Genomic DNA, 72,089 nt, shown 5'->3' on the forward strand with positions numbered 1-72,089 from the left:
AAAAATGCAAGTCGAAAAAATGGTGAAAAGTATAGGATGCGTCGCAAGTTTCTGCGTGGAGCGAAAAAGAGTAAGGGAAGTCAAAATAAAATTAATGAGGGTTTGTCATATGGAGCAGGAAGTTTTTAATGTTTATATCAAATTAGTTTTATCATACTTGTTTTGTAATACTTGCAGTTTATATGAACATAGCATTTAACAGGGGAAAGTAAATTTTTTTTACCATTTTAGCTTTTTATTCATTCGCAAGTAGAAAAGAGTTATTAAATAAGTCTTTTGATAAATAAAGTACATCTATTGTTTGAATATAGTCTACAGTGCAATACTTAATAGATAAAAAGGCTCCAGATAAATATAATTATTATTAACAATAGAGTTAACATAATTTTTTTTTTTTAAACCTTTTTTTCTAAGATTTCCACATTTTCCTAACTTTGCCTGACTGTGGCAAAGATATTTCAAAAACCGTTTGATTAAAACTTATCATATTTTGACAGATTGTTTATTATGTACAAGGTTGTGCAATAAACCTCAAAATTATAAGAATATATGTGTTAAAAATAAAATATAACGATTTTTCGGTCACTATGGGGGATAAAAATATCATTTTTTTTAGTATCCTTCAAACAAATAAAGCACGACCCCAAGGAATAAGTAAGTTGTTAAGTTTTTGAGGTTCATTGCATACCTCTAACATCAAGCTAGTTAAATGCCAAATTTTATTCTATGTGACCTTCTGCATTTTGAAATATTTTTAGAGTATTAAACCAACTTTTTAAATTTTAGGCAGTTTTAATTTTAATTTAAACTTTTAATAGCTTATTTTCAAATTAAAAAGTAAAATTTTCAAATGTAAAAGTATAATTAAGTTGTCATATTTAAATATGGTTAAAATGTGTAGTTACCTAATTAATTAATTCTCTATTTTTCTTAATTTAATGTTTAGTTTCTTTTCAGGTGCATCAAAATTTTTTTTTTTTTTTGCTAGTATCATCATTATGATACTAAATTTGTTTGTTTACTCATTCCGAAAATGTAAAAATCACAATGTTTTAACTAATTCCGGGAAAAACTGCTAATTTTAAAGTGGTGACGCTAAAAAAAATAAACTTGATTTTTCGAAAAATCATGAATAAATGCCCAGAGGTTTTCTTTCTGAATGAGAAATCCCAATAGATATCTTTCAAAATCTTATATCATTGAAAAACATAGAGACATTTAAGATTTATAAACTTAAAATGTTGATTTTAATGGCAAATGCGGATGAATGCAAAAAGAATAATAATTAAAAAAAAAAATCAACATTGCAAATACTACATTATACTACATTATATTAACTCTATTTACCTCTTTATAAGAACTTACTCACCAAAATAAAGAAATATATTTATTTTTCTAAAATTATTTGACAAGTTCAAAATTTTTTCTTTTTTAGGATTTATTAACATATTCAGATTGGAAGTAAACTTTGAAATAACTTTGAATGGTTTTAAACTTTTAACATTTTTTTTTTCTATAAAAAATAGTATGAAATTATTTTACAAATTATAATGATTTTTTTTTAGCTAAAAACGAAAACAAATTATGACTAGGTGAAATTATTTTTAAAATATATGAATATTAAGATATGACTACTAATTATTTAGAAAGTAATGTGTATAAATATATTTTATAAACTATATTATATATGAGCGAATATAAGGGTGTGTGAATATAAGAGTGAATATAAGGGTGTTTGAATATAAGAGTGAATATAAGGGTGTGTGAATATAAGAGTGAATATAAGGGTGAGTGAATATAAGGGTGTTGAATATAGGAGTGAATAGATGTTCCTCTTTAATTTTAGTGTTGTTAAGTATAATATTTGAGAATATTAAAAACACGATAAATATTTTTACTCGAAAATGTAAAAAGAAATATAAACAAAGATTTTTAATGATATTAAAAGTTATTTATAAAAGTTTGCTAATAAATTATAATTTGAGATAGAAAGCTACTTTTAAATTACTTGAAATTTTAAGAAACGGCTGCAAGTTTTAACGCATTGAGGTAGTGCACTGCGCTTTCCAACTTTATTATTTACTAAAACTGATTAAAGTTCTGACAAACGGATTTAATTAATTTACATTGTAAGTTTCAAAGTTATCATTATTCCTAATCTCTGAAAGATAACTATAACAAATATTTATTGTCAGTGGCGTAGAAAGGTCGAAAAAGTTGGGGAAGGGGGACCTAAACGAAAACTAAGGGGGACTAAGGCAGCAAAAATCAAAGTTTGAATGAAAAAAATGGAATTTTTTTAAAAGTAGAAGGGTAGGGGTTATCGTCCTCCCCATTGTCACAACCTCCCTCCCCCTTTTTTTTCTCCCTATGCCAGTATTTATTGTTATTCCTAATCTTTGTAAGATAACATCAACAAATATTTAAATTTATTGTTATATTTTTTAATAGACAAAAAAATATCACCAAATAAAAAAAACGAAAACATCACAATCGCTTCAGAGTTTTGAGTACAAATGTCACCAAATTAAAAAAGAAAAATTATCACTAAATAAAAGTTTAAGTTCTTGTAAAGCATATTATAAAAGAAGTTTAAAATTATTCATAAAGAAAATTTTTTTGTTTTCGTTATTAAGGTGCACCAAGAAGACCTAACGGTCTTATCACAGAGCACCGCTAAGAAGCATTTTACCTGAAAATTCATACCTTCTTCCTTACTTATGCTGCTTATATGGCTAGAGCCAGCGTCGAACCACAATTCTCTTGGTTCTGAGCCCGAACTCTTACTACTGCGCCGCGGTTGCTATAATGTTAACCACGGCTGCTGTATGATGCTAACCTCGCTTAGACCTTGTTTTTCAAAACTTTCTTTAAACTAGATGATATATAGTTAATTTTACAAAAGTTATTATATATCATAAATTTAGAGTTGTTAAATTCCCATATGGATATTGATTTTTTTATCTCCATATATCAGGGGTTCCCAATCTTTTTGTACTTTAAGGCACATTCTAAAATATCGGTAGGGTGATGGCCACCACCTATTTTTAATTAACAAACTCCTTCCATAACTTTTACGTTTACGTTTTGTACATTTTTTTCATAGAAAAATGTACAAAACGTAAACAAAGTAAACAAAAAATACAAATACAAAGAAAACATTTTATAAAAAAAATATAATATCAGTATGTCACTGTGATCTTTGACATTGCATATCATTTGGTCAGTGCCTCGTGATATTTAACTTGATTTTTAGTTTTGAGGACTTTTTTTTGTTTGTTTAGAAAGCAGTCGGTTACTTTTTTAAGGATTCGCCCTCTAAACTCCGCCCCGCCCCCCCCATTTTATTCCTAGAAACGCCTCTGAGTTTGACGATAACCCTGTTAGCAAACAATCATAAAGATGCTCATCGGTGAGTCGAGATCTATATCTTTATTAAGTTCGTGTTTGTAAACAATGATTGGAATAATATCAAAATGATTTTATTTTATATGCCGTTTTTTCAAAAATGAGACTTTTTCTCTATTAATTGTATATCAAAAGTCCTCTGATATTAAGGATTTTAGCAAAATACTATTCTTAAGGTCTAAAATTTTTTTTTTAATGTTATTTTAGGTGCCCCAAGAAGACCTAACGGTCTTGTCACAGAGCACCGCGGAAGTGCATTTAACCAGGTTCACGCCTCCTTCTTTACCGTGACGCGAAAATATGTCTGAGCTCGTTTCGAGCCTCGATCTCCTGCTTCTAAAACAAACGCTCTAACCACTGTGCCACGGCCGTAATTTTCTTACTCTAGTTTTTTTGTCTTTCCTTGAATAAAGTTTGGAATACATATGGATTATTGAATACATATTGGAATACATAATACATTAATAGGAAAGTAAAAGAATTGATAGAGAAGAAAACAATTGGCTCGATATGTGTAAACTGCGAAAATCTCTCTTCAAACTGTTTTTTATGTTATAGCAACAACTACTGTCAGCAAAGAAACCATTTATACAAACTTTAATAAACCTAAAAATGCTAACGTATTTAATAAACTCAAGAAAATTAAAAGCCTAACAAATATAAAAATAGTTCACATTTTAAATTAGTATTTATGAAAAAACTCTGTCTCGTTCGAATAGTGGCAGGTACACACGAATCGTACAACGGGCGCTATGGTGCCCGCGGACACACGGTTAGGAACCTTTGCCATATATCGTATTCTCATGACAATTAAGAAAAATATCTAGGATCAAGCAAAAGCAATACTTCAATAAAAGCAAAAACAGATAAAAATATATCTAATTACAAAATTGAAACAGTTTATGCGGCAAAATAAAAAAAAAGATTTATTATTAAGGCTGCCGACGGGTACCCGCCCGTTGGTTTCTGTCCTAGTAACATTATCACATGACGTTTATTTGATAAGTTATTTAAACTTATCAAACGACGATTATCTGTTATTTGATGAGTTTAAAATTCTTATCAAAGTTCTCATTAAAATTTAAAAAAAAAACAATATGTTTTTAAATAATTTTTTTATAAATATTTTATCATTTAATTCTTTTTTTATGTTTAAAATCATTAATCGTAATATAATAACTTATGAATATTAACTTGGAATGTAAAAGAAGATTTTGAAGATCTTGTTGTTAAAAATTTAAATTGTTACGATTTCTTTACCACCATAAAAGTAGGAGGCCAGTGCTCTCCTGGATCTACCCCCTTCCTCCCCTTCCGAAGTTGTCGGCCCTATTTAGTTGTCTCTCAGTCAAAACTCATTCAAAACCTGGAAAGTATAACTTTTTTGAAGTTCATTCAAAGAAATTTTAATTATATAATTCATTACTGAATGTGCGAATCAAACTGTACTCGAAATAATTCTAATTTCTAAGCAGTTTTGATTTAATAACTGATTGGCTTTCGTTAAATTTAAAAACTCCTTGTTTACTGTTTAAATAAAAAGATAATATCTCCATTAAAGTAAAAATAATTACGTATTATCTGCAAATAGAAATAATTTTAAACTTATGGAAATCATTTATACAAATAAGAAATAAAAATGGATCCAGAATTGATCCTTGGGGGACACCGCGAGTTAGATAATTTGTAAGGCAGTCTAGGGCATAGTCGGATCCAAGATCCGTAACCGAATACCCGAGTACCAGTACCAACTTTTTGAGATCAATTTAGTTCGGATATTTGGTTTCCGGTTTATTTTTACTTAAAATTACTTTTGATAATGTTGATGTTGGATAGCGTTATACTCTACACAGTTTTAAACAGTTTTAAACTGTTGCACTTTGAAGCATTTTATATTTCAAACAATTTAGAAAAACAACTTTAAAATGGCTTTCCAAGAATTAAAAAGCAATGCACCTGTTTGGGAGCATATCTTGAAGTGCAAAGTAAACAAAACTGCTCAATGTAAAACCTGTAACGTCATTGTAACAATCAAATAAGGCTGCACAAATCTCATGCAAAAGCATCTAAAGATAAGCACAAAATAGAACACTTCATGTGAAACCAACTAAATTTTTAGACCAAAACATTTTATCAGGATATTTTATTGAAATTTTATTACGATTTTTTATTCAAATTTTATTACGTTTTGTTAAAGGGGCTGTATGAAAAGATTGCGATGACATATGGCCATCCTCGTCTTCTTTAAACCCCTGTCTGTTTTAACTATATTTCTATTTTATTTTATATTATGAAGTTGTAAAAGTTTTATTTAAAGTTAAAATGGAAAAAACAAAAATGAAAAAACAAAAAAAAGGATAACAGTGAGGATGACAGTGAGGATGACAGTGTAGAACTTAATCAAGGTGAAGAGCTGGGCTACAATGAATTTGAAAATAGTTCAGTAGAGGCTGTTGTTATAAAAGATTATTTTTCAATTTAAAAAAAGTTCGCACAATAATTAAACTGTTTAAAAAATTACCTGTTAAAAATGACGATATAATGCAGAATTATGTAAAATCAGAATTTGGACATGAACTTAAATCTATTTTAGATTGCAAGACACATTATTTGATATGGTTAAACAAGTGTATTAAAATAACTTCTATCCAAGTGCGGTCTCCAATACCCATTCCAGATTACCAGAGCTGCTAATTCCTCAAGATTTAGTGAAGGCTTTAAAGCTTGTAAAATTAGAAGCCGTAGAAAAAAAAGGTTTTTGTTTTGTTTTAAGTCAACTGCTATCACATGAATCAGGCGTTAGTAAAAAATTATATCAAACTTTAAAAACAAGAATTTTAAACATAAAAAATCCTAAATTGATTCAACTTATGGAATATTTAAACAAACCTAGTTTTCTATTATATGGTACTTCAGATGCTATTGGAGTAAAGTCAAAGAAATCAGCAGTTATATTGTTAGCTAAAGACCTTTTACTAAGACTTTTACCTCAAGCAATCAAAGAAGATTGTACAGAAATACTAAGGCTGATCTTGAAATCCAAGTAGAAGAAAATTTTGATATGAAAACACAGCTAGAACAAGAATTAGATAATGAAGTTCTCAGTATAAAATCTCTCAACAAAGATTTTTTTGTCTTTGAGTCAACAAAAAAACGTACTTCTAATTTGGAGACTTTATTTCAGTGTTTAAAAACTATCCAACCAACATCTCTTGAGAGTGAAAGAACTTTTAGTGCATGTGGATTATTTGTAACAAAACTAAGGAGTAGCTTAAATGATAACACTTCTGATACCTTATGCTTTACATTAAACCCTCAAAATTATTGGTGATAATGCATATGTAGATGAAAAATTTTTTATTATGTAATAAAATCAAAAAGTACAAACAATAAAAAAGTAAAAACTTTCTATTGAATTAAAACAAATAAACTTAATATTAGAAAAACGAATTCATCTTGTTTTATTGATGATATATTATTTTAAAAAGTTACAATTTTCCTGATATTTATATTTATATTGAGGAAAATCTGGCATGGAAAAATCATATCAAAAATTTGTTCAATGAAAAAAGTAAATGTAATTTAAATTAACTATAAGTAGCTAGTCTAAATAAATTTTATGGACCGATTTATTCATTGCTATTCACTTTTATTACAGATGGGCTTTTTGATATATGTATATATATATGTATATATATGTATATATATATATATATATATATATATATATATATATATATATATATATATATATATATATATATATATATATATATATTTATATTCATCTGAATCTCAGAAGAGTAGTTTAGTTACAAAACATTTCTTAACTAAAAATACTCAATACAAAAAAATAAAAAGTTTCCTCGTAAAAGTAAAAAAATAAATAGTTTTGCCGTCAAAGTAAATATTGTTTGAAAAAAATTCAACGATAGTCTGTTCTCATACCAAAACAAAAGAAGTTTTGTAGAACCAGTATTTATAACGCGTTGGTTATCAGTTGTAAGTATTATTATTAATGGTTGGTTATCATGTAAGTATTATTATTAATGCGTTGGTTATAAGTTATGTAAGCATGGAAATAATTATAATAAGTTATGTAAGTTATGAATTAATAGTGGAAACGAATCAAATGGCAAAAGAAGAGTTAAAGATCTTACATTTTTTAAAATTTATTTAAATGTAATATTACAATCAGTTCTTTATATGTTACATAATTTAATATAATTTAATTGCGTTATATTATGGAAACCTAACTTTAGCATTAATTTCAATTGAATGCTACTTTTAAGTGAGGATTTGGCTCGGTGCTGGAATTACTTTAACTATTGCAAAGACATTTAATTAATAGGATATTCCTCAAAAAAATAGAAGAAAAAGAGCTTCAACAAAAAACATATTTTTTGTTTTAGTTTTACTTATTAAGCGGAATACATTTTAGTTTTGGGTGGAAAAAAACTTCTTTTTTAGGAAACTTATGGTTTTAAACAGTTTGTAAAAGTTCTAGCTCTTTTGATCTATAATCATGTGCAAATTAACAACGTTTTTTTAATTTTATTTAAAACAACTTAAAGCATACTAAAAAATATTAAAATAGTCAAATACTAAAAAATATTAGCATCAGTAAGAAAAAAAAGGCATCAGTAAATGAAAAACATTAATGCACATGATTTAAATGTTCGATCGGATATGATAATGTCGATTTTAGTATGTCAATTATGTGGCGTTATTATAAATAATACATTGATTTCATTAGGGTTTCTATGATTACATAAAGCACTTTCAAAAAATAGGCAAGGTTTTGTTGCCTAAAGATTATTTAAAATAATGTAAAGAAGACATTAAATTAATTTTTATTTATTTTCTATCAAACATTTTGTTAAACCAAATCTTACATCTTGACATATCCAATCATGCAATTGTATATAAAATGTTTTATCTGACATAATAACAAAAGTTTTCAAAAAAAAAAAAAAAAAAGAAAAAAAACAATATAACCAAATTGGCACATGAATATGTTCGAGCTCTTTTTAGAAGATGTTATAATGTTAGAGACCCTTTTTAGGCCGATAAGCTAAAAATGCAGGAAAAACAATGACTTCATACTTTTGTCTTGCGCAGGAAGTTTGCCTCATGCTACTGCAAATTAAAAGTTTTACATTTGGAGAACTTTATTACAAGAGAGACCATTTTTGGATAAAAATTTAGTTGCAAAACATATGCAGGATGGCCTCATAAAATTTTCATAAGAAGTTCTTTAACATCAGAAAATTGTGAGATTTAAAGTTTATTTATTTAATATAGTCGCTTAATATTCGCTGAGAAATAAGACTTTTCTCGACAAGATTTTCAATAAGAAGCAATTTGTTTTCAGTAAAATTTTGCTTAACAGTAACCTGATCGTAAGATAAAACTTAAACTATTTAAAAACAGACTAAAAAAATTTATAGTTAGGATCTGAACCAATGTGATTCCAAAAAAATGAATCCAATCAATCTTTAGATTCTTCAAATTCTCTTAACAGTTTTATGCTAGTCTTAAAAATATTTGAAAAAAACTTTAAATACTCTTGTCATTGCGGTTTCATAAGTTAATTATTTCAAACCAACAAGGATTTCAAGATTTTTTTTCTAATAAAGGTGTTGACAACTCAGCTGGTCCTAACATAACTTTAGGAGAAAAACGAAAAGTAGTTTCAACAATATTATTTCTCAATAAACTTTTTTCTGTAAAATGTGTACATAAACTAGACAAGAACTGTAAAGCACCTGACTGAAGATTGCGAAAATTTGAGCAGCTGTAGCGCGTTGCTTCAGAACCTAACAATCCGTGGTTCAACGCCACCTCTAGCCAAGTTTTATAACATCGGTAAGGAAGGAGGCTTGAACTTTCTTTCAAATGCTCTTCCACGGTGCTCTGCGATAAGACCGTAAGGACTTCTTGGGGCACCTAAAATAAATAAATTAAAAGAAAAAAAAAAAAGATTATTGCTCAACTTTCATTTTTTTTCCCCCAAAAGCTTTGATATCATGTTTTATTGCAAAACCAAGACCAAAGACTCTAATTAAATCACTTGATTAACTTTATCAATCACATTTGAGCAGCTAATATACAGAGTTAACATTTTCCTTCAAATAAATATTTTTCTTTAAAAAGCTGCTGCATAAATTACGAAGGTCATTGTCTAGTGACTCAATGAAAAACGGCACTATTGGATTGTCAGTTTGAAAAATGATTAAGAAATAATTTAATGATGTTATGATTTTCTCAAAAAATCTAAATTTCAGACTAAAAAAGTAGCAGTTGTTAGACATTGACACTCAGCTCCACGGAAATGAGGCTCATTAAATTTATTTTTATATTAGATATTATTCAAACAAGAAATAATAAATTTGAATGAATTTTTTATATTGTCACTATAAAGATGAAAATAATTTTAAATTGGTTTTACTAGTTTTTTTTTTAAATAAAGCGAGCTGGTCCGATTAAGGAATCAAAATGTTCCGATTTAGGAAACCGGTTGCCTTGATTGGAATAAAATGGTGTCTTGACAAAACAAAGTTTATTTTCAATAACGATGGAATCGATCAAGTCGATTTACGGTTAAAAGTATAGTAGAATTGTCTGTTTATATGAAATAAATCATTAACGTTTTCTTAGTAAAAACCATTTTCAGTTAAAATATATTTATTCCTTCCCAGCGGGCATTTGTTTTTAAATGTATTTTAAACGTCTTCTAAACATTCTTACGAAAAGAACTTTAAAAAACGTTTAAAAGATATTTAGAACGTAACTTTGAAAAACAAATACCCGTAGGGTTAGTTGTTCCAATTTCGGCAACTCCCCCATATCTATTTTACCTAACAAGTGCAGTTTTAAACGCTTTAGGTAACTTCTTATAATAAAAACTTCTTATAATAAAAACTTATAATAAAAATCTTATAATAAAAACCTTTGTACCCAGACAAATACCAGTTAATGACCCCTCAGATCCACATTACCCTAAAATGAATTATGGTGATTCGTTTTTACCAATTTTCATTATGTGTTTTTGTAAATATGTTATGCTTGAAGTAAATTGTAAAAACGCTAGAGAATCTGTAGATTTGTAAAGTATTCATATAACCGATGCTCTATGAAAACCCAAAACTTATTTTTCATTCTGATTAAGAAGATTTTTTAATTATTTTTAATCAGAATGAAAATAAGTTTTTTAATCAAAAGATTAAAAAACATTTTATTAGTTTTAGTTTTAATACTAGAGTTTTAGAGATTTTTTTTTCGTTTGAACTTTTTCAAGCAGAGTTTATATGCGAATAATGCAGTATTAGCATATGCCTAACTAATATTATCCATTAAAACCTAAGACTTTTTGAATTTCTTTCATGTAATTAATATTAACTTATAAAATGATTTGTTTTATAATCAAGATAGTTTAAAAAAATAACTTCTAATTGGAGCAAAGAATGTAGGCATTAGAGCTTGAGACCTAGTAAAATATTAAAATTTTGAGCTATTCAGCGTTTATGTTAGCAAAGTTTTAGTATATTAGCAATCTTTTACCAAAGGACACATTCTTTTAAAACAAAAATTAATTTTTTAAAAATATTAAAGAGCAAAGATCTTTGTTAATAGTTTGCGGAAAAAATAAAACACAATTCACCAACCGATTTTACATATTTTACATTTATAAATGAATAAAAAAAAAGCACAAAAGCCATTCGTATTTAAAAAGTTAATGCTATAAAAGCTGTCTGCATATGATGAAACCTTTACAATGAAACTTTATACAATTATTTTTAAAAAATAAAACAATTTTTTATTCTAGACATTTAAATTCAAGAAACTATATATATATATATATATATATATATATATATATATATATATATATATATATATATATATATATATATATATATATATATATATATATATATATATATATATATATATATATACACACATTTACCAAACATATAATGTATATAAATTAAATAAAATAGTTTATCGACTAACTGGCTCCGGCTTCTTTAACCGTTTGCGCAGTTCTTTCGGAAGTTTCTCATGGCAGCGCAAACACAAAGGTTTCATATCAATTTCTTGAAATTTGCTCCTAATAAAAAACAAAAACTTAATGCAAAAGTTAAGGTTAATGAAGTTTGTTTAATTTTTTTCCATTTTAAAAAGTTGCTTGATTACTGATACGATCAAAAAATTATAAACAAAACACAAATATAAAAAAGCGGACACCAGATTTTTGAATCTAAATTTTTTAAAATCATTAAATTAAAAAAGTTTAAATCTAAAAACTCAGTCAACAAAATCTAAAACTTAGTTTAAAAAATTACTTCAAATTTCGACTTCTGGTTCTCACTTTCTATTTTAGGAAGAATATTACAATTAAACAGACGGTGTTGCAACATTCTCCTTTACGTTCTCCTAATTTTTTCATCAGATTTCATGAGCAAACATGGGTTGATAATTGTTTCACTTCTGAACCATTTTTTTCATAAATGGTATATAGATGACATAATCGCCATCTTTAATTCTTAATATAAAGCACAAGAACTTTTTAATCAGCTTAAAAATTTTAAATTTACGATGAAAAAAGAACAAGAAAACAAGATTGCTTTTTAAGATGTACTTAATAAAATAATTTAATTCCTTTTTGAGATATATTATTTTGATGGTTGCAAAGACTTATATAGGTCTTTTACAACAATTTTTTAAATATTGTTCTTTCTTGTTACAAATTTGGTCTAATACGTTGTTTGACACACAAAATTAACAATACTTGACTGGGATTTGATAAAGAATTTTTTTGTTTTACAAAACAATCAACTTCTACAAAAAATTATTGACTATGAAATTAAATCATATATTAATAAGATAATATATTATCAAATTTTCTAGCTTTGTAAACAACTCAAATATCAGATATTTCCATTATTTAGAATTTACTATAATTATACAATAATGTAAAATCAGAAAATTTTTTCATAAATATTTCCAAGATGTTCTCATAAAATTAATGTTTACTATTAATAAAATGCAAAATAATTTTTGTTTAAAAGATTCACTTTCTAAGATACTTAAATCTCACAAATTAAATCCACAAATTTTCTTGAGCTAGCTGCCAGTTTATATAGGAAAAACCTCTTGAAATTTGACAACTTGAATGAATACCTCATGACTGATGTACAATTCTATGTGTATAAACATTTAAATACATCAATTAATTGCAAAAAACTAATTGTGATTCTTTTGAGGTTTTGGGTACTGCTCAAACCAAACATGAATCAAAAATAAAAGAAGGACTCTACATAAAATTAGAAAATTCCTCACTTGATAAAAAAATTCTCACTATACTATTGACTTATCTATAAAACAGTTTTTTTTTTTAATTTTAGTTATATTGATTGGTTATTTACCAAAATTATTTTTAGAATCATTTTTATATGTTTATTATGTGTATTTTGTTCCGTTAATATTTCTCTGTAAAGTCTTCTATTTATAATATTTATTCCAAAGTTTTAAATGTAAAATTAAATCTAAATTAAAATAAAATGTATTAGGGATATGAACTTTTAAATAATACATTTTCTCTGTAATAAGTCTATGAATTTTTACCAAAAAATAATTAAAAAAAACACCCAGCCTCACAAGATTTTCAAAAAAGGTCACCCCCAAATAAAAAACTATTGTTGTGACTTAATATAATGCAGCAGGCAGTGGAACTTTGTATGTAGTTCTAGATTTGTGTAGATTGACGTAGAACACTCTAGATATGTGTAGAATAATGTAGATAGTTCAAACCATGACTATATATGGGTTTTATGCACTAGTTTTTGTTGTTGTTGTCGAATGACTAATTGATAAGGTTAAGAAATTAATATAGAGAAAAAGATTATCTTTTAATTTAGACAAATTAATTAAGCAGATATTTTTTGGTGATTATAACATACTGTTACTTATGCACCTGCTATACTGAAATATGTAAAAATATATGTATTGCACAATTTACATAAATTACACATAACATTGAAAGCAATTAATGATTATTGAGTACATATTTATTACTTATTATATTTATATATTTATTTACTTTTGATTTTTTATTTTTAGAGCTAATATAAATTTATAGAAAATGTTGCAAAAAAAAGTTTTAGCACTGAACAAGACCATTTGGGCCAAAAATCTGATGAAATTTCAGCAGTTGCATAAAAGAAGGGGCACCGTGCCTTCACAAGTATTTTCACTCAAAGAAAAATGCAGAGCAGCACTTAAAAGGAAAGAAGCTGGGCAATACTAGTTTCTTAGAGCTGAAATTAAAGGAAGAAAGGAAAGAATTGCAAAAATTTCTAAAGAAATTCAAAATTTATGGAATAATAAACTAAATTTTCTTCTAGTCTCCGATCAAGTAACACAAGCAAAACTTACATGTGATTTAAAAACTTATGATGAATGTTTTTAACAAGGAAAATATGACACATTAGACAATCTGTTTGATACCACAAAAGCTAACAAAGTATGGTTGTCAGCTGAAGATAAACAACTCTATTATCTACAAGTAGAAAGTCGAGGAAAACTTGTTTATGCCACCTGTAAAGAAGCAGGCAAGGAAACAATTCATCCTTCCAAGAGAAGACCATCGTCATCAGTATCATACAATATCTTATTTAATGATAAAGAGTCAGATAAGCTTGAAGTTATAGTATCAACTTCTGCTTAACAGTATCAACAAGAAAAGCTGCTAAAGTTTGCAAGCAACTGGCACTCGATGGTATTCAACTGGCACTCGATGTTATTAACATTGCAAAGCCCAGTCTACCCAGAGTTTATAAGTTAGTATTTAAGGAAGCTTCTAAGCTGAAAAAAGAGATGGTGAAAAATTAAATACTGAACAGTATTTGATTTTCCATCATCTCTTTCTTCAACTAGAGATAACACTGGTAAAATGAATGGTGTTGTTGTAAGACTTAATATTAATAATAAGCGGGAGCGATCACTCTTGATTACTGACCACAGAAAGATTTTTTAGACGTTTTGAGAACATTTAAGTTTATGTACATTTCCACGTTTCTCTGCAAAACAATTATGAAGTTAATTCTTTTACATGAATTTAAAAAATTTTTGTTTTATGGACATACATGGAAACATACATAAACTTAAATGTTCTCAACACATCTTGGAGCGGAAGAATAAAGAGAATATTCGCAAACACTAAAAACCCGCCAAATTACGAACAACTAATTCTATTGGTTCAAAAAATACGCTGACTAAGCAAAATAAAGTTCTAGAGTATTCTGTTGAAATGTTTTAAAAATTGTATTATTCAAGATTTGTCAAGTTTTGAGATTTCTAGCATAAATTGTTTTAAGAATATATTATCAAATGACTTATTAATTTAATACTATGGCTCATTCTCGAAGCCACATCTGCAAAACTGTTAATCTTTTAAACCATTATAATGTGTTTACAAAAAATAAGTGTTTTGAATATATTTTTTAAATTGTGAAAGTTTTGAAAGTTTATTATATATTAAAGATTATATTAGTATATTCTTATTTTTTATTTAAAAAGTATGTATTTTTTATGTAAATGTAATTTTGTTGATCTGTTTAATCTTTAAAAGCAATTTTTACAATTTATTTTGTAAACAAAAAGACTTTCAACAATAATTGTGTTCTCAATGAAATTATTAATAATCATCAAAGTTAATAAAACTAATTATAAAATAAGCATACAAGAAGTTTCTGGTTACTAAACACAAACATGCATACAAAGTAACTCGCGGGTGTACAAGCACTGCGCCTGAGGTAACGACAGAACACAAATAAATAAATATATCATTAAAAAAGAAAAGTTTTTATGTTCTTAGATATTGGTTTACTAACCAATATCTAAGAACATACATTTTCGCTTCGGTTGCCATTCTTACAAACTTGTTATACTTAAACTCAAAGTTACTTTTTTCTGTTTTAAATACTAATTAAAATTAAAAAGCCTACTCACTAAACATCATCAGCGGTATTGTTAAGCAGTTCTGCTTCCTCTTCATAAAGTATTTTTAACCTTTTAAGTTGATTTTTATCTAGTTAACTTAATTCCGACAGTAACTCAATGATTTAATTATTTCATCTTACTAAGAAGAATTGTTTCAAATATGTTAAACTTTTCAAATTACGAAAAAAAATAAACTTTTTTATTTATAAATAAATTCAGCTTAAATAAAACTAAAACTAATGTTAGTTTTATTAGAATCTTGTTGGACTTTTTGGGCCAGGGGCTATTTTTATTTTAGAGGCCTTATTTATGTGCCACAGCATTAAAATAACTAAAAAAAAATGTCTTCTTGACTATTTTAGGGCCCTTTATTATTATTTTTAAATTTACCTACCCAAGGCCGAGAAGGCCGCTGCAGATGAGGAGGCTACTCAATTATGGTTATATCCCTCTCTCAACCCTATAATTCCAAAACATGAACCTTAAAGAACAAGGCCGCTGCACAGAGAAACAAGTTAAGGGGTCCGAGGCTATAGCCCCCTTTAACCCCACCCATTTATATAAAAAATGTCGCTTAATTTTATAAAAAAATTATAAAAGAGCAATGTTTCGAAAATATTTGTTCTAAATTTAATTTATTTTGCTTTAAGTTTTTTCACGAAAAAAGTTTTTTTTTTCCTAGTTTTTTTTTTTTTGTAATTGTCTCACATCCAGTTAATCTTTTTTGCACTATTTTTTTGTTTTTTGAAATGCTCTCAAAATGACTAAAAATTACGGCCAATTTTTTGCAACTAAATATTATTTCCGTGGTCAGTAATAGAGAGTGATCCCCCCCCCCCCATTTCCTGACCAAGCCTGATTTGGGGGTAAATTTTTTTCAAAAGATATTGAAATAATTATCTGCTTCTTTGGTTTTGAGTAACTATTCATCAAACTGAGATACAGGAACATAAGGTTGTAAAAAAATTAAATCTTTAATATGTATACATATATATATATATGTATGTATATATATATACATATTTATATATATATATGTATATATATATATATATATATATATATATATATATATATATATATATATATATATATATATATATATATATTATATAAAGCTATTTTACAATAAAAAGATATTGAAATAATTATTTGATTCTGTGGTTTTGAGTAACTGGTCATCACACTGACATACAGGAACACACGTGTGTAATCTCGGGATGCCTTTAATATGTATATATATATATATATATATATATATATATATATATATTAAATAAAGATTTTGTACAATATAAAGATATTGAAATAATTATTTGTTTTTTTGGTGTGTGTGTGTGTGTGTGTGTGTGTGTGTGTGTGTGTGTGTGTGTGTGTGTGTGTGTGTGTATAAATCAATTAAACAAATCTTTATAATAAAATTTGATATTATTTAATCTTAGTCCTGTTTTCTTGAGCTACAAAAATTTAAGCTCAAAAAATTTTTGTAGTCTGTGTAATCTATGAAGAATCCATAAAAATCTTTTAAAATTGCAAAAATAAAATTAAAAAAAAAACCTCAACTTTTCTAGGACGAGCAATTCTGGACAAAAATTATGCTATCCAATTTAAATTTTTTAATGACTATTTTGTTACTTGTTATTTTCGATCCAATGTTTATAAACACATAAAAGATAACTTACTTTAAGGTGAGTTTCATGTTGCAACCATTGCAGGTGAAATGTTGCACACAAAAACATTTATTTAATGCTGTCACAACTAGAAAAGATCATTCTTATACTTCAATAAAATATGAAAGAAAGTTATTACAAATATAAAGTTATGAAATAACAACAAAATGTACTAAAATTGTTTGTTTACTTTATAAAAAAAATTGCATAAAAAACCACCAATCAAGCGTTGATTTTATATTATCATTATATATATTTTTATATTATCATTATATTGTTTTATAATAAAGCACAAATATAAAGTATAAAAGAAAAAATATGAGACTTTCAGGTTTTAGATTTCTTTTAAAAACTAAAACATTTTTTACAAAGTATTTAGTTAAATACTTTATTAGTTGTTCAAACTAAAATAAGAGTTTAAATAATAGCACTGTGGTTTCAATAAAAACACCAGTCGTTGCATAAAGAGTTTAAATAATAGCACTGTGGTTTCAATAAAAACACCAGTCATTGTATAAAGAGTTTAAATAATAGCACTGTGGTTTCAATAAAAACACCAGTCGTTGCATAAAGAGTTTAAATAATAGCACTGTGGTTTCAATAAAAACACCAGTCATTGTATAAAGAGTTTAAATAATAGCACTGTGGTTTCAATAAAAACACCAGTCATTGCATAAAGAGTTTAAATAATAGCACTGTGGTTTCAATAAAAACACCAGTCATTGTAAAGTCATTGTAAAAAATAAACTATTAAACAAGCAACATAAATCTTACCATCTCTTGTAATAGCACGATTGCATATAAAGCAAAGGTCGCCAAACAACTAATAATAATTTATAGAAGAAATCATTATTTTTTTATAAAATATTATATTTATTTATATATAATATTATATTTAAATATAATATTTTATCTAAAATTAACCATCTACCTGATTAAAATGTGTTTCACAATAAGCAAGACCATTTCTCTCATAATGCCGATTACCATAGAATGGCTTTTCACACTTAGCACAACAAAAATGCTGCAGCAAAGGTAAAAAAATATAATTAATTTTTGAACACAAAATAGTTATGAACATGAAAAATAAAAAACATAATACCACCACAGAATCATGTTTCTACACAAAATTTTAAGTTCTGCTTATTAAGTAAAAATCTCAAAACTTTACAGGGTATATAAAAAAAAACTTGCATCGACATGCCACTGCTTGCCAATAGCATTAACAACTCTCTCATCTTCAATTGGTTGGCTAAATTAACAAATAGTTTTTAAGAAATTGAAATCCATAAAAAACATTATAAAACAATTAGGCACAATTTAAATAATTTTATAAGATTACCCACCGACAAGCTCCGCATATTGGTATTCCCATTTTATCATGACATCGAAGACAAAATAATTCATTGTTTCGCTTACGACAAGTTTCATCAAGCTCTTTTCTAAATAAGACAAAATAAGTCATTAATTAAAACAATAGACAATTAATTCATATTGCAAAAAATTAAATATAAAAACAATGTCTTCATACCCGCATTCATAGCAGTTGTAATGCCATGGGTGGACAGGATCTCCCATATAAACAATATGTTTACCTTCTTCAATATATGTGTGACATTTATGACACATAAACCTACCACCTTTTGATTTCTCATTTGCATTACAACGTTTGCAAAGAGCTCTAGATTTAAGATATATAAAACTTTATGTCAATTGAGTGTGTATAGTATTGTATAGAATAAAAAGAAGAATTAAAGTCAATATGTCAATTAAATTTATGTCAATATGTCAATTAAATTTATGTCAATATGTCAAAATTTAAATGACAAAACTTTAATTCTTATTCTGGTTCATGATGGTTCAAGATGGAACTCATGAGTAGTATTCTAATGTATTCTTGTGAATGAGGCACAGATAGAGTGCACGCAAAGCTTCTAACCAAGGTACAAAGTTCAATCCAACTTGCTACTTAGATACTGCCACAGACACCTTTTATTTTAACACTTATAGATTTACAAATTGAGTAAGAACTCAATTTGTATAAGCATTTTTTTAAATCAAACTGAAAATGATTCTAACATTTATGAAATCAATAGTAACACAGCGTATTAATAATCTTATTGATCTTTTTTTTGTTTGTTTGTTCTAAAAGCTTTGATGAGCTTATGAACTGGATGACTTATGACTGTCAATACAGGAGGAGGATGAATTTTGCAATTTAGAAAACAATATTTTATCAATATTAGGAACCAATAAAAAAGGTTTCAGACCAAAAACTACCTTTGGTGAAAAACTAGAAATAATTATGAGAAAAAAAACTAGAAATAGTTTAAAAAATGTTTAAATCGATATTGAACTCATTCTTCACTTTTATAGTAAATTTGTAATGAATGAGATCTACTGTTACTCACAATTAGGGTCAGCATTCAGCAATGTCTACCTAAAAGTGTGTGAGGTTGGCAGTTTTTGCCGACCATTTTTCTGCATTAACCCTCTGCTTGTCATGAAGCTAAATTTATGGTAAATAGATATATTTATTGATGCTTCAACTAACTCATTAGAAACTAAATGTTATGACAAAAGAGGAGAGAAATGTTAACAAAATTTCACCAATTGTAGCATTTTTTTTTCGAAGTCATCCATCATAACACAGAGACCATCTAACAAAATCGATGCTAATTAGCAGAAAACAAAAAAGAAAAATATGAAATATTAGAAAAAAGTCTTAAAAATTCTTAATAATATATGTATACATAAATACATAAATGTAATTACAAATAATTATAGTGTTAGTTATAGATTTTTCGAGAAAAATCTACAACTAACAATTCCTAAAGATTAAAAGACCAAAGCTTTTCTCTTTAAATAATATAAACTTAACATTTATCTTCAATTTAAGGTATATAACCAGGATAGATTTTATTTTGGACACCCTAACCTGCATATCCAATCAAAAATAAAAATACAATATCATCAATCAAAATATAATACTTAAATTTAAAAAGCTTTCTGATACAGTGCAATAAGTTTGATTTATTTTGAAAACATATTTATTTGAAAAATTTAATAATTCAACCTAAATAAACTTTTTTTGAATTTTTAATGTTTTTCAAATTAAATCAAATAGTTTGCATTTTAGTTTTTAAAGAACAAATTCAATTAAAAAAAATTAAATTTGCTTGCGGTATTTAAAAGAAAACAGTTAATTGTAGGTTAACAGTTTAACAGTTGGTTAATTGTAGTGTTTTTTAATTGACCTAAATAACACATCATAAAATGGAGTGTAGATCCAAAAATTAAAACTAAAATAGTCTTATTTACCAACTTTATTTAGTTTTTTCTAAAATTATAAACTAAATGAAATCAAATTACATGCATTTAAAACTAAATGACATTATTTAAAAATGTTTGTTAAAAATTACCTTCCAGCATTTTTAACAAACCCAGCATCTGCTAAAACATCATCACATATCTCACATCGGAAGCAATCAGGATGCCAATTGGAATTTACAGCTTTAATGACCCTTCCAATAATGTACTCCTTACAGCCTCTGCAACAAGGAGCATACAGTTGCTGGAAATCGTATTCACAATATTGACGACCATCAAACTAAAATATTTTTAATTAACTTTTGGTTTAAAAAAACAACTTTGATGTTATATTAAACTTTATAATTATACTTTTTTTTGTTTTTATATTTTGATATTATATTTTAACATTATACTAGCAAGATGCTTTAACATTTTTGTTATACAAAATATCACTATAGTCAAATAGTACTTTATATTTAGTACTACAGTTTTTTTTGTGTGTAAAACCTGCCATTTTAAAATCGCTGTTTCAAAAATGGCAGGGCTCATGACAATAACAACAACAATTTTATTATTTTCACTATGTTAATTATGCTTCTCAAATTACATAAGAAATTTTTTTTTTTAAAAAAAAACTACATTATACTGAGCACTTACTTCATAAAAAACACCATCTTCAAATGGTCGAAAACATTGAGCACACCTATAAACATAAAATCAAAATTTAGAATTCATATTTCTAATAATTACAATATGAAAATATTTATAAGAGATTATTTATAAATATTTAATATTTTATTCATTTGATACCTATAATATACTATTAAAACATTTTGTTTTCATTTTAATTATCTAAAATGTGGTAAATTTAAAGTTAAACTATACTTTATGAAAGAATTTTTTAAAAAGATATGGAACTATTTATCAAGGAATTTTTTTAAAAAAGGAAATTCTTTCAAGCTCACTTGAGTTTAACCAGCATTTCTTGATTTTACTAAAATTCAGAATCTAAATTGATTTTTTGATTGAGGAATTCAAAAACACTACTCTAAAAACTTGATAGTATTAAGAAATGCCTTTTTTATCCAATTTTATTTACAACTATTGACTGGTAAATTATTGATTTTTGGAGCTAAAATAAAGACTGTCACCTAATATCCCTGGGGAAATGTTGATTTTCATGGCTCAAATTAAATGAATCATTTTGCTTTTTGTGTGCTTGTGAATCATGAATCATATTGCTGCTTGTGAATCATGAATCATTTTGCTTTTTGTGATAGTGAAAATATTTTTTAAAGAAAAAGTTTTTTTTTTTTAATTTCTTTAAATTTGCATGAAAGCAAATAATTTCCCACATTTTATATATAAAGTACTTTACACTAAATTACCTATACAGTAAAACAAAACAACACTAAGTTACTAAACTTAATTAATAAATATACTTTATATGCTCAAAGGTATTTATTTGCAAAAGTTAGCCATAGCAGTGTTTCTTTTTATACCTAATATGTTTTTAACGCATAAAAAGCTTTAAAGTAAAATTATTTTAACAAAAAATTTCAAATAGAATATGAACACATAACTATTCTTTTTATATTTTCATTTTATTAATAGCGATATCAAGATAAAACATTTTCTATAAATACACAAAATTTATTTAGGAATTCATTTTAAAAAGAAGTCTATTCGAACAAAAGAATTTTAGTCTTCTATAATTTGAAAGTTTTAATGTGCCCTTTCTATAATAAAAAATTTAATTAAATGGAAACTGCAATGATGCCCGTAATACCTTATGGCTTAGCAGGGGGAGATGGGAAGGGGATCATTCCTAAAAATCAAACATAGATTAAGATACAGTAAAAATATCAGATTTAGAAAATAGTGCAAATGAGGCGGAAAATTTAAAAACATTTTTATTAGTTAAATATTTTTTGTAAAAGGGTCATTATTTATTGTTTCTATAATATAGTCTAAAAAGTAGAAACATTCTATTGCAAACATTAACTCTTTTACTACCAGCCATTTTAACAAAAATCTTTTTTTCGCTGCAACCACACATTTTTTTGAGTAAAATTAGAATAAATTTGGATGGCATAACATTGACAACTAATTAAAACTTGAATAGTAAATCTTTTTAAAAGCATAACAAACTAAATATCAATAGAAAGCTAAACAAATGAACTTTTTAATTAAATAAGTTTTTAACCTGAATCATTGAACAATAAGAAATGCAAAGTGCTTAAAACCATTGTTTTTATAAATAGTAACTAAAACATTTCAACAAACAACAAATCAAAAACAAAATTATTTAATGTATAAATGAATGTTTTTCTTCAAAATACTTTTGTAATTAGTTAGCTACATACTTATTCACTTATTCAAGTCAAATTTTACAGTGTTAATGCTGCTTTATTTAAGAACTAAATTAAAGGGGTTTTTTCATCAAGGATTACTCAAGATTTTTTGACTTTGTCAGTGGCTTGCAGTAGTGAAAGAGTTAAACAAGTGAAATAAAAACTAAATTATAAAAAATAGAAATTTCAGAAATTAATTATTCTGTTCAAAATATTTTTTTTTCAAAAAAAAAAAAGAAAAAAGAAAAAATTAAATTTAAGCATATACTTGGACTTATTAAAATATATTCACTTATGAAAACATAATTCAACTTATTAAATCTGTCAATTTATTTTATTGCAAAACGATTTGATTGAAAAAATTGAATGAATCACATTTAAAATTTTAATAGTATGCTAAATCATTTATTAAAATAAATTAAAACAATGTAGCGAAGTTTTTTTTATATTAATGCAAGCTTTTTATATTGACAAAACTCTCAGTATTGTTTTATAGTTGTTTTGTATAGGTTTTTATATAACAATAAAAAACGCTTTTAAAATAAAATGTGTTTTATGATCAGTTTACCCATTCATACTGGCAATAAAATAAATTTTTTCCTATCCTACTTAAACAGTTAAAACATTTAAACAGTTTTTTATGACCGTTTAAAGTCATTTAAACATTGCAATGTTTACGTATTTACTTTTTCAAGTATCATGCTAAAAAAACCAACTACTAGAAGTAATATTGTAATAGTAATAAATACATTTCTTACACATATTATAATTGCAACTTAAGTTTTCAATTATATCAGTAATTTAAGCTATTTAAAACCCAGCCAAACAAGAATTTTATGAGATTATTTTTAATATGAGAGATATTATGTCATAAAAAAAAAAAAGCAATAACAACAAAATATACAAAAGATACAATTTTGTACTAGCACAACCCCATTACCGCAAAGTGGCAGACAAGGGGGGATATTTCAAATAAAATTTTTTTTTTGGAATTAGATTTTTTTTGCATTAATTTGAGCCCTGATTATTTTAACTTTATTATTAAACTGTATAATATAACTTTATCTTAGATCTACCAAAAAAAGATGAATTCTGCATTATCTTTCTAATATTTAAAATAAGCACTCAAAAACATTTTTTCACAGTTTCAAAAAATTAAACTTTGTAATGAAGGAAATAGAATTTTTCTAAAACAGTTTTTTTTAACTAAAACAAAAAAGAAAATTTCAAAATATTGCAATCCTTTTGGAACACAAGGAAAGTAAAAAAAGTGCTATAAAAGGTAATCTTACATTTATTATAGTTACAGCAGAACTAATGTTTCTGCAGCAAATGTTATAAAAAAGCAGTAGAAACTGATGGAAATTTTAGTTTGCCTGAGGAATAGGAATTAAAAAGTGTAAAAAAAATTAAGTTCGATACCTCTATAGAATCGTTTGGGATTTTACCAGTTAAATTTAAAATTGTTCAATGAAACACAGCAAAATACCAGTTGCAAAATAAAAGTTTGAAATGACTGGCTGCATTTATCCAATGTGGCCAATCATTTCAACCAACCTTAAACAAAAACAAAATTATTAAACTCCTCGTTTGTTAACAAAGCAAAGTCTTGGTTTATTGATCCTAGTAAAATTCAAGTGTAGGGTTTCTCAAACCGGGTCCCGGGGATAAAAGTGGAAGCGGGATTTCCCGAGACACCACTCTTATATCCCAGAACATTGTTTCTTTTTAACTTTACATATGATAACTGTTTGAGCTAATTCGACCAAAAATAAGAAAAATATTATTGCATTTATTTGTGTTTTATGTGTTCATATCTTATATTAAAACCTAGCACAACGAGAAATGTTATTGAAACTATCTTAAACTATCTAATTCAAGGAATGCATTGCAATTTGCAATGCGATGTTTTCTTTTTTCTCATTATCATAAAATATGAGGAAAAAAAAAAGATTTCCTGCGATGAAAACAGTAAGTTGAAATATTTAAGAATTTTTGTATTTAAAAAACTTTTTCGTCATTTAAATGCACATAAAGATTTAGATTTAAATATGAAGCGTCTACATGAAGATACTGGTTCGGAAATTAAAATTGTGCTAAAGAAAATCACATTGTTTGTCAAGCAGCAGACTATCGAGGAAATTGTGTCAAAGCTAGCAACAGTGGATGGCTTTTCAATAAATGCCATAACAAAAAGTGAATTCATTAGAAAATCATTGTCTGAAAAAAGCATGTTATTACCAAATCCATCCCATGTTATGAGCATGATAAAAAAACAATATGATTTAGCAAAACAAATTAAGGTTTTAGAGATAACAAAAGAAATATCTTGTGGGTCGCGATTTTCTTAACTGTTACATGAATACGCCTTTAAAAAATCAACATTATTTAAACGTAAATTTACACTTATTAACAAAGTTTTGGAACCTGGGATTGACTCCGATAGCTGGATCACTTCTAGCAGAAATTGTTGATCTGGTTGAAAATTAACTGTCAGATTTCACTTATCAATTAAAAAGCACATCATAGCTAGTGTCACTGACGGAGCATTCGTAATGAAAAAATTTGGACGGCAAAGTGGTATTGAGTATCAGCTGTGTTATGCCCACGGACTTTATTTGGCAGTATGTAATATTCTTTACAAAAAGTCAGACTCTTCAGCAAAATATATTGAATTTGAATCGCAGTTGCAAGATTCCAATGAAAATTTGAGTGATTACGATTAGTTTGATGATGTACTTGACTGTAATGATAAGTCATATAGCTCAACAGGTGTTACCTTTATTGATGATTTACAAAATAGCGTAAATATAGCCTTAACAATTCAGAAGGTTCGAAAAGTGGTGCTAATTTTCTGCAAATCACCTCCTAAAAATGACGTTTTACAAATCTACATAAAATCTGTTTCATAAAGTACTGAAGCTGATATTAGATGTCAAAACAAGGTGGAATAGTCTTGTTGCAATGCTAGAAAGATTACTTAAACTAAAAACATGCATACTAAAAGCAATGATCGATTTAAAAAAAGTTCTGAATATCTCTGAAGATGAATATGTAATTATGAACGCCATAACAATTTCTTGGCAACCCATAAAAGTTGGAATAGAAAGACTTGGTAGAAGTAATGCTACTCTACTTGACGCAGAAGGTGTAATGATATTCATCTTAGACGATTTGGCGGAGAAAAAAATTTGATAGCTAATAAACTGCTTCAATTTGTGCAGCAGAGAATTGAAGAACGCAGAAATGTCAATTTAATTGGACTACTAAAATTTTTAAACAACCCTATTAGTTAAATTTGGGAATGAAATATATACTCCAAACTACTCTTACCGTCAAACATGCATTAAAAGCAGCAAAAAAAATTTATACCAGGTTATACATAGAGGATGCTAGGACTAGTTCATCAAATAATGAAATAGTTGAAGTGGGTCGTGATAATTAAAGCATGGTTTCTGACCTGTCAATTCCTCAACCTGTTGCTCCAAATTTATTAGGCAAAAATATTTTGACACTTGAACAAAAATTGGATGCGACTATTTGTAATGTCAAACAAGTAGAAAAAGCAGCTCTAGAAGACATTAGCAATTTAAAAAACCTCACAAAAGAAATCAAATTTTTTGAGGCAACTGGAAAGCATAGCGAAAGTTTAAAAAGAATATACTCCACATTAATGACCATCAAGCCGACATCAATTGAATCAGAAAGAGCTTTTTCTGCTGCGGGTCTATTTATGGGAAAAATTTGTTTATGATTAAGTGACAAATTAATACGATTAAGTGAAAAACCAGTTGTTATTATATTAAAAATTATGGCGGGAAACCCAGGGATAAATAAGTTACAAACCAGGAATCCCGGGATGCTAAATTTTCTGGGAAATGAGAAATCCTATTGCGGTGGCGTTATATCCATTCCAATTGACAGAGTAATTCCTGTGATTATTGATATTTTAAACAACGATATTATCAATTTTAAAAAAACAACTCTTAGTGATATACATGAAATGACCGAACTCTGCCTCAACCAATGTTATTTTTTATACAAAAATAAAATAAGATCTATACCAAATTTGGGACCTATAGGACTGTCCTTAGTGGTTGCAGTTGCTGAAGTGTTTTTGCAGCATTTGGAAACTAAAGTTCTTATTATTGCTGAGGTTGGTCATTTTTCGCCAAAGAATTACAGAAGGTATGTAGATGATTGTCATGCAAGATTCAACTCAATACAAAATCACAATAAGTTTCTGGAGTTAGTAAATAAACAAGATCAGCAATAAAATATACTTAAGAAAAAGAAAACAATACAAAAAAACTAAACTTCTTGGATATAACTGTAACCAACACTAATAACTCATACTATGACTTCTGAATCCATTGAAAGTCAGCTATCACTAATATACAAATAAAACACACATCAAACATAAATCCAAAAATAGTTATGGGTGTTTTTAAAGGTTTCGTATCTCGTGCCATTAAAACTTGTTCCACAAAGTATCTTAATGATGAAATACAGTTTTTAGTAAACATGTTTGCAGAAAATGGACACAATAGATTAAAGTTTGAAACAACTGCCAAAACTGTATTCAGAAAACAAACAACCTTTTTAAAATAAATTATAATAAAACAGAAACAAGTAAATATACAGTTAAGCTCCATAGCTCCCAAGAATAGGTCCAAAATTTAGAAAAGAAATTAAACCTTACAAGCCAGAATAATTTTTACTACACCATCTTTGTTAAAAAATATCTTATGTAACAACAAGTCAGAGTTAATTCCCAATAGCAATCCCAGAGTTTACAAACTCACATGCTCTTGTGGCAGTATATACATTGGCAAAACAAAAAAGAAAATTTCATCGAGATACATTGAACATAAAAAAAAAGGTAAATAGGATGCATCTGGGGCAACTAAACGTGGTAGAGAATGTAATGGTATGTTTGATTGGTCACATCCGATAACTCTAGTGATAAAATCAGAGTACGACGAATGTAAAGTTAGAGAATCGCTTGAAATTAACTACACCTCAACATACCAGGAAATAAAACACGCTCCGATACTTCTTAACAGTGACAATGGTGTTAAAATTTCTACAAACAATTGGAGATCTGTTTAAAAAATTTTTTTCTAATTTTTTATTTGCGTTGTTATGTAATCTTTTATGGCTTCTTTTTAATGTCTTCTTTGATGTTTTTATGTAATATTTGTAACAGTTTTTTGTATTATATTTTAAGTCTGATGACAATCTGTGCAAAAACAGGTCGAAATATAACGAAGAAAAAATATGGTTTGTATGCAGCTGTTCTTTTCTGCTATATATATATATATATATATATATATATATATATATATATATATATATATATATATATATATATATATATATATATATATATATATATATATATATATATATATATATTCTCATACAACAAGATATGACATTGAAACATTTAAATATTTTAATTTATGAAATCAAAAAGAAAATTTCTTTAAGTGACTCTTATCACCATAAAGCGCAAATGTAAATACTTCAAGACATGTTAATAATGAGCAAAAGGATTCTATCAATGCTATGAAAAAAAACAACCTATTTCACCAGTATGTATACTTTACTGATGTAAGCTATGTCCTAGTATTCAACCATTAAAAAGTTGTTTAGTGCATGAGTTTATAGATTATGAGCTAGAAGATGTAGTATTCAAGCAATGGCAGAGTACTGAATGTTCTGCTACAATAATTGCCACTAGATAAATTTAACAATTTCTTATGTGACAGCATTGACAACCTTATCACTATTTCATTTATAGCAAAAACACAAATTAGATATTTTAAAAACTTGTATTTCTATTTGATTGATATGTATTTGCAATTCCATAAACTAAATTAACCTGTATTTTTTTACACAGGTTAAATTAGTTAATGAAAAAACAAGAGGTTGGTTTTTTCTTCTTCTGTTTTTAACACTAAAATATATTAAAATCTTGTTTTTAAAAAAATGTGTCTAAAGACTAGTTTCATTCTTCTATTAAGATCATTTTATCAGTCTTATCTTAAAAAATCTTTATATTTTTTCTTAACCTAAAGTACAAATATTTGTATTTGTATTCATATTTTGGAAAATGCGGACTGCATATACTAGTATTTGAATTTGTATTTGCAAATCTAGAATTTATGTATTTGTATTTGATCAAATGTATTTGGTCAGTGTTAACTTTTAACAATAGTAATTTATTTTCAAGAGAAAACAATTTACAAACAAAAATCCTTTTGTTATCTTTCAGAAGATATTGACCATGACACAGGGTTTGTTTAAAAAATTCAAGAAGATATAACAACATATTTTTTTAAGTCTAACCCCCTTAACCTTTACCCCCTTTGGATGCCCGTAATTATGAATGTATCCTAAACTAGTTATTAAATAACACTATATTGAAGTTTAAATTTATTAACTGTTTTAAAAAACATTCTATTTCCTTCATTACAAAATTGAAGTTTTTTAAATTTCTGAAAAGATGTTATTTTTGAGAGCTTACATTGATTAAATATTACTGAGACAATGCAGAAATCAGTTTTTTTAGTTTAAAGTTACTAAAGGGATTTTGAGTGATAGCCTTTATTTTAGTTCTGAAAATCAATAATTTACAAGTCAATAATTTTGAATAAAGTTGGATAAATGAGGTTTTTCTTGAGACTATCAAGTCCATAGAGCAGCATTTTTAAATTCCTTAAGAAAAATCAATTTAGGTTCCAAATTTTAGAAAAATCTTCTGAACCATTTACGAGATATTATTAAATGTCGTTTTTATTTTTTTAATTTTGATTCACAAGACTGCAAGCAATCACTATTAAGTTGGAAATTACAAGAAAAAAAAAATAGAGTTATAGAGCAAGGAAGCGATTGACAGAAGACTTAAAATGTTGAAAGTTATGTTGAGTCAGGAAAACATGAGGATGGGAGAGAGATCCAAAGGGAAAGTGAAATGCAGGGAAAAATACCAGACAAATAAAAGTTTTTAGAGAATGCAGGGAAAGATACAGTAAATGAGACTTTGCTGAATGACAAGTCAAGCGAGAGAGAGCTTTAGGTGATGGAGCTAGAGATAATAGCTCCTTTAAGCATCGACCATGATAGTATTTGTATAAAAGAGAAAGAGATGCAACTTTTTGATGATGGGAAAGAGGCTCAAGCTTAGCAGATAGAGCAGGTCCAAGTACGTTTACAAGTAGTTTTTTGCATAGATCATCCAGGTCATATTTAAATAATCCAGAAAATTGCTTGGATAAAATATCCGGAAAAAATTCGGAATATATTTTTCCTTTTTTTTTTTAATTTTGCTTTTGGCTGAGTTGTTTTAACTTTTTTTTACAAACTTTTCATAATTTTTCTATGATTGATGAGTGAAAAAGTTTAAAAAACAAATTTATTACAAAATATATACTTAAACTTGTATTTATGGAAAATGTTTTAGATATTCGGAAAGACTAAAAGTTTAAAATAATATCCGGAATTCCGGAAATATCCAGAAAAAGATAACCCCTGTTTTTGACTTTGTCTAAAAGAACCAGCCCAAATATGACAACAGTATTCCGTACAAACCATTGTGAGCAGGGCTGTATGAGATTTTAGCTCCGGCTGAAATCCCACCAATTTTAAAAATCCTGCTCCGGCAAAAAAATAGTAAGGCTGGCAAAATTTTAGCCGGATTTCTGAACTTTAGTCAGATATATATTACATCTTTTTTCCCATGTTTACATGTATACTTAATATTTTATTTATACAAATCAATGTTCTTTGTAATTCAATATTCTATGAACTCCATGTTTATAATGGTATCTGTATCTACATTTCTTTACAATTTGATTAGCTATGCCTGATTTCGAACAACTCAATTAAAAATTATAAAGAGAAGACACATGATATTCTGAAGCGAAGACACACGATAGAATCTGAAGTGAAGACACAAATGTGGTTAAATATATATTCAATAAAGTTACAGTGCAGAGAGTATCAATGCAAGATGAAAGTTAATCTGAGCATGCTGAGCTGCGATTGACAAAAATGAAGAAATTCCAACAAAACAAGCCAGGTTGAATAATTCTTCTACATCATCATTACTCTGACAATCTATTGATGAGATTGTTCAGTCTATGTCCCCTGGTGGCACAGCACATGAACAACAATTACAAACAGGCATTAACACTCAGCTAAGCTAGTATCTGGTAGAAATAAATAGACACGCTGATCCACTACTGTGGTGGAGTGATAACATGCAACGATGGGAAGCTGTGGTGACAGTAGCTCACATTTTATTTGCGTGCCCCACTGACAAGTTCACCATCAGACATTTGTTCAGTGTTGCTGGAGAGGTTCTCAATGATCATCAGAGTTTACTCCTGCCACGTAATGCAGCTCGCTTAATATTTCTAAAATACAATTTGAAACTGATCAAAGACATTTTAAAAAAATTATTGAAACTGAAGTTACATTACTTCACTTTCAAATTGAAAGTTTTAATCATTTATCAATTATTTTGTTATGTAATGATGCTATGTGAAATTGCATCCTTCTATTTTAATAACAACAATGGAGTTAAACAGAAAACAGTTATCACTTGGTATAGAGAACACTATCAGTGTCAAGTAGGGATGTACAGGATTTTGGCTCCTGCAATTTTGTTTCAAAACCTGGCTCTGGCCGGATTTGGAAAAATTAAATTTGGTACATCCCTAATTGTGAGCCCTAATCTATTACAGAAGTGGGTAGTAGTAGTAACAGTATCAAAAATAGCCAAACTGACTAATCTTGAAAAGGGACTTTCCAGAATAATATCAAAATAGAGAATAATCTTGAAATAGCTCAAAAGAGAATATCGAAATTGTGAAAAAAGGAATACTATCGAAAATTCAAAAAACGGAATTAAATTGAAGTTGTGAAAAAAGGAATAAAAACAAAAAGGGACTTTCCGGAATAATATTGAAAATGTGAATAATTAAGGAATAGGTTCGAAAATTCCAAAAGCAGAATAAATAGAAGGCCAGTATTTTGCGGTTTTGAATTAAAGTGCAGTAATTATACTGTATAATTGTATAATTTATTCAATATAAACTAAAAGTTCTATTAATAGAACAAAAAATATTGAATGTTGTGTTGTTGGTTATTTATAAAACGATTTAAAACAAGATGTTTTGATTTTATTTACATTTAATGTCAACAAAAAATAAAAAGTTACATAATTTTTAGTCAAAATCAATAAAAACTTACGAACCATAAAAAGTTTAAAGGATAAAGTTATTTGTAAATATGCAAAACTATATGCCAACTAAGTCATCTGTTATATGTGCAAAAAAATTTAAAGAAAAAAAATATTTTAAAACAAGGAGAGCAGGATAAAAGACCCTTTTTAATAAAAGCTTATAAACAATACCCACTCTACCTCCAAATACCATGGGAAAATAACTATTACATGTAGTCATCTGGTCATTCTGTTCCAGAATGTTTAACATTGTAAATACTAAAAAAATATTGAGCACACAATTTTAAATACATTGCTGGTATGGTATGTAGCTAACAAATGTTAAAAATTAATTATCATATTGTATTTTACAAGATGTTATTTAATAAAATTTTCATACCAGAAGTTATTGAGTATTATTATACAAGTTGCTGAGAGCTTAAATGAAAATATTTTACAAGTTGTCTATTATCTTTACATAACATTTTGTAATAGTTATAAAAATGCCCTCCATATTTATGTTGGAACACTTTCCTACTTACTTACAAAATCGTACAGAATCTGTTTGGTTTGGTTTTCGAAGAACTTAAAAAAAAATAAAGAAGAAATTAGAAAATACTGATAGATATGCATTATTTTAGTGTTATACTTCCATGCAATTATTTAAAGCATACATTATATTACCATTAAAAATTATTTGGAAAGATTTTCCATTGCTTTCTTTATTGAAAACACTTTCTGGTAATATTGACACAATAGAGTATGCAAAATTATTACTCAATATTGGCCAAAAATGTTGCAAGATAACTGTTTAATATTTGATGAAATGTATTTACGTAAATAATAAAAACTGCTTCAGTTATAAAAATTGATAGTAATTGATTGAGAAATGAAACCATTGAAACTGTGACTATTTTTTGAACAGTGCTTTTGGTGTGCAAACTTATATATTATATTGATAAGTTCTCTAACAACATTTGAGAATATTGAGTTTCTTAAAAGTTTCTTAAATTTCAAGTTTTAATACGAATTGAATTTCATTGCACATGCAAATTAAACTATTTATTGAGCATGCAAATTAACTGTTCATTTAAACTGCTGTTCTCCATTGTAGATAATGCTAACTTCGTGTAAAATTGATGTAATATTCAGGTGAAAAGTTAGAAAATATTCATCGAACTCTTAAATAAGTTTCTTATTGAAAAGTGACTTAGTATTAAAAGTTTCCTAAAATTTTCTCCTAGTACTAAAACAAAAAAAAAGTGTGATCCGAAAATCACATTTTCGATGTTAATCATTAAAATGAGTTTTCGATCTTATTCCTTTTTTATTGATTTCGATATTGTTCTACATTTGTGAACTTCGATTTAAAAACTTTTATATATTAATCTGAAAATCACATTTTCGATGTTAATCATTAAAATGGGTTTCGGTCAGTTATTTTTTGATATTAATCATTTTTTCGATCAGTTAATTTTTGATACTATTCCACTTTCCCACAGAAGTTACTGGAAATAAAGAAGAGTGATGGCCTTCGAGGATGACTTTAACAAGCGGTTAGAAAGAAACAATTTGATAATCTCAAAAACTTTCTCAGATACACCATATGAAGAAGAAGAAGAGAATGGCCATAAAATTCAAGAGTCAAATTAGAAGAAAAGTTCTTTGCAAATAGTTCAGCCTTATCCTTGGGAGAGATATTAAGTGATATTAAGATCAAATATAAGAGGTATTAAGAGGTATTAAGATCAGTCCCATGAATGAGAGATGAAATGTTAGACCTACCTTTGTTAACGACTGTCTGTTTTTCAAATTGTGTAAATAATTTGACGAACAGACACAATTTTTTTTTGTGGTGGATGATTTCATATGAAATGACCCCATGGTATTTAGGTATACATAACATTTTTGCTTGACTTGTCATTCAGCAAAGTCTCATTCCTTTACTGTATCTGTTCCTACATGCTCTAAAAACTTTTATTTGTCTAATTCATCTAGAAACTTTAAGTTTCATGCCTAAGGGCAATCATCTGCCATAAGTTACAAAATTAAAAATTAAGCATTAATTTTACAATTAGAACTAGAATTACTTTGGTGTGAATTCTAATGACTCCATGGAAACAAAATTTGATGTAAATGATTAAGGATTAATTTTCTATCAAATGAGAAAAAGAGAAATTTGTTTTCGACACTTCCAAATTATTTTTCTTCTTGTACTTAATAAATTTTCTCTTTTTTCATAACAAAATTCTCGTTAAAACAGAGACTGCAAACTTTTGATGCTGGTTTGCATTGTTTAATAATTTTTTATTAAATAAGAGGTAAAAAAATTTTCTCTATTAATTGCCTTACTTTCTTAAACAACTCAGCATCATTCCTCTACCTAATTTTATTAAAAGATTTTGAAATGGTTTGCATGCCATCATTAAATTCCAGAATATAAATAAAAGTTTATTTTGGAGTCAGTGAAACGCTCATTGAACTTCGGTTTAAAAGGTGTTTCAATGACTGACTCCATGATCAATTTACAAACTGTCAAGATCACTTAATAACATTACTAAACATTAAATAAAAACTGAGTGATACTAAGAAACTCATGTTTCTTAGCTCATTTTAAAGAAGAACGGTAAAATTGATCTAAAATTATATTTTACAGCAAAGAATAATTTATTGATCTTCATTTTTTCAATTAAAGATACCTATTTTTAAAAATTATTGTAAGCCAATAATGATACATATTTAAAAAAATTAAATAACTTAATAACTTCTAATAGCAAACAATATTAACGCTCATTTGACGAAACCTCACGCCGTTATATTATAGTCAAAACACTAACGTGGTTTTAACTCACCGAAAATAAATTCTACAGCATTTTTCATAATATATTGTATTAATTTAGCTCGAACTTAATGAAAAATAACCATAACTTCAGTAGTCAAGAAAGTATAAAGATTTAAAAATGTTTGATGTCTTATTTGCACAACTGTATAAACAAACTCACACAAAACAGTTTTCATGATAGAGAGCCCCATTTGAATTTACCATTTTTTCATCATTTTCGAATACTTCATTGCAAACATTACAAACTGATTGCCCTGAAACCAGCGCCATGTTTGACTTAAAACTAAACTTTTCAAAACAAGGAAAATATTTAAACTATTAGACATTAAACTTATCAGACCGAAACATTGCGTTTATTATTTAAGACTGGATCTGAATTAAAGGATCGCCAAGAAAACAGCAAAAAAAAGGCGCGCCACTGGGATGTAGTAATTAATAGATATATATATATATATTTTTTTTTTTATACAACTTTAATATATTTACACATCGTTACGTTACAATTACATAATATAATATAATGCAACGTAAAAAATAAAATTATATATAACATAATATTACCACGTATCATAATAAAAAGTGGTTTAACAAATATAACTAAGTATAACGTAAACTAATAGTGTTTCTTATCATAAAAACATGTTGTTGTAAAGGAAAACTCGTAAAAGTCTGAGAAGACTTATCATCGAGTACCTCTTTAAGTGGTTAAATAAAGTCTCTTTTATATTTATATATAATCAGAAGTGGTTAAACAGTATACAGTCAGTGATACACATAAATATTTTAGTATAAATTTTGTTGCTAAGTTTAATACATGTCAATATAATTGTTGATATTAAGTATGAGGTGTTTTAATTTATTTTTCAAGATGGCAGGATTATTTAATACTTTAGGTTCTATATTTTTTGATATTATTTTGTTATATAGGTACGGACCCCGGTAGGAAATAGAAAACCGTGAGAAACTTGTTTTTCTTTTAGGCAGTATGAAGTTGCCTGTTGCTCTTGTTATATATCTATTAGAGTTAACTTGAAAAAAATTATCTAAAAAATACGATGGGACTAGTCCAAGTTTGTATTTAAGCATGAATAGTACATTTTGGTAGATGTTTATTTGGTAAACATTTAGAGCATTCAAGGTTTTTAATAAGGGTTCAGCATGGGTGAGTTTATCTTTATTATAAACTAATCTTGATGCGTGTTTTTGACTTATATAAATAGTACTCAATTTGGATTTGTGTGTACTTGCCCATGTAACATTAGCGTACGTAAGATAACTTTGGATGTAAGAAAAATAAAGGGATTTAAGATTATGTTGGGACAACATAGGCTTAACTTTGTAGAGTATCCCAATATTTTTTGAAATTTTGGTGTTTATTGTACTTATATGGGCTTTCCAAGATAAATTTTCGTCAATAAGGATCCCAAGAAATTTAGTTGTTTCTGTTTTTTCAATGTTTACCTTATCTATTTTTAGCAAGGAAAGGATAGTTGGTATATTATTTTTTTTTTTTTTGGAATGAAACAGTATGTATTTTGATTTTTCTGTATTTAGTGATAATTTATTTAGTTTCAACCATATATTTAATCTTTTAAGCTCTTTGTTCATACATTCATAAAGATCTTTGATTGAGTTCGAGGAATAAAATAAGTTTGTGTCATCGGCAAACATAATGATATCAAGTTTATCCGAGACATTTGTAAGGTCGTTAATATATAGAAGAAACAGAAGAGGTCCAAGAATGGAACCTTGGGGGACACCGCACTCAACTCTTAGTAGTTTTGAGCGTTTATAATTATCTGAAAAAACACATTGTTGTCTGTTACTTAGATAGTTTTTGAACCAGTCAAGGGTTATGTTTTTTATCCCATAGCTTTCCATTTTTTTAAGTAAGATATCATGATCTACAGTATCAAACGCTTTTGAAAGGTCTATAAAGATGCCTAGAACAAACTGTTTTTTATTAAAATAATCACATATATTGTTAGCTAGATCTAGAATTGCGTGTTCAGTTGAATATTGTTTTTGGAAACCGAATTGCTTTTTATTTAGAATTTTATTTTGGATTAAATATTCATACAATCTGTTATAGATTACTCTTTCGAGAAGCTTAGAAAAGGTAGGGAGTACTGAGATAGGTCTATAATTATTAACTAAGTATGTTTCACCTGTTTTAAATATTGGTACTACTTTAGCTACTTTAAGCTTGTCTGGTACAACTCCTGTTTTAATTGAAGACTTAAAAATTTCAAATATTGGTTCATTTATCGTTGTAAAGACATTTGCCACTACTCTACTACAGATATCATCGATACCTGGAGTTTTATTTAATTTAAAGGAATTTAGAGCAACATTAAGTTCTTGGTAGTTTAGACCTTTGTATTTTATTTCGCTCTGGGTATCACTTAGGTATGATTTGAATGAGATGTTAGGAGACTTAATTTTTGAGGCAAGATTAGGGCCAATGTTAACAAAAAGTTCGTTGATTTTTTCAGCAATCGTATTTTTGTCACTGTACTCTATATTATCTATGATTATTTGAGCAGGTAAACTATTTGATTTTACTTTTTTGTTTCCAATTATTTCTTTTATAGTATTCCATGTTTTTTTAATGTCACCAGTTGCATTTTTTATTTGGTTTGAATAGTAATTTTTCTTCGAGCTTTTTTTTATTTTTTCAAATAGATTTTTGTATTGTTTGTAAGTATTTAAATTTTTTTCATTTCTATTTTTTAAATATTTGATGTAGAGTTTTTGTTTTGTTTTTGAAGATTTTTTTATACCTCTGGTAATCCATGGACATTGTAAGTATTTTATTTTTAATTCTTGTTCTATAATTGGAAAGTCATTATCATAGTGCTTTAAGAATATTTCTATAAATTCATTATAAGCGGAGTTGGTATGCCCAAGGTTACATTCTTGGTAAATCCTATCCCACCTTACTGCCGATAGTGAGTCTTTAAACTGTTGAATAGTTAAATTATTAATTTTTCGTTTATAGACTTTGATTTTAAAGTTATTATTTTTTGTATCTTGAAAAAAGGAAAAGTAAATCGGAAAGTGATCGGATATATCCGTTTTGATTACACCTGCTTTTAATGAAGAATCATATAATGAATTGGTCAATATGTTGTCTATTGCAGTGATTGAATTAAATGTTACCCGGGTTGGTTTGTTTATTATAGGAAAGACGTAGTGTTGAAACATATCGTCAAAAAAAGTTTTGGTAACGGCATCTTCATTGTACTTTAGACAGTTTATATTTAATACAGAATAATATTTTGTGCTCTTTGTTATTTTTAAGAAATATTTGTTTTAGGTGATTTGAAAAGTTTTTTATATCACCTTCAGGTGGTCTGTAACAGGTGGGCACCAGTATATTTTTTGATTTTTTGTTTATTATTTCAATTGTAAAGACCTCACCATCGGCATCAGAAACCGAAAGATCGTCTCTAATTTTAGTAGTCAGATCATTATGAATATATGTTATATTTCCACCTCCTCGATTTTGAGCTTTTCGCTCATAAGATATTAATTTGTAGTTCGGAATTATTAGGTTTGAATTTATTCTGGATGATTCATCAGAACACCAAGTTTCTGTTAAGCAAATCATACTGAACAAATAGTTACATTCTATAAAAAAATGTTTTAGTTTGTCAATATTGTTAATTATACTTCTTATATTTATGTGGTATATGTAGTGTTGGTATATGTAGTCTTATACTTATGTGATATATACATTCTTATGTGGTATATATATTCTTGTGTGGTATATATGTGGTATATATATTCTTATATATGTGGTATATATATCTTATATATGTACCACATCTTATATATCTTATATATATACCACATATATCTTATATATGTGGTATATATATTCATATATATATATATATATATATATATATATATATATATATATATATATATATATATATATATATATATATATATATATATATATATATATATGTGGTATATATGTGGTATATATATTGTTTTGTTGTATATATATATTATGTGGTATATGTATTCTTATATTTATATGGTATATATAGTGTGGTATATGTAGTCTTATATTTATGTGGTATATGTAGTTATGTGGTATGGTATATGTAGATATATCCTTTTAAATTGGCTACACTAGTTTTTTACGTATATACTCAGCAAAGAATTTTGTAGACCTTATAATAATATGTACATACCCAGCAAACTATTTTGTAGACCAGCAAAAAGTTTTAGACCTTTATAAAAGTTTTGGGCGGTTCGTTGGAGTTTATCCTTTTTTTTTTTTTTTTAATTTTATTTAGGTGCTCCAAGAAATCCTTACGGTCTTATTAAAGAACACTGTGAATAAGCATTTAATCGGAAGTTAACGCGATGATTCCAAACCGATGTCGAAAAACTTTCCCAGAGGTGAGGTTTGAACCAAGGATCCTTTGTTTCTGAAGCAGGTGCGCTACCACTGCGCCACGGCTGCTTAAAACGCGCTCATTGGTTACTTAGTGGGCCATTAGTGGCATCTGCTATAAGAAGCAAGCCGATAACCTTTTAACATGCAGATGTAATAATACTAGGAGATTTCAATTTTCTAAACATTAGCTGAAATAGAGGAAACGCTAAGAGTGTAAATAGTAGAGAAAATTCATTCGATCACATATTTATCGATATAATAAACAACGAACAAGAGCGGATCCAGGGTGTAGCAAGTGAAGCAATATCTACAGTCAACTTGGACTTTATTTATTATTATATTATGCACACGTATATAAATATGCATATATATTTTCATGCAAAACAATATAAAAATTTTAGATCAAATTTTGGCGCTGTTGAAGCTTAACTAATTTTACTAAATCGAAAATTAAAATTTTCGCTAAAGAAACTCGAGTTTTTATAGGGTTTTGTCTCTCATGTTCATAAATTTTTGTAAGAATGTCAAGCATTTCGCAGCGTGGCCCCTTAATTTTGACTGGGAGTGAAATAAAATGGCAAAATATGTGTTGCAACTGTATCAAAATCCTGTTTGTCATGTTTTCAAACAACTCTAAACCTGCATTTATTATATTCGTGCATTTATTATATTGAATACCTATTTTGTGTTATCTTTTTATTAACAAGATAAGAATTAAAAGACATCAACCGAGAACCTGTAGCAAGTGTAGCAAAAAACCAAAATTATACTTGGGTGAATTAGTATTACCATATATACGGTTAAAAAACTTTTTTAATGAAAGAAATGGAGCTGTATCAAGCGTTAAAAGCAAACAATCATTCTTTAACAGACTAGATTAAATTATGTAACACCGCCGAATTAAATAATTTCTGCCAGCGAGACTCTGAGGGAATATATATTTTACATTAGTTGTCTAGTGCAGCCGATGATTTTATATATGCTGCAGCAAGTAAAAGTTTGGCAAATATATATATATATATATATATATATATATATATATATATATATATATATATATATATATATATATATTTGTTTGTATGCATGTAAATGCATATAAATTTAATTTTATGTCCAGAACTTCTCAAGATGGCAATTGTTTATTTTCTGCTGTCTCCATTGCTTTAATCGGAAAAAATACACTAGCACCAACTCTTAGGAAACTTTGTGCAATTGAATTATACAAGAACGCAAATTTTTTGGCTTTGCATCCTGTTTTTTGTCTCGGGCATTAAAGTGGTGTTTTTCGATCAGAAAGATCCGCTTTTTTGCTAGGTATCTCCAATGTCGCATATACTGTGTTTGAGGTTAAAAAGTCTATAGTTGATGCTATTTTGGCTGAAGCATTAAATATTTCTCAATCTAGTATTAGGTCATTTTTAGTTTGTGTGATGTCTATCTCAAATATTTTAAAAGTATATTGTTATTTGTATAATATAACATTTAAACTGATTTGAATTTTACTGTTTAATAATATGAATATTATTGTGTATATATTTATTTTCTATTTTAGATTCCTTTAAAAATTTTTTATCCTACTACAGGAGATGCATGTCTAGAATATCTCTTTAGAAGTACATTGTACCCACAGTCTTTTAAGAAATTCGATAAACCCAATCAAATAATTTTCTTGATGCTGTACAATGTTGACACAAAAAAAAAAAGAAATTCCAAGCAACCTTACACATATGGGAAAAATGCATTTTTTCAAACCTAATGTGCCTCTGGTATCTTTTAAAAGCGCTCAGCCAGAATTTCGAAATATTTTAGTTCGTACTCAAACAAGTTTAAATTCTGCAAAAAATATTGCAGTAACGGGAGAAAAACGCACTTCAAATACCCAACTTGTTCAAATACCTCACTGTTCTGCTATTCAAAAAAGTAATTTGACCAAACCCTCATCGTGTATTAAGAATTTTTTTTCTGTGAACACTAAACCATTGTCTGTGTCTGGTTCATCTTTGGATTTAAATAATAAATTAAAAAAAATTGATATCATGTGTAAAAATTCCAAAACTGCATGTAAATTATGAAAAGACAACAACAGAAGATGAATGTAACAAATTTGATGTTGGGTTGTTTGTAGAAAAAGTAGAAAAATTATAAAAGTATAAGAAGTATAGTCTTCTAATATTACGTATGAGTGCCACCTTCTGACTATATATTTCCTAAAACTAATGGTCGTAAATGTAATGTAAATGTTTGGTTCAAAAAAAATTTTATGGTTGTGTTATTCAAAATACTATGATGGGTTGTTCTGTATCTCTTGTGTTCTGTTCAGAAAAGCCTCTTTAACTACTCAACTCTTTTATAAATTTCCATATCGGCTTTGGTCAGTTGGAAATGTAAGAATATTATCACTAACAACACTTCTCCAATGCATTCAAACTAAGTTTCTATCTGATAATATTTCTAGAAATCGACAAGTTTTGTTTTCAATATCACGTGCAATTCTTCTTTGTTGTAGGCAGAATATACCGCTTAGAGGACACAGAGATGACGCCAAACATCTGGTTAAGCAATGTAATAATGCTGGTAATTTCCAATGCTTATTAGATCTGACCATTTTTAAAATGGTCTTAAAAATGCTACTTATTGATCAAAGACAGTGCAGAATGAGTTGATTGATATTTGTGCAGATGTTGCTTGATCGCGATTGACAGATAGAATGAAGAAAGCAAAGTTTTTTTCTATTTTAGCTGATGAAACTTCAGATGTTAGCCAAACAGAATATATGGCTGTAATTGTTCAATATATGTTTGAATGCTGTAAAGTTAAGGAAGATTTTCTAAAAGTTGTTTCTTGTAATACTGGCTTAAGTGGAGTTTTTTTATCAACCAAGATCAAGAAAAGTATACATAAACTTGGTCTGGATATGTCTTATTGTCGTTGGCAAGGTTACGATGGGAATGGTAACATGGCAGGGCGTCTTTGTGGTGTAGTAGCATTAATTTTAAAGATTTTCCTAAAACTCCATACGTCCACTGCTTTTCCCATCAACTTAATATATGTGTTGCTAAAGCATGTGCAATTCCTTCCATTCGAGATATGATGGATCATGTTCGAATTGTCTCTGATTTTTTTAATAATTCTCCAAAAAGGTTAGAAGATCTATCTACAAAAATTAATGAGCTATGTCCGACATCATCTTTTCAAAAAACAATCAATGTTTGTAGAACCAGGTGGTTCTACAAACATTGAAAGAATTGATGGTCTTGAAGCCTTTATTGAATTATATCCAGCTATAGTTGCATCTCTTATTTGTATCAAAGTGACATGGAACTACAAATCCAGAGGTGATGCTTCTACATATGTGGCAATATGTTGTTCTTTTAAGTTTATCATCACCTTAATCATAGTTAGGAAGTTATTAGGCTATACAAAACCACTGATAAAAACTTTGCAAAAAGTTAATAAAGATTTCTCAAAAGCTCGTAAAGATGTGGAAAATTTAAAGAATACTCTTATATCTCTTCAGAGCTCTACTGATATTTCACACACAGAATGGTATAAAGAAGCTGTTAGCATAGCTGCAACTAATAGTACAATGCCATCTAAACCAAGAACATGTGGTCAACAAACACAACGTGATAACCATGAAGTAGATGATATAAGTGAATATTATCGAGTAACTTGTTAAACTCCTTTTCTTGATCACATTCTGATACAACTAGATACTTTATTTTCTTTAGAAAATTTAGTATTGTTAGATATTTTCTCCATTATACCATCAAATTTAATTTCTGACAAGGAGCGGAGGAAAAAAGTTAAAGAATTTCGTATATACCAAAACGATTTACCAGAACCAAGCTATTTTTATGCTGAGTTAGATATGTGGGAAGTTTACTGGAAAAATCACTCTGATAGTTCTCCTAAAATCATTTCAGATTCACTACAAAAATGTGATGACCACACGTTTCCCAATATCTCCACTATACTTCGAATCTTTTGCACATTACCAGTCACAACATGTACATGCAAAAGATCATTATCTGCTCTAAAATAAATTGAAACTTTCTTGCGCAATACTATGGGGGATGGTCGTTTAAATGGTATTGCCATGTTGCACGTTCATCAAGATATTGAAATTGATTTGAATATTGTGGTAGATAAATTTGCGACTGCATTTCCACGAAAAATGGAATTTAAAAATATATTGAACTCTGATGAATAGATACATTTGCTACAAAGTTATACGGAATATATATATATATATATATATATATATATATATATATATATATATATATATATATATATATATATATATATATATATATATATATATATATATATATATATATATATATATATATATATATATATATATATATATATATATATATATATATATATATATATATATATATATATAAAGAGATAGAGAGAATATATGTAAGATATTTTTATTTATTACTAATAAAATATTTACAGGATATTTTTTTGATGCTATCATGAATACTTTTATTATTATTTATTATATTTATGTTATAAGGTTTTGTTAAAAAAGTTATAGGTTATTTTACTTTTTATGAAATTTATTTTTCTTTATATTTAATGAGTTCTATCTTTGCCATTATTTTGTTTTAGTTGCCTACTGTTGAAATATGGTTTCAATTTAGTAAATTTTCATGATTTGAACTTTACTTTATTGATCATTAGCCAACAGTTTAGGATGTTGAATGCAATTAAGGTAATGATAAATTTGTTTACTAGTAACTTTACAAAACAGGTTTTTGCAGTTAAAATAATGCAGTGCGTTTTTTCTACTCGAACGCACCGAACGCCGTTCCTTCACCTTTTAAAAAAAACTTTAAAGTGTTACCTTTGTCGTAATTTTTTGTGATATACTAATGATGATTTTCGACACCTTTTTTTTTAAAAAAAAGCACTGCTATATTGTTTATATCATTACTAATAACAATGACCTTGCAATAAAAGTGTATCAAATCACATACTTTTCATCAGTTCTTCTTTTTTAGAACATCTCTGATGTTTTTTTTTATACTATTAAACTTTGATTACAATGCCCGCTAGATTAATGTTGAAAGCAATCAAAAAAATTTTCCATTGTTTATTATTTTTAATGTAATTATAACTAAGGTTTTTCTGGTGCCTCTGAAACTTTTAAATTTTTAGAAGAAGGGTACCTATGTTGGAGCTTAAAAAGAAAAAAAATAAGGTCCCCTGTCACTGGGGTTATCTGGTTTTACTTTTGCTACAGTCAATATTATTCCTGGATCCGCCCCTGACGAATTCGTATTTCAGCATGTTAACATTCCAACTTTTCAACTGGTAAAAATACAGTTAAAAAACACACTGGACTTTTTTACCATCGAATAGTTTTTACCATCGAAAGTAACAGAATATATAAGCTCCAATCACATAGCGCCCTGGGTTGTACAAACAAGAGAACACTTTGTACCGGACTCAAACTTAAATTTAACGCAAACCAAGCAAGCAGAACACGAAAATATATATTTGACTACAGTGCTGGATTACCCAATAGGCCCGACTAGGTCATGGTCAAGGGGTCCCATATAATTAGGGGTTCCCTAAAATTAAAAAGACCTATTTTTTAGTTTGAATAATATTTTAATATAATATTTTATTGTGAAATAATTAATAGTGCAAATAATGCGAATTAAAAATTTATATTTATTATTTTTCTACTTTAATTATAAAAATACTTAAAATATTTCTGTGCAAGATAATCCTGCAACTAAGCAGCGTATTTTTTAAGTTATTTGCGCTCTCATCTGAAGAGATTTGAAAACTTTAAATGTTTAGGAAAACAAGTTATTTTAATAACTATTTTGAAATTCATTTACTTCGCTGGTATTACTGCTCTTGCTATTATGATTTTTTATTAATTGTTTTTTATTTTATCCTTAGTATTGTTAAAAATTTGTTTTGTATTGTCTATTAATTTTCTTAGTTCAAATTTTTAAACTGCGCGCGAAAATTTGATAGCGGTTGAGAGCTAAAACTTAAATGTAGTTTAAATCATAACAATAATCCATTGCAAGTTCTTTAAAGAAGGTAAATGTTCGTTTCATTTTTCATGTTTACACAAATAAACTTATATAACTGATGATCTTTTGTATCTAATTTTGCTGATTAAGTCGACTTTTATTGGAACATTTACAACTTTTAATTCAATACGAAAATTGACAGTTGTTTATTTTACCTAAGTGGGTCAAACAAAAGAAAATTAGAGGAAGAAAAAAAAATCAATTATGCTGCTGGTTTAGCAAAATTCCGAAATTAACTTCATTTTTCCAAGGGTCTTTTTCTGATGAAATTATAACAAATTAGTTATTACTTATTGTATGTTTCATCAAATTCTAAGCATTTTGAAATGGATATTTATAGCAGTGTTAGTAAATTTGCAGGTTCAATCACAAACAGATAAAATTGATCATTTCGACAGCAGCGATTCTCCTACTCATCAAAGTTAGATCTGGTCCTCTTTCTCGCGGAAATGAATCTACTATTGAGAAGGACAGTCGTTTAACCGATCCTGGAAAGTGGGGCAATTTTAATAAAGATGATGTCAGTTTTTGGATTAACCGTGGTTCACAAGAGTGTCAAAATTATTCTGGATCGTTTGAGTGTTCTCTTAAATTTTACAAATTTGTCTGGAGTATACAGAGGGATGCAAGCGATAATGTCTAAATGCGATAAATGCCCGTAGGGGCTCTTCAGTCAGAACAAATTGATCTCAAAACTTGCTCTTTGCTGTTCTCATCGTTAGAAAGTATTTTAGACAAAATGAGAGACAAAATCAATCTTGCTAGGTATTGATTATGTAAATATTACAAGACGAATTTGCCTAAAATGAAGAACTTCTAAAGAACTTCATGCCCCGTACGTGATATTACCTGCCTACGTAATTTTTGTATCAACGGGTTTATAGTAATTATTGATAGGCTTAAGAGAGAGATTAATGAGCAAAACAAAGTTTACGTAGAGGTTGCGGAGATGTTTCCTTATTTGACTAACTTTAAATGAAAATGACTATCGACAGAAGGTTTCTAATTTGGTTGATTTTTATTTTAACGACTTAAAACATTTTTGAACAGAATTGAGGCAATATCGCAACTACGTCAAATTAAAATTTGCATCAAAAACACAGTTCTCTTATTCTGAATTTTACGAAACTTTGGTTCATGACAACCTTGCATCTGTTTTTCTAAACGTCGAAATTGTTCTTCGCGTTATTTCAACACTTATGATTACAAGTTGTTCTGCGGAGCGCTCGTTTTCAAAAATAAAACCAGTTGAAATGAGCCAAGAAGTACCATGCTTCAGGAGAGATTAGAATGATGAGCTTGATGTATATCGAATCAGGTATTCTTTTTATGATATAATAAACGATTTTATCGATAAAAGATATAGGGAAAAAAAACATTTAAGAGCATATGGTATAACAATTTAAAAAAAAAACACAACAAGTATATAATACTTTTATATTAAAACCTATTATCAAACGTTTTTTCAGATACATTTTTTTCAATAATATTTATATTACAGTATGGTATATAATATCTATGGTCAAATAATTTGAGTAACTTATAAATACCAAAAATTGTTGTTAATGCAAAACACAAACACAAGAAAAATCCATGGTTTAGCGATAACTTTACAATGTACTAGTACGAATGAAAAAAGATTAAATATTCATAAAGCTTGCAACCAAATGGAAAGATGCAGCACCTTGTAAACAAAAGCTGCACTATGGTAGTAACGGGTGGCCCAAGATAAATGACATAGGTAGTATTTTTATTACAACTTTGTTATTTTCAAGGCTAGAAAAGTGAATTTTTTTAAAAAAGATTTATTACTAAACTTTCTACAAAATGACATGATTTATTTAATGTAAATAGTCTCCATTATTTTTTGACATACGATATAAACGACTGGTCCAATTAGTACAACTTTCTAAAGCTACATTTACTCTAATGTTTTTTACAGCTCGTTTAAGTTCTTGAATTAATGTTAATTTTGATTTAATTTTATTCCATTTCATTTGGTGAACGAGTTCATCCCATATTGAGTAATCTAAAGGATTGAGATCAGGGGAATTTGGAGGCCAGTGGTTTTTGTCAATAAAAGCAGGAAAGTTATCATGACACTATTGTTGAGTTAAATGATGGGCATGTAAAGTTGCTCCATCTTGTTGAAATGTCCAATCATCACCAAACATCTCGTTTCCATATTTCAAGGCCACTTGCAACACTTTTTTTTTATATACCAGTCATGATTTACTGTATCTTTGTCCAAAATAACCAGTGGTGTAACACCTTTTGAACAAGTTCCTAACCAAACCATTACCTTTTGAGGGAATTTTTGTTTCTGTTTAATACCACCATCTTTATCAGCTTCATTACGATCAGTGGACCATATGCGATCATTTTGGGCATTGTACATACCAATTAAAACAAAAAAAATTTCATTTGAAAACAGAATTTTCAGTGTTTATTCTTTTCGAAAATGGTTTTTTTATCCAATTTTCAAATTTAATTCTCTTGACTTTTTGACCATTTGTAAGCAGTGGTTCAACTCTGTGTTTTTATGCCTGCAAATTGAGATCCTTTTGAAGTATTCTTTGAACACTAGTTCTGGAGATATTGAGTTCATTAGCTAATTTTTCAGATGAAATCCTCTTTTTACGTTTCAGACGACTTCTGATTTTTTGAATGTTTGCATTTGTTCGAACTGATTTTGGACCACCTGATGGACATTTCAACTCGATAGAGCCTGTCTCTCTTTTCACTTGACACCACCGATTTATTGTACGAAACCCAAAGACACCCTTAATATCAGCAAATATTTTTGATGGACCATCACAATTTTGGTGTTTAGAAAGTACAAGCTTTTGCAAATCTTTAGATTTCATTATCTATAAATAAAATTAAAAACCATAAAACAAAGCCATCAAGACAGATTTATAGAGAATTCAATAATAAATCTTTTTAAAAAAAATTCACTGTTCTAGCTAAAAAAATAACGAAGTTATAAAAATACTACCTATGCCATTTATCTTGGGCCACCCGTTAATAGCAGATAAAGTATAAAATAATTGATTACATAGATATTCTAAATTGTCTTAAAACGCTAAATATAGACAAATCGTGTGGTGCGGACAATTTACATTCTATTTTATTAAAGCAATGTGCAAAATCAGTTGCATTACTAAATACACTTGCTTATGGGGCTGTCCATTAATTACGTCAACAAAATAGGGGGGGAGGGAGGTCTGAATTTTTTTTACAATTGTTGACAAGGGGGAGGAGGAAGGTCAAGATTAGTTGACGTCAGCAATGTTACTTTTTATAATAAACTTAGTTACTTAAAAACTTTGAAAATTAACAGCATTTGCATGTTCCTGTGTTACATAATTACTCAAACTTCAGTGCTTTAATAAAGCTGTTTATATTCTTACATTTTAAAATACGGGTTGTGTTTTAAAAAAGACCCGACAGAGACAGAACTAGATGTTGATGTTTACTCGTAGCGCTATTATTTTTTCAAAGTTGTTGTTGGTTAGTCTGCTGTGCAAACAAAAAAGATTTATGTAAGTACATGGTCTTCATTATATTATTTAAACGTTTATACCAGGGTTCGGCAACCTGCGGCTTGCAAATTTCATGTGGCTCTTTCAATGTTAAAATGCGCCTCTTTAGCTCCATGCACAAATATTAATGTAATATAAAAATAAAGATGTTAGTAGCTCTTTTAAAAATAAAAAACTTTGTAAATTACAACTTTTGGCTCTTCTATCTCAAAAGGTTGCCGACCCCTAGCTTAAAAAATTTGTTATATTAGACTCTATTAGAAATAATTGGCTTTTAATGTGAAATTGGATTAGGTCTAAAGTTAAAGTGATGAGGACATTGAAATGCTGTATTAACTTGAAATATGTTCATAATTTAAACGTGTAAGTGTGTTCATAATTTAAACGTGTAAATGTGTTTATAATTTAAACGTGTAAGTGTGTTCATAATTTAAACGTGTAAATGTGTTTATAATTTAAACGTGTAAGTGTGTTCATAATTTAAACGTGTAAATGTGTTTATAATTTAAACGTGTAAGTGTGTTCATATTTTAAACGTGTAAATGTGTTTATAATTTAAACGTGTAAGTGTGTTCATAATTTAAACGTGTAAGTCCGTTCATAATTTAAACGTGTAAGTTTTTGTAGTTATAAACTGGAAATATGTTCATTAGTTAAAAGTTTAACAACTTTTTTTTCTATACCTTTTACTTTTATTCACTTTTTGTTCATTTGTAATTTAAAATAGTTTTAAATATTGGAATACTGACGTAATTTTATAGGTGGGACTCTGCAAGTTTGACAAGTTGTTGATAAAAGGGGAAGGGGTAGGTAAAAATCGTTAAAAAATTGTAGTAGTTAATGGACAGCCCCTATAAGTTGTCTTACAACACAGGTAACCTTCCTCTACACTGCAGTGTACTGGCGGGCAAATGTGACTCTAATTTTGAAAAAAGAGCGTAAATTAAATGCATTGAACTACATCAGTAGCATGAAAAATATTAGAAGGAGTTATAAAATAAAATGCAAAGATTTTTTAACAACCATAATTTGATCACAAAATGCCAATAAGGTTTTATAAAACAACATATCTTTTAGAGACATTCAATTTTTTCACACACAATTTATCAAAAAACATACCTGTTGATGTTATAATGCTAGATTTTGAGAAAGCATTTGAAACCGTGCCACATAAGCGACTTATAATAAACTGAATACAAATGGAATAAAAAAGAAATTTTTAAACTGGATCAAAGCATTTTTGAATAATCAAATACAAATAGTGGTTTAAGGCAAAGTAGAGTCAACATAGAGAAACGTATTAAGTGAAGTTTCACTGGGGTCCATTCTAGGGCCATTACTTTTTGTAAAGATTAACTAAAAACTATTTCTTATTTAAATATTTCATTCTTTGCATTAGTATGTTAATGTATCCCAGTTAGCACGCATACGTTGGCCAACGTCGGAACGAATCGTTGCAACACGATTTGTAAAAAAATTGGCGATACGATTTGTAAAAAACTTGTGACGAGTATTATTATATGAGAATTCACGCATTAGGACGTTGGAAGATGATCTGCATATATATATATATGTATATATATATATGTATATATATATATATATATATATATATATATATATATATATATATATATATATATGTATATATATATATAAATATAAATATATATATATGTATATGTATATATATATATATATATATATATATATATATATATATATATATATATATATATATATATATATTTATAAATATATATATATATACATATACATGCATATACATATCTATATATATGTATAGATATGGATTAATCTATATGTGTGTGTGTATATATATATATATATATATATATATATATATATATATATATATATATATATATATATATATATATATATATATATATGTATATATACATATATATATATATACATATACATGTATATACCTATCTATATATATGTATATATATGTATGTATAGATATATATATATATATATATCTATATGAGTGTATATATATATATATATATATATATATATATATATATATATATATATATATATATATATATATATATATATATATATATATATATATAATCAAATTAAATATAGTCAAATTAAAGTTAATTCCATTAGCTAAATATAACTACTGCATAAACTAGTATTAGTTATAATAGTCAGATAATGCATTATAAAATATATGTTATTCATATAAATCATTAAATTTATTGATTTATATGACTAACTATTTATTGTAAGATTTTTATCCATATAAGTAATTTTTTTTTTCATGTTTTAACTTATTGACTAATTACATTAATTTCTGTTTTGGTTACTAGTTATATAATAAATACAAATGTATTCCTTTTATATAAGAGTATATTCACATTTTTTTAAATTACAGTATTTATTTATAAATGGTTGTTATTTTTTAGTTAAAAATAAAAATAATATAACTAGAAACAAAAATGTCTGGTGCTGGTAGAAAAGGAGATGCAGTTTGGACATGGTTTAAAGAAATATCTGGAAAGTTTGGGAAAGGGTAATAAAACTAAACGCAAAACCTGCGGTTCATAAATGCAAAGTTTAGTTGCTCGAATGAAAAACCACAAAAGTGCTGGTAAATGTAATTTTCTTAAAGATGTTCAAGATGACGAAAACATTATTATTTGTCAAGAAACCTTAGAAAATATCAACCAGACAACTGAAGAACCACAAACTAGTCAATGTTCAAATAAGAAAACTGTTTCTAATTAATTCACCTCCCCAAGGCCGAGAAGACCATTACAGGCGAGGAGGTTACTTAATTGTGGTTAAAACCCTCTCTTAACTCTATAACTCCGAAACACGAAACTTGACAAACAAGGTGCGGAGAAACAAGTTAAGTGCAGTACTACCAGGGACATAGTCGGGATCGAACTCGGAACCTTTTGCTTATAAAGCGAGCGCTCCACAACGACACCACTACTGCATCTGCTGTAGACAAAACAAGTTTTTTGTGTTAAAATAAAAAGGCAGTGACAAGACCAAGCAGTGGCAAGACAGTGACAATTGGATTTATACCTTATTAAAACCACTAAACCTGAAAAAGAAGCTATTGATGAGCAAATAGCAAGAATGATTTATGCTACTAACTTGTCTTTTAGAATGGTGGACCATGCAGAGTTTATCAAGATGATTCATTTTTACGCCCAGGGTATAACTCTCCTAATAGAACCGATATTGATGGAAAATTACTAGATACTGTTCACAAAAACTCATCTTGAGTTTTTGTGAACAGTAAATCACCCCACTCATCATTACTCATGGTTACAGGCAGATCATGTAGCAAACTTGAACATCTAGTTTAAATAGCTGTTCAGGTTTGCTACATGATCTGCCTGTAACTATGAGTAGTGATGGGTGGAGCAATGTTCATAATGAACCGATAGTTTTAGCAATAGTAACAACAAGAAATTCAGATATCTATCTTGCAGATACAATTGATAACTCCGGCCATTCACATACTTCTGAATATTTGGTTGACGTTGCTGTTAATTCTATTAACAAGTGCGAAAAACAATTTGGTTGTAAAGTTCGCAGTTTAGTAACTGATAACGCAGCAAATGTGTCGAAAATGAGACAACCATTGGAAACTCGAGATACTGTTAATGTTATTACATATGGATGTTCAGCTCATATTCTCAATCTGGTGACCCAAGATTTGACAGTTCCAAACATCAAGGAGCAGATTGTTCAAGTTGTTAAATATTTTAGAAACAATCATTTTGCGGCTGCTACATACAAAGCAAAAGAGGAGCTTCGACTTATAATGCCCCAAGATGTCAGATGGAACACATTGGCTGATTGTCTTGAATCCTATCTAAAAACTGGCCAATTCTGTTAACAATTTGTGAAGAAAACAGAACAATAATTGATAAAAATATTATAAATATTATAAACAACCTTGGTGTAAGGCAAAGTGCAGAAGAACTGTTACAAATGCTTAAACCAATTGCTGTTGCATTAGACCTGATGCAGCAGAACAGTGGTACTATTGGTAACAGTGTAGTGATATGGAAATTTATATCTTCTGTGGGAATTAAGTCCTAAGCTTAGGCAGATGCTAAGAAGAATTTATCCAAAAGAATACAACAGGCAATGACCCCAGCTCATTTCATGTAATATTGTTAATCCTAAATACAGAGGTAAAGAACTAATTGATAAAGAAATAAAGATTGGAATAGACTTTGCAGCTTCAAAGAATCCAGATTTTCTTTCTTTTGTGGGTAATTTCAACCAAAAGTGAAAGAAAAGCACCATTTCAAAAGTTTTTTTGTTTCTTTGTACCAGAAAATGATGATTTGCGGAAAGCACTTATTTTTTGTTTTCATTTGAAGAAAATTGCTGTAGAATCGCATCGAATGCTTGTCGAAGCTTATGGTGGCTCATGATCGAAGCTCATGCTCTATCGGAAGCAACATGCAAAAGATGGTTTCAACGGTTCAGAGATAATGATTTTGATCTACGAAATGAAGAACGTGGAAGGCCACCAAAAAAGTTTGAAGACACAGAATTGCAAGCAATACTGGATGAAGATGACACTATAAGTCAAAAACAAATGGCAGAAATGTTAAATGTTTCACAACCAGCAATTTCTGACCGTTTAAAAGCTATGGGAAAGATTCAAAAGTGCAGGAAATGGGTGCCACATGAATTGAATGAAAGGCAGATGGAAAAGCGAAAAACCACATGTGAAATGTTGCTGTTACGACACGAAAGGAAGTCAGTATTGCATCGAATTGTGACTGGTGATAGAAAATGGATTTATTTTAAGATTCCCAAACGCAATAGATCATGGGTAAATCCAGGAGAAGCATCAACATCGACTGCAAAGCCTGATCGGTTATTAAAAAAGACAATGCTCTGTGTTTGGTGGGACCAGAAGGGAGTAGTGTATCATGAACTCAAATATAACTCTTACTTCCGATCTTTCTTGAAAACCATATATCAAATGCGTTGCAAAATTAGTATCTGCTAAGGTTGCATCTCTTTATCGAGCTTGACACATTCTTACTCTGGATTCTATTCTCTATCTCTATAAATCTCAAGTCCGTCCTTGCATGAAATACTGTAGCCATATCTGGGGTGGATCTTTCAATGATGCTCTTTCTCTTCTAGACAAGATGCAAAAATGCATTGAAAATGTAGTTGGACCTGCTCTTGCAGCCAACCTCCAACCATTATTACATTATCGTAATGTTGCTTCTCTTTCTCTTTTCTACGAATACTATAATGGGCACTGCTCTAAAGAGCTAGCGTCGCTTGTGCCATCTACAAAAATTCATTCTTGTGTTACTCGTCATTCAATTAATTCTCATCCTTTTTTTGTGACTGTTCCTTAGTATGTTCCTAAGTAATAATGTAAAATCTGACTCCAATGTTGTTTAATGTGCATCGAAAAACGAATTTTATATATTGTCTTGTCTGAGTTTTAAATGCCCCTTGTAGTACCGCGCTCAACTTGTTTCTCCGCGCAGCGCCCTTGCTTGCTGAGGTTCGTATTTCAGACTTATAGAGTTGAGAGAGAAGAGAGAACCGTAACCACAAAAGTAGCCTCTTCGACTGTAGTGGCCCCCTCGGCCTTGGGAAGGTGAATAATTTTAAAAAAAAAAAGTTTTTTTTTTTTATACACCTTTGCTTCCAACAAGGCTGCAAGCAGCCACTAATTAAAGTTGGAAGTTACTGGAAAAGAAAAGATGAAGATTGTAGAGCAAGATAACGATTGACGGACAACTTAAAGGATTGCAAATTATATGAAACATGAAAGCAAGATGAAAGAAGCGAATTCCAAAGAGCTGATGTTCGAGGAAAAAAACTAGACGAATAAGCGTTTTTGGAGTATTTAGGAACAGTTACACATAAAGCATGAAATTTAGTTGGATGACGAGTAACACAAGAATCAATTTTAGTAGATGGCACAAGAGACGCTAGCTCTTTAGAGCAGTGCCCGTTTTAATATTTGTAGAAAAGAGAAAGAGAAGCAACATTACGACGATGTGATAATAGTTAGAGGTTGGCTGCAAGAGCAGGTCCTACTATGTTTACAATGCGTTTTTGCACCTTGTCTAAAGATAAAGGGCATCATTAGAAGATCCGCCCCAGATATGGCAACAGTATTCCATACAAGGCCGATTTGAGATTTATAGAGATAGAGAATAGAATCCAAAGTAAGAAAGTGACGAGCTCGATAAAAAGATGCAACCTTAGCAGATGCTTATTTTGCAACTGATTTGATATACGATTTCCAAAAAAAAATCGGAAGTAAGAGTCAATCCCAGAAGATGAAGAGTAGATGACTCATCGAGTACATCACCGTTTATAAATATAGGAAGATCTAACTTATTGCTATATCGATTGACTGAAAAAAGTTTTATCTGTGTTGAAGTTCATCAGACACTGTGATCCCCATGCTGTAGCAAAAGTGAGATCCTTTTCAAGCTCAAATGCTCCCTCCAAGCAATCAGAGAGTTTTGATTTCTTATCACGACAAGATTAAATGGTAGTATCATCAGCAAACAATGCCACCTTAGATGTGAGAATATCTGGAAGATTGTTAATGTAAATTAAAAAGAGTAAAGGGCCAAGGATAGAACTTTGAGGAACCCCTGAAGTTACAGAAAAGAAGAAGAGTGATGACCATCGAGTACAACTTTTATGCTACGATTGGAAAGGAAAGATTCAATTATCTTAAAGATAATGCCAGATACTCCATAAGAAGAAAGCTTATGGAAAAGTCCAGCATGCCAAACTTTATCAAAAGCTTTTGAAATGCCAAGAGCGATGGTCTTAACCTCTCCATCTTTATCTAATGCACGATAAAACCTATCAGTTATTACTGTTAGCAAATCAGCTGTATAACGAGAAGATCGAAATCCATATTGATGGTCAGAAAGTTATTAGATTCAAGATTGGAAATTAAGTGTTTGTTATTTAAAGATTCAAAAACCTTGCTTATGATAGAACGAAGACTAATGGGACGGTAGTTAGACGAATCAGATCGCTCTCCGGAATTTTTGAAGATAAGGATAAGAGATGCCGGTTTCCAGCAGGCTGGAAAACAAGACTCTAATAAGCACTTGTTGAATAGTTTTAAGAGTATAGACGACAGCTCCGGAGAACACTTCTGCAAGACAATAACAGGTATGTTGTCCGGGCCACAAGCTTTAGAAGAGTCTAAGCAGGAAATTACTTTAGATATAGAAGCTGGGGTGGTACGAATGTCAAACAATGGATCAACCTGTTTGTTGGCAATATCAGGTAGAGCGCAACTAGTGAAATCAAGAGATGATATTGATGTAAAGTTTTTAGCAAACAATTCAGCTTTGTCTTTAGGTGAGGTGACAAAGTCTGAACCATACAAGAAAGGTGAAATTAAAGATTTGCCCTTATTATTAAAACTATTAAAGATTCTGCAGAAGTTAAGAGAGCCTAAATTTTGAAATGAGATGCGAGACTTCATGACCTGAGAATAGTGGGCTTTGTCGTTAGACAAAGCCTTTTTACAATGGTTTCTAGCAGTAATAAACAGACGTCTGTTTTCTGGAGAATTGTTTTGCTGATAAATATGGAAGTAACTGTTTCGATGGGCAATAGTAGCAGCACAGTGTGAGGAAAACCATGGAGGAGAGTGAGGCTTGACCTGGAATCGTCGAGAGAGAACAAAAAATTCCATGCCAGCCTGAATCCACGAGGTTATGTAAGAAGCACATTTGTTGACAGAAAGACAAAAGATTTCTACCCAAAAGTCATCACTAAGAAAATCACGGAAAGAATCCCAGTCAGCTTTAAGGTAGTTGTAAGAGGTACGATAATAGGGGGATTCAGGTGATGAGGAAAAATGAGATATTAGTTTTAGAGAAATTAAACTGACCAAGCATGTGACTATTGGAGTCTTTACGAAATAAAGGAAGATAAGCATCAAAATTAAAATCGCAAGAAGAGACAGCTGAACTCAAATTAGTCTCACAAAGAGCAAGTAGGTCTGGTAAACTTTGCAAGAGATAAGACTCAACAGAAGAAAAGTTACTTCGTAGACCACGAATATTAGTGGATGATAAGTTTAGAGAACTTGATGATGATGATGGTTCTTCAATCTAACTTAAAAATGAATAAAGTACCAAAAACTATAAAACACAAAAAGCCATCATAATCACCAAGTTCTCTAAACCTATCATTTACTAATATTCGTGGTCTTCGAAGTAATTTTTCCTCTGTTGAGTCTTATCTCTTGCAAAGTTCACCAGACCTACTTGCTCTTTGTGAGACTAATTTGAGTTTGGCTGCCTCATCTTGTGATCTTAGTGTTGATGGTTATCTTCCTCTAATTCGTAAAGACTCCAATAGTTACATGCTTGGCCTCGGCATTTACATTCGTAATAATTCACCCATTTGTCGTGAAACTAGGTTTGAATCCACAGACTATTCTTTCATGTGCTTTCGTTTAGCACCACTTCACTCTATTGCCTTTCTCTTTGTTCTATATCACTCTCCTTCATCTCAAGACTGCACTCTTTTTGACGTTATTTCTGATCATATTGACCAAGCCCTCTCTCTTTATCCATCAGCTAATATAGTTGTTGTCGGTTACTTTAATGCTCACCACTCTGAATGGCTTGGTTCTAGTGTCATTGACTCTGCAGGCATTAAACTTTTGCGTTTCTCAATCCCTAACTCAAATACTCAACTTTCCAACTCGCTTTCCTAACAACCCGAATCATCTACTTTCTATATTCGACTTATGTCTTGTTTCTGATCCTAGTCAGTGCGCAGTTTCTCCACATTCACCCTTAGGTTCTTCTGATCACAGTTTGATTTCTCTAAAACTTATATCTCATTCTTCTTTATCACCTGAATCCCCCTATTATCGAACCTCTTACAACTACTGTAAAGCTGACTGGGACTCTTTCCGTGATTTTCTTAGTGATGACCCGTGGGTAGAAATCTTTCGTCTTCCTGTCGACAAATGTGCTTCTTATGCAACTTCGTGGATTCAGGCTGGCATGGAATCTTTTATTCCCTCTCGACGATTCTAGGTCAAGCCTTACTCTCCAGCTTCTATATCTAAAGTGATTTCCTGCCTAGACTCTTCTAAAGCTTGTGGCCCGGACAACATACCTGTTATTGTCTTGCAGAAGTGTTCTCCGGAGCTGTCGTCTATACTCTCAAAACTATTCAACAAGTGCTTATTAGAGTCTTGTTTTCCAGCCTGCTGGAAACCGGCATCTCTTATCCTTATCTTCAAAAATTCCGGAGAGCGATCTGATTCGTCTAACTAACGTCCCATTAGTCTTCGTTCTATCATAAGCAAGGTTTTTGAATCTTTAAATAACAAACACTTAATTTCCAATCTTGAATCTAATAACTTTCTGACCATCAATATGGATTTCGATCTTCTCGTTATACAGCTTATTTGCTAATAGTAATAACTGACAGGTTTTATCGTGCATTAGATGAAGGTGGAGAGGTTAAAACCATCGCTCTTGACATTTCAAAAGCTTTTGATAAAGTTTGGCATGCTGGTCTTTTCCATAAGCTTTCTTCTTATGGAGTATCTGGCATTATCTTTAAGATAATTGAATCTTTCCTTTCCAATCGTAGCATAAAAGTTGTACTCGATGGTCATCACTCTTCTTCTTTTCTGTAACTTCAGGGGTTCCTCAAAGTTCTATCCTTGGCCCTTTACTCTTTTTAATTTACATTAACAATCTTCCAGATATTCTCACATCTAAGGTGGCATTGTTTGCTGATGATACTACCATTTATTCTTATAGTCGTGATAAGAAACCAACACCCTCTCATTGCTCGGAGGGGGCATTTGAGCTTAAAAAGGATCTCACTTCTGCTACAGCATGGGACTCAGAGTGGCTGGTGAATTTTAATTCAGATAAAGCTCAATTTTTTTCAGCTAATCTTTATCACAATAATTTAGATCTTCCTATATTTATGAACGGTGATGTACTCGATGTGTCACCTACTCTTCATCTTCTAGGATTAACTCCAATATTTCTTGGAAACCATATATAAAATCAGTTGCAAAATTAGCATCTGCTAAGGTTGCATCTTTTTATCGAGCTTGTCACTTTCTTACTTTGGATTCTATTCTCTATCTCTATAAATCTCAAATCCGGCCTTGTATGGAATACTGTTGCCATACCTGGGGCGGATCTTCTAATGATGCCCTTTCTCTTTTAGACAAGGTGTAAAAACTCATTGTAAACATAGTAGGATTTGCTCTTGCAGCCAACCTTTAACTATTATCACATCGTCGTAATGTTGCTTCTCTTTCTCTTTTCTACAAATATCATAACGGGCACTGCTCTAAAGAGCTAACGTCTCTTGTGCCATCTACTAAAATTCATTCTCGTGTTACTCGTCATTCAATTAAGTCTCATCCTTTTTCTGTGACTGTTCCTAAGTGCTCCAAAAACGCTTATTCGTCTAGTTTTTTTCCTCGAACATCAGTTCTTTGGAATTCACTTCCTTCATATTGCTTTCCTGATTTATATAATTTGCAATCTTTTAAGTCGTCCGTCAATCGTTATCTTGCTCTACAATCTTTTCTTTTCCAGTAACTTCCAACTTTACATAGTGGCTGCTTGCAGCCTTGTTGGAAGCGAAGATGTTTAAAAAAAAAAAAAATATATATATATATATATATATATATATATATATATATATATATATATATATATACATATATATATATATATATATATATATATTAAAATTGTTTTCGGCCATTTTTAAATGCTGTTTTATTTTATTTTAGCGTTATTTTTTACTAGAGAATTTTGTTTATTTATAATCGAAATAAAATTAGTATATAGGCCATAACTCATATATTCCAATATGTACATATATATATATATATATATATATATATATATATATATATATATATATATATATATATATATATATATATATATATATATATATATATATATCAGAAAGACTTTTTTTTAGTTTGATTTCTAGTAGAAATCAGTTATAATATTAGTAGAAAATATTAGTTGAAATTTTCTACTAATATTTGTATAAACTTCTTATAACTTCCTTTAAAAGGAACTTTAATGCAAGTTAATTCTTATGCTTGCAGTGATACTATTATTCAATAATTTTCTGTTTAGATATGATTTAAAAAAAATTGATTTGAAAAAAATGTAGTGATTCTTTGTCTCCATGTTTATGCAGGTAATACATCATTTTGATTTTGTTATTTTTTACATTTATTGTATATAGCATTATGTACATATATTTTACATTTTTTTGTTATTTCTTATAGATGTATATTATATTAAAGTTGCACAAAAGACTTTTACTAATTTTTGTACTATTTTAATTTTATTATATGTATGCATATGTATGTATATATATATATATATATATATATATATATATATTATATATATATATATATATATATATATATATATATATATATATATATATATATATATATATATATATATATATATATATATATATATATATATATATATACATCATATATATACTCAAGATTCGTAAGGAAGCTAAGAAGTCGAATAAAACATTATTTTTGAATATGTGTATAATTTGTAGAAATATTTTAACGTTATTATAATGATTATTACAACAAATTTGCACATTAACGTTGGGCCAACGTTAATATGTTATCTGGGAATATTATCAAAAGCTATCAAAATGAGATCTAACTCACTCGCTGTTAACTCGCTGCTACAGTTTAACTACTATTACTGCTATTACTATTATTACAAAATCACATCTTATCAATTTTACATTCACAAGGTATTGGTGATAAAAATTTTAACTTCTTTTCTCATCAACACAACTATATATTATCAACACAACTATATATACATCAATATAACTATGTATTATCATAACATACCTATATATTATAAACATAACTATATATTATCAACCTTTCAATAAAGTCCCTTTTCGACAAGAAAGGTATATGTGACCCAAATACGGTCATACCCAGCAAACATTGTTTTAGTGGATTTGCAGTGAACCATCATAGGCATTTTTTAGGGGTTCATTGGAGTTTTGCTCATCGGTTTCTTAGTATAACATTAGTGGCAGCCGCTTAAAATGGCAAGCCGATAATTTTCCGACATTTTAATAGTGGCTAGTCATCGACTAGCCGCTTTTGGTGGCTGCCTCTAATGGTTGGCTAAGTAACCGATGAGCAAAACTACAGCGGTCCGCTCAAAATGCCTATATAGGTCTACTGAAAACCCGCTATAGCATGTTTGCTAGGTAGTGTTAGGTATTGTGGTTTATGCACTTCTGGCTAATTAAATGTGCTTGCGTAATAAGTTGTTAGTTTGTCATAATTTATGATAAATATTTGGAAAAGTAGTTACTATAGCAAAACAAAAAAAACAGACTTCTTAGTAAAGATTGCATGCTAAATGAAAGTTGTCAAAAAACAATAATAAATTCAAAACAGTTTTTAAAATTTTTTTTAACTGATTTTTTATATGATTTAATAGATATGACTATTTTAATTTGTTGCGTATTATATTATATAAACTTTGTTGTTTAAACGAAGATCTATTAAATCTTTTATACTATTATATTTTAATCTAAAATAAAGAGACGTGGATCATTAATGAAAAATTTGACGGAATTTATTTAGTATTTGACCAAAGATATTATGTACTTTACTTTAATGTAATTATTAATGAAAAACTTTAACAAAAAATATATGATAAAACGTTTAGTAGAAAGTTATATATATATTTATACATAAACATTTAAATCTTGAGTTAAGTTAGCTATATTTAAAACTATACTGTTTTTTTTCATGGGTTGCATTATCTAATTTATTTAATTTATTGCTTTACATGAACATTTTTTTATTCTAAATTTTATTTAATTTTGTAAGTGTTCCCTTTTACAAAGATAATTTTGAATCTACCAATAAGTCAGACCTTCGACGTTGTAAAAGTTTAGTGTTCAAAGTAAAATACAACGATCAAAGAAATAAAATGCTTTGGAGAAATCAACGTACTGCTCCTTGTACTAATTCACCTTTAACAAATTAAATTTTATTTACAAGTTCAACAATGTTTAGTTACTAAACATTGTAGAATTTGTAATTAAAATACTAAACTTTAGTAGAACATTATTTTCAAAACCTGTAATAATTTTTGAATAAAATTATATTTAATTTCAGGTAGTTAAATTTATTTTTGTAAACTTTAAATAAATATTGAAAATACAGAAAAAAGAGATGTAGGTAGCAGTTTAGGCTGGAATTAAAGAAATCGCAATATTTTTTTTTTAATTGAGTTATAATTACCTGTTTTTAATCTATCAGGAAAAACACTTTTCTCAAAAGAAGATATTATATTTAATTAAAGGCAGGACTGGGTTAAATACTTCTTGGCTTTCCAGGACTTAATATCTTATGGCCTCTGTTGGCCTCTTCGTATTCAAATTTAACAGCGGTTTAAAATTAAAAAAAAAATTTTTAATTGTTGCGCTATGGCTTTCTAATGTACATTCTTTTGTATTTAATAAGCATATATTATTATTAACAACACGCTGCAATTAGTATAGGTTTTAAAACACCTTTCGCCTGCATTTCAAGCTTGCAAATGCAGGTATGATATCTTCTAGGTCGATGGAATCTAATACCCGGTTTTCTATTTGAACAATATAAAGATCTAAAAGACGTTCCTCACCTATTAAATAACTAATGAATAGAAGATTATATGTAACTTTAAAAATTGGAAAATATACGAGTCTACTATTGTTTAAGATTGTTGTTAGACAAAAAATTTTTAATAAAAAGTTATTTATATTATAAGTATTTTTTATGTTGTATATATACCTATAGTTGAGCGATGAACACTTTTGATCCAATATTGAAATGTTGAATGTTCTCCAGAACAATTTGTTGCAGCAGTGGTCAAGAGAGTTTAAAGGGCTGCGTCAATGGTAAAGAACGTTGATTCATGATTCTTGTATCTAACTAGTTTTAAAAGATCCAGAGCTGAAGGTTTTCGTTTGCTGTTTTCAGTATTTATCTCAGTCGGAATAAAAGCTCCAAAATGAAGACATTCGTTCAATAAGTGAGAGTTGAGATCAGTAGGACATTGTTTAACAAGATTTTGTGTACTGCAAGTGATCTCCAAGGTATGAAAATCTTATGGATATTTTGGTTACCAATGCAAGTGATATCCAAGATATTCATGCTGCTCAGATTTACAAGAAAACCAAACAGAGAATTCAATCCAAGTTTTTTTCCTTATATCTAGATCACTCATCAGTTTGTCTCATTAATGTTGGCAATCATTTTAGATCGCCAGAAAACACTGTAGTTTCCACACTGTCAACTTCACCGTAATGGCTCTTGCGTACTCTTAGGCGCCTTTGATCGTAAACATATTCATCCGTGTTGACCAAAGACAAGACCTTTCCTTTTCATATTGCTCGAAATCGGAGAAACTTGTCGGACGTAATGCTCTAGGGAGTTGTACAGCTCTAAAACCATAACTAAATCAAGCTTGACGGTCTGCAGTTTCTTGTTTACTTTGTTAAACCCATCCATGGCTCTGTTCCAAATGATTATAAAAAAAGCTGTGTCCAGTTATCCTATTTTGGTCAAAAGTCCGAAGACTTCTGCACTTGTTTTTGCTTTCTGAGTAGGATCGTCGTTATGATTACTCTTCCTTTTTTGAACTCTAGTCGTATAAAATATGTAAAAGACACTCTAGAAATCTTAACTAAGCATGTAACGGAGATATCCCATAGGTAAGTATGCCTTTTTTTGCTGTAAATCCACTTAGAAAGTTCTTCAAACAAGTCATTACAGTTGGTGTAGCTAGCAAAATACAAATATATATATATATACATCATATATATACTCAAAATTCGTAAGGAAGCTAAGAAGTCGAATAAGACATTATTTTTGAATATGTGTATAATTTGTAGAAATATTTTAACGTTATTATAATGATTATTACAACAAATTTGCACATTAACGTTGGGCCAACGTCAATATGTTATCTGGGAATATTATCAAAAGCTATCAAAACGAGATCTAACTCACTCGCTGTTAACTCGCTGCTACAGTTTTACTACTATTACTGCTATTACTATTATTACAAAATCACATCTTATCAATTTTACATTCACAAGGTATTGGTGATAAAAATTTTAACTTCTTTTCTCGTCAACACAACTATATATTATCAACACAACTATATATACATCAATATAACTATGTATTATCATAACATACCTATACATTATAAACATAACTATATATTATCAACCTTTTAATAAAGTCCCTTTTCGACAAGAAAGGTATATGTGACCCAAATACGGTCATACCCAGCAAACATTGTTTTAGTGGATTAAGTTGGTCGACAAAAAGTCACTTTTTGAATTTCACACACTAAGCCTCAAAGGTGTTGTTGCAACTGCAAACATGCTTGAATTTTGACTCTCAACAGAATCGGAAAACGCTTGGTTGTACAAAGCCTGCCCAGTAGATCCATCCATACCCCAACTATTTAAAAGCAACATACTTTCACTTAGTTTGTTACTGATATCCAAATAATCCATTAATTCTTTTTGCCTCATTTTTACAATTCTTTCAGTGGTATGATTCATAAGTGCTTGCAAATCTACTTTGACTCTTAAATCACTGACTTCCAAGTGATTATTCTGTGGACCACACAACTTAAGCGCTTTTTCAACTGTTGAATAAGATGGATATCTTATTTTAGATGCCTGTTAGATTCGTTTATTGCCAGATACGCTAAGATCTACGTCAACTATTAATGCAGCGGCTTCTTCAGCTGTCATTTTATCGTTGTCATTAGTCAACTGAACAAACATATGATGTGAATCTTTATAATTTTTGATGACATGTGTTAACACATTGAATAAACAAAAATCTTTTTGATTATATACTTTTCTACGGGCTATAACTAATGAATTTTCAATTGAATCAAAATTTGAATTTGTATGCTCTCCTGCAATTATCCGACGTTTACTTCTCTTACTCGTATCATCAAAGTTTTTTTTTGGTCGGCCTTTTATATTTTGTGCCAACTCCAACGACGAAAAGTCTATTTCAAACTTTTGATTTAACCATTTTTCGTGTTTCTTTTCAAAAAAATACTGTGTTTCTTGATGAATCTCTCCAAAATCTTTGGTAATTCGATTCGACTCCATTTAACTTTTGTACCAAGTTTTCTTTTTTACCATCACTCATACAAACTCTAAAAGTTATGAAAAGTAAAGCATTGTTTATATTTTCTTCTTTTGTTAAATACTTGAAACAGCTAATAATATCTTTAGTTGTATATATATAACTTTTTATCCTTTTAACTTTTTAATTTTTTTTTAATTATGTTAATTTCAAGCATGGAATGTTAATTTTAAGCTTAGGATAATAACACATATGCAAATAATTACCTAATTAAATGTCAATTATTAATAATAAACTAGGGTTGTTCGCCGTAAACAAAAACTTACGAAAATTTCGCATTTTTATCTTCCGTATTTCAAGTTGTTATTGCGGAAGTTGTTCTTTCGCAAATTCACCTTCCGTAATGCGTTATACGAAAAAAATAAATAATAATTATTCCGTAATAGCTCTTTACGAAAAGAAACTTGCGAAACAAATCATTTCGAAAGAATATTTGCGAAACAGTTCCTTACGGAAGGAGCGTTTCGGAATGTGCGCTTACGGAATAAACTCGAAAGTATTCATTAAACTGTTATACAAAAAAATATTATTATTTATTATTTAAATAAAATAATGTTGTTAAATGATTCTTCAATAGTTTTTACATATATATCTATATATCTATATATATATATATCTATATATATATATATATATATATATATATATATATATATATATATATATATATATATATATATATATATATATATATATATATATATATATATATATATATATATATATATATATATATATATATATATATATCTATATATATATATATATATATATATATATATATATATATATATATATATATATATATATATATATATATATACACACACACACTAAAAAAAAAAGTAGAAATTTCTACCTTAGGGTAGGATATGTGATATACCTTTAGTAAGGTATAATTTTCTACCTTTTAGGGTAGAAAATTATATTAAAAACAATTATTTGTCATACAATTTTCTAACTTAAAGGTATAATTTTCTACCTTATAAGGTAAAAAATTATACCTTACTAAGGGTATATCTCATATCCTACCTTAACTAAAAATTTCTACCTTTATTTTTTAGTGTGTATATATATATATATATATATATATATACAGTGATCTTGAAAGATTAAGAAAGTTAGGACGAAGGTGGGGGAGGGAGGGGGGGAGGGGGAAGGAGTTGCTGAAACAGAATATAAGGGGGGCCTAACGCAACTCCAATCTAAATAAAAAAAACTGAAATTTGAGTTAGTTTGACGGAAAGGACAATATATATATATATATATATATATATATATATATATATATATATATATATATATATATATATATATATATATATATATATACAGTGACCTAGAAAGGTTAAGAAAGTTACGCAGCTAAAATTTAAATAGAAAAAACTGAAACTTTAAGTTAGTTTTGAGGGAAAGTACAACGCTTCCTCCGCAACATGTCCCTATACCAGTGTTTACATGCATTAATATTTATCAAGTACCGACTTTGGTTCACTTCCGACATTCGGTTGTTTATTGTCTTTGGCTTTTCAGAAATGGAGGTTTACTATTTATATTCTTATACATAAAAACTTAGTAAAATATTTGGTTCCATTACATTTTATGTCAATTTATCACTAATTTTTAGACTATCTACAGCTCTAAAACTTTCAGCGCTTGTATAATCCTGGTGAGCTTCTATGTTTAAATTTTTTCCCGGGGCAAAGACTCGGGAAAGGGTTGTATTTTACGTACCCGCTTTTTTGCTGCAAAATCTTGCAACTAAATTTTTACTGCTCTCCAAAATAGCCAGAGCTTTATAACTTTCAGCGGTTGTATAGATCCAATAACGTTGGGATGTTGAAAATTGCGGGGGAGGGGAGGATCAAATTTAAAGCGTACGTACTTTATGGAGTAGTTATTTTTTAGGATTGACTACATGACCTATATCTTTTTTTGATTTCAACGACAGCATTGTTTCCCAATCACGCAATTTTATTCGTATAAAACCGTTTCTTTTTTTCCATTAACTTACTGACTCAGGGGCTAATTAACTGCTCTCTCACAACTTCGGGTAAGTAATGAATATAAAGAAAGGAACAGGAGAAAAACTGCCTTTGAGTTAAGCTAACGACAAGTTTACATTAAAAATTAGTTCGATAACGACCCTTTTTTTTTAACCGATTTACTATTTGAGGCAAATCTACATGATCCCAAACAAATGACTTACATGCTCTAAATTTTCTTTTTTCTCTCAAAATGGGAAAGTTTATGTTGTTCAAGTTATGTTCACTATTTAACTCTTGTTCATTGAAAGACATTTTTAGTATATCTTATAAAAGTCTAGGTTTATTTATAAAAATTTACTAACTGAAACATATCAATAATTATTATAATAATTAGTATTTTAGTTACCTAGCTAATCATACGTATTTGATTCATAAAACGTATTTAAACATTTTTAATATGCCGCGTTTCGTAAGTGTTTTTCCGTAATGAAGTTGTTTCGCAAGTTTCAGTGCGAAAGAGTTTCGTTTCGAAAGAAATTTGGTTTTTTATCATTATTTCAAAAAATAAAACCTTAAAATGTTCATATGTTGCAATGCTGAAAATAAAATTTTATTATAAACATTTTGGTATATAAAAAATTTAATTTTTACAATTATATCAGTTTGGCCAACAAAATTTTGTTATAGACTCCGAAACGTCGTTTAGCGAAATAGCTCATTTCGCAAGTGCGACTTCCGTAAGCCCTATTTTCATATGTTGCAAAATAGTTTTGTTTCGTAATTCAACTTGCGGAAGACAACATTTCGTAAGAAGCATTTGCGAAATGAACATCGGCGGTTTTTTTTTGTTTCGTAAAATTCGGTACGAAAAAAGAAAATTCCTTATTCTCAATATCCTTCCGAAAGAATTTTATTTTTCCGGAATTGTACGAAACATTCCGGTTAACAACTCTATAATAAACTTTGTATTTAATAATTATTTTCAATTGATTATTGAATACAAAGTCTTAAGTAGAATTTCGATCAATTATCATTGGGGAAAACAAAAAATTGAAAATTGGCTATAATCCAAGTAGCGCAAACTTTAAATAGAAATTTCTGCCATAGCCGCAAAAGGTCGTAGCTAATTTTTTAATTTCTTAAAAATAGACTCAATTCCACGTTATTTAATAATAACATGTGATTCCAAAAAATCTAGTCAAACTTCCCGCCATTTTTTCTCCGCGTAAATTTATCAATTTTGATTGGCTCGCACGCCATTTTGTGGAGAATTAAATTCTCTACAAAACTCATTAATTTTATACTGAGCAACAAATTTGAAATGATAAAAAAAGTTACTTCGAAACAAGATGACGTAAGAAAGCGAGTGTACGAGTTTATTGAAATTAACCCAGAACTTTCTAAAAACGCAATTGTAAAACATTTTATGATGGAAAGTATTTCAAGATCTACGCTCTACAATATTCTAAAACGAAAAGACAACAACATATTACCCGAACGACAAGTTGGAAGCGGTAGGAAAGCAGTTAAGATGGCAAAAAAGAAGATCAAACAATTGGAAAAAAAAATCGACCATCAACATGGAATCAGTCAACGTTCTCTTGCTAAAAAATTCAATGTCAATCAATCATACATATGCAAAACGATAAAGCAGAAGACAATCATTCATTATCATAAAAAAATCAAGGCTCCAAAAAGAACTCCTGAACAACAATCTCTTGTTCGTCCAAAGTGCTCTAAATTGGTTGAAATTTTTCGAAAAAAACAGGTGATCATTGACGATGAATCATATTTTGGATAAAGTAATTGTAATATTTCAGGAAACAGTGGATTATATTCATCAGATGTTACTACGACACCAAATGATGTTAAATTAAAAAGAAAATCAAAATTTGAACAAAAATTATTGGTTTGGGTTGCAATTTCTCCAAAGGGATTGTCAAAGCATTATGTTGCACCTTCCGGTCAAGCTGTCAATGAAAATGTGTACATAGAAAAGTTTTAAGATCATGTTTGCTCCCATTTATAGAGACTGTTCATAAAGATGATGAAATAGTTTTTTGGCCTGACCTTGATCATCTCACTACTCAAAAAAAGTTCAAGAACTTTTGAGGTCCAAAAATGTCGAATATGTGCCCAGAAGTCAAAATATTGCAAACGTACCAGAATTGCGACCTATTGAAGATTTTTGGAATGAAATCAAGAGAGCAGTATATGCTAATTGTTGGGAAGCTAAAAATTTGATCCAACTGAGGAATCGTATCAACTAATGCTTCAAACATCTCGACATTGAGCGCGTACATCGACTTGGTAAGGAGAGTTTTACAAGAGTTGATACAGTTCGCAGACAAGGAATGGAAAATGTGTAATTTTTTGTAATACTACTCTATGAACATTGCTCTTTTTGAAACATCGTTCAAGACTTAAAAAATAAGTCATCTTTCTAAAAAAATTTTAGAATTTAATTTGTCCAGATTTTTTGGAATCAATTTTTGGTCGATGCCTTTTAATACTATATTCTTTGCGAGTTCACGGAAGTTGTGATTTAAACTTTTTTTTTTCGGCTTAAAGCGTCATGAAAATTGAAAAAAAAAAAGTTTTTTTTTCTTGAGCATCTTAAGACGTATATAATTTGATACTCTTTAATATATAAATAAACTGCAAGAAAAACAAAATCATGTAGTTTTTTTTGAAAACTTAAATTCAGCAACCATTTTTGACTTTTATGGTCACTATCTCTGGGATAACTATCACCAGAGTAAAAATATTTTGTATTTTTCTTAATCTGAGTATTTTAAAGCAGTAGGAATATAGTTTTCAAAAATCTGAGACAACTTTTTTTTGTATTTTGACCACCCCAAAACACATAGTGCTATGATGAGATTAAGACTTAGGTAAAAACTAAGAAGAAAAAATGGCATGATAATGATTTTCTATTAAAAGCAACTATCTACTATATACAATGAATGAAAGTTCGTTCTACGGGAACTTAAGTGGTTTCATTGGCATGTTTTTTCATTAGCTAAGGCGGATCTAAACCCAGTCAAGTGCTCAATGCAACTAAGGCAGAGAACAAACTAACTCGTAAAAAAAAAGCTGATAATTTTAAACAAACCAGAACGGAATTAATGATTTTGAATGAAATTAAAAATTGAATTCTGAATGGAATAAATTATTTTTTTAAGATGGCCAAAGAAGTCCCAAATATTTCAAAAAATGATACTAAATACCGAAAACAGTTTTTTGAATGGAGCTAAAAGTTACGATTATTTATGCAAAAACGACTTTGGTAGAAAAATTAACACTACTATAGTTTATTTGAATCTAAGGTGACATTATTTTTAAACATACTTATTTAGTTATGGTATTGAAAATAATAACTTCAGTTTTCATAAAAAAATGGTTTTTCATGGATAATTTTCCTAAATAATGTATGATTATAAATGCCAAGTTACATTCATTGAAAACAAACACCAAAACGTGGTTTTATGAAAGAATCAAATCCATAGACTTATCTATAGTCTAACTCCAAGGTAATTTATGTTAAAAACTACATCTTTTCTAAATAAAACTACGCTTGACGAATCGTTATAGTCGCATTACCAGATTATAATAGTGGTTTAAATATTTTATCCATACATACCAAATATGTCATACTTTTTGATAAAAAAAACTTACACATATTGTAATTGAAAAAACTTATATTTTTGTTCGGGTAAAAAAATTATTTTACAAAACTTCTTAATGTAAATGAAACTTTGCAGGGAATGAGAAAATTGGAAAAGCTAATGGTTCCTCACTCCTAAAAGTTGCAATCTGATTCGTTTAAAAATAAACACTGCAGCGTAGACTATACTTCTCAACGTAGTTAAGGAAAGATCCGAAGAAAAATATCCTTTCGTTTTCAAAGCATCCCGTTTTATTTTATGTACGTTCTGATAAGTTTATTTCTTTTTAAAATCGCAAAGCTCATTGTATTATTTTGTTTACAAATTAAGAAAAATACAAAAATATTTGTAATTTTTGGGTGCTGATTTCAAAAATACCATCAGTTTCTTTCTATCACGTCAGGTTACTCTGATACCCATACCACTTTTTTTCACATTTAAACGCATTTTTAATAATAAGAAATCTAGAAAATTACCCCTGGATATTACAGATAAACAGTAATTCTAATGAGTATATTCATTACCCAATTATCTTAATCCAAACTAAAGCTAATAAAAAAACAGATTCTATGATAATTTTACGGTTGGAGGGGAAACACAACCAACCAAAAATACAATGTTGAAAATAAAAACTAATTATGATGTTGCATACATATGCGATATAAATGTATATATGTCAGTAGTGTTAAATTTCATATTATTTGTATTAACTGTGTATACACTGTATTTATTGCACTAATCTATTTCAAACAGTGTTTAGTATAGAATAAATATAGTAATGTGTGCACTTGGTACTGTTGGTAATGTGCCTTATCTAGTCAATCAACAAGATTTAACTGATTTGGTAAGAGACTTATATTTGTCCAAAGACAAGGCAGAACTGTCAGCATCAAAACTCAAACAATGGAATTTGGTTGCTGGTAATGTGCAAATTACATCCTTTTGTAGCCGAAATTGTGAACTGTCAGGCTGTTTTCAGACAATTAATCAGCTGTGCTTTTGTTCAGATCTTGAAAGACTGTTTTCAGTTTTTGATGTTGAACATAACCGTGATAATTGGCATCTGTTTATTGATTTCAGTAAACGTAGTTTAAAGGCCATGCTATTGCATAATGGAAATACAATTTCAAGCATTCCAGTTGCACACTTAGTACACTTGAAGGAATCCTTGGAAAACATGGTTATACTGCTGAATGAAATTAAGTATGATCAGTACAAATGAAAAATATGTGGCGATCTTAAAAAAAATTGGTTCACTGTTTTAATATAT

The 72,089-nt window shown here is 28.5% G+C and overlaps 1 protein-coding gene across 1 annotated transcript; it reads right to left on the bottom strand.

Moving 5' to 3' along the window:
- Positions 1-11,066: 11,066 nt before the first annotated feature.
- LOC100215143 (LIM and senescent cell antigen-like-containing domain protein 1) lies at positions 11,067-35,200 on the bottom strand. The gene is made up of 10 exons (XM_065815392.1): positions 34,988-35,200; positions 21,057-21,102; positions 20,510-20,697; positions 18,619-18,768; positions 18,434-18,529; positions 18,282-18,339; positions 18,019-18,111; positions 17,862-17,910; positions 17,100-17,175; positions 11,067-11,524 (listed from the first exon to the last, which is right to left on the bottom strand). Exons 1-10 carry the CDS (start codon positions 35,095-35,097, stop codon positions 11,416-11,418), a joined length of 975 nt encoding a protein of 324 aa, XP_065671464.1. The 5' UTR covers positions 35,098-35,200; the 3' UTR covers positions 11,067-11,415.
- Positions 35,201-72,089: the final 36,889 nt, after the last annotated feature.

Source organism: Hydra vulgaris, chromosome 13, assembly GCF_038396675.1.
Source record: "Hydra vulgaris chromosome 13, alternate assembly HydraT2T_AEP".
NCBI classification, from domain to species: Eukaryota; Metazoa; Cnidaria; class Hydrozoa; order Anthoathecata; family Hydridae; genus Hydra; species Hydra vulgaris.

Coding starts and splice junctions, on each gene's coding strand:
- LOC100215143 (XM_065815392.1), bottom strand. CDS start 35,097: ATGGCGCTGGTTTCAGGGCAATCAGTTTGTAATGTTTGCAATGAAGTA. Junction 21,103..34,987: donor TATCATGAAAACTGTTTTGT/GTGAGTTTGTTT, acceptor TTATGTTTATAG/GTGTGCTCAATGTTTTCGAC. Junction 18,340..18,433: donor CCAATATGCGGAGCTTGTCG/GTGGGTAATCTT, acceptor TTGTTAATTTAG/CCAACCAATTGAAGATGAGA.